Source organism: Nicotiana tomentosiformis, chromosome 9, assembly GCF_000390325.3.
Source record: "Nicotiana tomentosiformis chromosome 9, ASM39032v3, whole genome shotgun sequence".
Lineage (NCBI taxonomy): Eukaryota > Viridiplantae > Streptophyta > Magnoliopsida > Solanales > Solanaceae > Nicotiana > Nicotiana tomentosiformis.
This window is the reverse complement of record NC_090820.1, coordinates 53,335,842-53,407,930: the sequence shown is the minus strand read 5'-3', so window position 1 is coordinate 53,407,930 and position 72,089 is coordinate 53,335,842. Positions and strand designations below refer to the sequence as shown.

The 72,089-nt window shown below is 39.4% G+C and overlaps 2 protein-coding genes across 2 annotated transcripts; both read left to right on the top strand.

Moving 5' to 3' along the window:
- The first annotated feature begins 4,063 nt into the window (after window positions 1-4,063).
- Window positions 4,064-4,498, top strand: LOC138898788 (uncharacterized). Its single transcript, XM_070184889.1, has one exon. The coding sequence runs from the start codon at window positions 4,064-4,066 to the stop codon at window positions 4,496-4,498; it is 435 nt and encodes a 144-aa protein (XP_070040990.1).
- A 43,322-nt stretch (window positions 4,499-47,820) lies between these two features.
- On the top strand, window positions 47,821-52,964 carry LOC138898787 (uncharacterized). Its single transcript, XM_070184888.1, has 5 exons — window positions 47,821-48,381; window positions 48,490-48,726; window positions 50,183-50,371; window positions 50,465-51,058; window positions 52,605-52,964. Exons 1-5 carry the CDS (start codon window positions 47,821-47,823, stop codon window positions 52,962-52,964), a joined length of 1,941 nt encoding a protein of 646 aa, XP_070040989.1.
- Window positions 52,965-72,089: the final 19,125 nt, after the last annotated feature.

The window sequence follows — 72,089 nt, the reverse complement described above, 5'->3', positions numbered from 1 at the left end:
ATGCGGTTAGACCTCCTCATTAGGTGTTGCCCGAGTTCAGCTTTATCGGTAAGCTCCACGTCCTTCGGAGTTGCCGGGTCTAGGAATTTTATGTACATCTTGTGTATATATGTATATAGGTTATGAGTAGGTCGGTGCCCTGTTCCAATCACGATACATCCATCAGTAGAGGTTTGTAGACATATCCTGTCAATTAGTGCAGTATGTTGGGCTTGTAGGCCTTGTATGTATATTTTGTTGGTTTGTCAGCTGTAATAGTTATGACGGCCTTGCCTGCCGAGCTTTATATTGATGTTTAGTCAGCTTTGGTATCCATTCAGTTTTATATTTTGCTTCACAAATTGTCTTGCAATGTGGCCCATGGCCGAAGTATGACATTACATGTTCAGATTCCCTTAGTCGCAAGTTGGTACGCAAAGATAGGTGAGACACTGGGTGCCGCTCTCGCCGCCAGGTTCGGGGCATGACACTAAAGGCCGCTGGTTATGTTACTCCCATTCCTGCAGCTGCTATTGAAAACCCTTCTCAGTGGGTCAACCCCAATAAGACTTGTGCATACCATTCATGCATGAAGGGACATATTATCAAATAATGCTCATGTTGAAAGATAAGATCCAGACACTGATTGAAACCAATGTTATACAGGTGAATGAGTCCGCGCCGAATGTCCGTAATAACCCTCTTCCTGATCACAGGCATGAGGGAGTGAATGTGATAGAAATTGATGAAGAATGGGACTAGGAAGGATCCATCGGGCTTATCTGAGAGGGAGATGCTCCCAAAACCTCTCATGTAACCCTCTCGCCGATTGTTGTGCTGACTAAGGCAACATTCAAGGTCGAGGTAGCTACACCATTCACCGTGATGGTAGCTCCAACACCATCCTACAAGTTTGATGTTGTTCCATGAGATTATGTGGCAGAGGCAAGAAGAAAAAGAAAAGTTAAGATTGAAGAGACGGGTGCTACACAGGGGATGACCAGAACCGGTAGAGTTTACATGCAAGAAAATCTTGGTGGAATGAGTAAACAGACCGCACCGAAGCCACCTATTGTGGAGATAGGTACTGATGATCTTTGGAGGAAGGTAGAAGCGAGGGAGTACTCTGTTGTTGATCACTTAAACAAGACTCCCGCCCAAATATCCATCTTGGCATTGTTGCAAAACTCAGATGCACACAAGAATGCCTTGATGAAGGTGTTAAGTGAAGCTTACATGCCCGCTGGTATCACTAGTGGAGTGATGGCAAACATGGCAGGACAAGCACTGGAGAGTCATAAGATCACTTTCCATGAAGATGAGCGACCGCTAGAAGGATTGAGTCATAACAAAGCATTGTACATCACTGTACTATGAAGACAAATTCATTGCTAGGGTTCTGATCGATGGGGGTTGAATTCTGAACATATGCCTGCTGACTACTCTGAAAAGATTGGGTATAGGTCTGCATGAGATACAGATGGGAAGTATGAACGTGAAAGCATTTGATGGGTCTCAGAGAGCTACTATTGGAGAGATCAACCTAGATCTGAAGATGGGCCCAACCTGGTTCAATGTTGAGTTCTAGGTGCTGGATATATCCGCTACCTATAACCTATTAGTGTGATGACCATGGATACACGCAACTGGGGTAGTTGCAACATTGATCGGATAAATGCAGTTGACAAAGGGCGATGGTGGAGCAACAAGGTACTGGGCATGCTGTCATGGCTAGGATATGAACCAAGCAAGGGTCTTGGTCCTAAGCATCAAGGGATCACAGAACCAATACGACCACAATGCTATGGCACAACCTTTGGTCTCGGATATGAATACACCATGCAAGAGTATAATGATTGGATACTACCGTGGCATGACTTCTACTATCCACTAGAACAAACTGTACCACCGCTGCACCAGACATTCCGTTAGACTAATGTTATTTGGGGATCCGAGGAAGATGAGGTTTTCTCCGAATAAGGAATCTATTTATGGGTGAGGAAGATATGGACTGCAGTGCAATCTTGGAGGAGGAAGACCTTACCATTCAGACCGTATGAGATAAAGCTGTTCTCAGGAACTGGACTGCTGCACCATCCCAGGCTCGCCGAGCACCTGGGTAGCCTTGGCAGAACTAGCATGATTTCTTTTAAAATTGTTTTGGTATTCAAGACATTTTTAGTGTTTTTTTTTGAAATAATTACTCGAGACATAGAGTCGTACTTGTTTGATAGTTTTTAAGTTTTTAATTAATGCATCATTGCTTTTCGTTTATTTATATTATTATCTTTCTACATTTGTTTCCAGCATAGTTATTACATATCCTGTTGAACCTACGACCGTGACATGTAATGAGATAACACAACATGAGGAAAGTGACCTAGAAGATTGGGAAAATGATATAATACTTGAGGAATTGTCAAAGAAGTGAAATTCTTTGAGAAAAATACCAAAGTCCAATCTGGAAGAAACTGAGGCAGTTAACTTAGGGGATTCTGAAACAATGAAAGAAACTCGCATTAGCATTCATCTGTCACCATCAGAGATGGAAGAGTACATCAAATTTCTAAGGGAATATGAGGATATATTTTCATGGTCCTATGACGACATGACAAGATTGAGCACATCCATAGTGGCTCACACGCTACCTACCAACCCTATGTGTCCGCTGGTAAAGTAGAAGCTCAGATAATTCAAGCCAGATATGAGTTTGAAAATAAAAGAAGAGGTTACCAAGCAAATAAAAGACAAGGTCCTTCGGGTGGTCGAGTACCCAACCTGGCTAGCCAACATTGTGCTGGTACCAAAGAAGGATATTGGGAAAGTTAGGGTGTGCGTTGATTATCGAGATATTAATAGAGCAAGTCCAAAGGATGATTTCTCGATGCCCAACATACACACACTGATCGATAACTACGCCAAGCATGAACTCTAATCCTTTTTAGACTGCTTCGTAGGAAATAACCAGATGAGAGCCATGCCTACTCTTTTCCATGATATGATACACAATGAAATAGAGGTGTACGTGGATCATGTCATCATAAAGTCTAAGAGGAGTTCGGATCACATAGGAGACCTGAGGAAGCTTTTCGATCGACTACAAAAGTACAATATGAAGTTGAATCCTGCAAAATGTGCTTTCGGAGTCCCTGCTGGGAAATTGATAGGTTTTATCGTCAGTCATCGAGGCATTGAGTTAGACCCATCAAAGATCAGAGCAATTCAGGACCGACCACCGCTGAAGAGCAAGAAGAATGTAGTGAGTCTTCTGGGCCGCCTCAGTTATATTAGCCACTTTATAGCAAAGTCAACGGTAATATGCGAGCCAATCTTCAAAATGTTGAGGAGAGATACTGCGACGAGTTGGACTGAAGAGTGTCAAAAGGCTTTTGAAAAATTCAAAGAGTACCTGTCCAAGCCACTTTTGTTGGTCCCACCGGAGCCTGGGAGACCTTTACTACTGTACCTATCCATGTTGGATGGAGCCTTCAGCTACATCTTGGGGCAACATGACGAGACTGGAAGGAAGGAGCAAGCAATATACTATGTGAGTAAGAAGTTCACACCTTACGAAGCATAATACTCTTTGTTAGAATGTACCTGTTGTGCCTTAACATGGATAGCCCAGAAATTGAGACATTACTTCTGTGCATACACCATATTTCTCATATCAAGGATGGACCTGTTAAAATACATCTTTCAGAAACTCATGCCTATGGGTAAGCTAGCAAAATGGCAGATATTACTGAGTGAGTTCGACATCATTTATGTGACTCAAAGGTAGTCAAGGGGTAAGTATTGGCCAATAACCTACCAGAGAACCCCGTGGATGGAGAATACGAACCATTGAAGACGTATTTTCCGATGAGGAAGTGTCGTTTAGAGGGGAAGACATTGTTGAAGCATATGATGGCTAGAAGATGTTTTTTGATAGAGCCGCAACGTCAAAGGAGTAGGCATCAGAGCGGTCGTGGTATCAGAAACCGGTCAACATTAACCGGTATCCGCCAAGCTCAGGTTCCCATGCACCAACAATATGATAGAATACGAGGCTTGCATCTTGGGACTCACATTGGCCGTCGACATGAATATTCAGGAATTACTGGTAATCGAAGATTTAGATTTGCTAGTGGATCAGGTACTCAGAGAATGGGCCACCAAAAATGCCAAGATACTGCCGTACCTACACTGTGTGCAAGATCTTATCAAGAGGTTCACAAAGATAGAGTTCAAGCATGTTCTGATAATTCAGAACGAGTTCGCAGATGCGGTGGCTACCTTGTCTTCCATGATACAACACCTAGATAAGAACTTTATTGATCCCATCCCAATAGAAATCCGTAAGCAACCAGCAAATTGTGCTCATGTTGAAGAAGAGTTTGTTGGAAACCCATGGTTTCACGACATCAAGGAGTATCTGGAGAAAGGAGAGTACCCTAAAAATGCTACTGTCATGCCCCGACATCAAGGAGCGCGACCGACGCTCAACCGAGATAACACGGTGGAGCAAGCCTGCTAGATTTTCTTCTACCCAACTCACCCATAACTAAAGAGAATATAAAATTCATTTATTAATACCAAGAGGGTTCATGAACAACACTAATTCCATCACAATTAGTCACTTTATTTATAAAGTCTCAAAATATACACACTTTCATAGTTTGAAGTGGAAGATGTAACACACATACAACATTACTATCTTGACTTTCTCAATACCAATACACAACCCACACAATCTCTACGGAGCCTCTAATAGATATAAAAGAGTACAATGATAGTGCTGGCAACAAGGCTCCAGCTATACCTCAAAACATAATACACACAGAACAAAAGATGCACAACCCCAGAATGAAGTGGGGCTCACCAAGTCAGCTGGGAAAGAGTGTACCGCTATCACTGGTCAATGACTCCCACTGTGGAACCACATGCATCCATTATAGATACAGCACCCCCGGTAAAAGGGACGTTAGTACATGTCGAATAGTACTAGTATGAAAACCAAAACATCTATTCAAGGACTTGGAAATACAACATGAATATGATGAATCATGGTAACAATCATAGGGCTTAGATAGCCATAAAACGCAAAACTAATTTATTAAGAACTTCCAATAACACCTATAAATTTCAAGTCGGGAATCCTCTACAACTACCTTTACACATAGCGGCCTTGCCGCCTCACCCCAATGTATGCGAATGGAGGTGCAATCACAATATCAGAAACTTTACAGAAAGCGGCCCCGCCGCCTCACCCCAATGTATATGGGTGGAGGTGTATTTACAATACCACAACTATACACAAAGCAGCCACGCCGCCTCACCACAACGTATGCGGGTGGAGGTGTAATCACAATACCATAACTCTACATAAAGCGGCCCCGCCGCCTCACCCCAACGTATATGGGTGGAGGTGTAACCACAATGCCACAGCTCGAGTTCCCAAAATGATAATAATATGTACAAAAGAGTTCCTTTCTAATCAACTGTTTGGCACCTTTGACCTTAGCAAGTGTAAATTCATAAAGTTTCATCATATGAGAAATAAGTGTTTAGTCAAATTGATTTCATACAAGAACTTCTTCCCAAAGGGGTATAACATGATTAAGTCAAAAATAGAGAATCATTAACACACAAGGGTTCTAATATATTATGCCAATCAGACATCAATTCTACTAGTTTGAATACTCCACATCAATAGTGTTCCATGTCCAAACTTTACACGATGGAGTTTTGTAAGAACACGGGAATTCCAATACCAGGAAAAAAGAGTTTATCCTTCATACATCACTTTGAGCTTTACTTAAATTACTATAATGATCCGGAAATCCTAGCAACTTCAATCTATTCTTAGACATAACAAAGTTGAACACAAATTAGGAATATATTCATGGTTTCAGCTCATTTGAGAATTTTATCAAACACTAGATGTGCAAATTTGATTACAAGGTTCTACCACAAGATTTCCTTCACTCCACAATCCAATCTTTACCCATTTGAGCTCAACAATCATCCCACAAACCTTATTGGTACATGTATGTATAAATAATACTCCTACACCCAAGAATCACCCTCCCCCTTTACCCATCTTCTATCCAAATTCGAAATTGGAGAATTGGGGAAAGAAATTCTTACCTTTTAGATACCCTAGCAAGTTCCTCTTGATGAAATTCCAATGCTTGATCCAAGTTGAGTAGTGAAATCCTTGAATCCTCCCCTTTCTCTCTCTAGGATAGCTCTCTCCTCTCTCTAAAATATCAGATAATCCCTCAAATATGACCCCTATGGCTAGATAAAATGAATTGGGGTCGGGTTATTAAATTAGAAAAATAAAGCCCCGACACAGATCTGCTGTCGCATATGCGACCGCATAATGCTTCTGCGGTCCGTAAAGTGGGCCGCATAATGCCCTCCCGGAACTGGGTACTTCTGCCTCACTCTGCGACCGATCTGCGGTCCACAGACCTATTCTGCGGTCGCATAATGAACCGCAGAACCTTCCCCTGGAAAATTTCATGCTGGATATGCGATGGGTTACGCTTCGAAGATTGGCCAACCATTTCTTTCGAAGCATAGGAAATATTTATAGAAGGACTCCTGACTTGGGACTGCTACGATACGTCGATGACAAGTAGGCATCTAGATTGATCGAAGAGATATATGCCGGAACCTGGGGACCTCACATGAATGGGTTAGTTCTAGCCAAGAAGATATTAAGGGTAGGGTATTTTTGGATGACTATGGAGACGGACTGCATCAAATATGTACAGAAGTGACACCAATGTCAGGTACATGCTGATATGATACGGATACCACCCAATAAACTCAATACAACGAGTTCACCCTGGCCTTTCTCTGCCTGGGGGATGGATGTCATCGGAACGATCGAACCCACTTCTTCCAACAGACACAAATTCATTTTAGTGTCCATAGATTATTTCACAAAATGGGTCAAAGCCGCTTCCTATAAAGCTATGACTAAGAAGGTCGTAGCAGACTTCATCCGGGATTGTATTATTTGCCGATTCGGAGTACCTGAGTCAATGATTTCCGACAATGCTGCAAACCTCAACAGTGATCTGATGAAATCCATGTGTGGAACACTCAAAATCAAGCACCGGAACTCTACAACATATAGGCCACAAATGAATGGCGTCGTGGAAGCCGCCAACAAGAATATCAAGAAGATATTAAGGAAGATGGTGAACCACTACAAGCAATGTAATGAGAAGCTACCGTTTTCTCTGCTCGGGTACCGCACCACGGTCCACACATCAACTGGGGCAACCCCCCTATTTACTGGTTTACGATACTGAAGATGTCATACCCGCCGAGGTGGAAATTCCTTCCATGAGAATCATACAGAAGGCCGAGTTCGGCGATGCAGAATGGATACAGAGCCGGTATGAGCAATTGGCTTTCATTGATGGTAAAAGGATGAACGTGGTGTGTCACGCAAAATTTGACGAGCTCGAAACACACACTTAAATTATGCTCGCAAGTCAAATATAGTATAGTATAATACCGTATCCACATGGATTGTATTTAAATAGTATTCTTGTAGTTTCTAGCTTGATCTCTATTCAAGATGATCAACAATTGAGATTTATATGATTTCTAACTAAAATTAACTAAGATATAAAGCTATTGACTAATGACAATTGAATCAAGAATAAGCAAGGAAGTTATCAGTGGGAGAAAATATGGATTGATAGGATAGGTGTAAGATAATTGTTTGGGATCTAACTCTAGGTAATTCACTTCTAATGTTAAAGTGAGTCTCTCGAATTCACTCAATTATTAGTTCAAACGTTCAGATAAAACTCCACTCTCGATTAAGTCTTAACCTCACGAGATGAACCAATTTAAGCACGTGAAGATATGCACGAATGCGCAGTGGATTGGTCTTTATGAAAATCGCTTTCGATTATTATCCTAAATAGGTTTAATCAATGATTCAACTAGCCTCTTTCGATTACTTAGAAGAATTAATGAACTCAACCAACAATATAATGCAAAGATATCACAAGTTATGGCTCTCTCGATTACATGAACAAGTGAATATAGATGCAACAATTAAATCATCCAAAAACGCTTCAATACATTAAACTAGAGTTGTAATCCACAAACAATTATCAATATACCAAATCCATCAAACCCTAACGGGAAATACTCCATAGATATGGAGAAATTCATCACAAATAAAGTTAAAGTAGAGGAAAACATAAATTCAATCCAAACTCGGGTCTTGAGTGAGGAAGGAATGATGAAATCCTTGTGCTTTTGCTCTTCCAACTCCTCCTTAGCCTCCTTAGCATCCTTAGGTCGAATATGTGTCAAAAGTGCATAAAATAATGTTTTCCCATGTATTTATACTAAGTAGGGTCGGGCCCAAACGAAATTACCTTTACCTAGCCGAAATAGGACATTTACTCTGTAAAACTTGCACAGGCACGCTGCATGGGGCAACGCGCCATGCGGGGCATTAGTGAGGAAATACAGAGAGCTCAACAATTCAATAGGCAAAAAAAATACACTGCTGCGTCGCACCATGCATCACACACTGCATCGTACTAGTGCAAATTTCTCAGAGTACGGCTTAAATCTTGCGTTTTGACGTCTAGACTTGGTCCTCGATACCCGAACACGATCCCGGCTTAATCCCTTGGGATTTTACTCAGATTTCAAAGCTCCAAATTGCTCGATTTCATTCCATAACATCTACATAGCTCGGAATGACTCATACAAGGCATAAAACACATAATAAGTGCAAAACACTATCAATTAAAGCTCAAACACAAGTAAAGTGCAGTTAATTAGAGTGCAATAAGCGACTAAAATATGAGATTATAGCCTACCATCAACACCCCACACTTAAACCATTGCTCGTCCTTGGGCAATCAAACTACACTTCACATAGACACGACCTTTTTCGACAACACTCATAACTCATCACACCAGGAATATTTAAAACAGATTAAGTACAATACCGTAACATCCTAGCCTCAAAATTTGACTCAAAAGCACCACACATTATTTATAACCCACTCACTTACTCTAACACAGAGGTCAAGCATTACCTTTTCTTCGTGAATCAAGTTCCCTCACACAACAATAGAGAGTAGTTCCACACACAATAAAATTTAAGAGCAATTAGGAACTCAAGATAGAAAGAATTCGCTCACTCTCAGAAACAACATTCATGTTCCACAAAAGACGTACCATAGGCTTTCCCGTAGTGTACTACTCTATTAATTGAGCTTATTCAGTCAAGGATCAAGTACGACTTTAATTGGTTGTAATGTAGGCTGTGGAGGGGTTGGATACATTTAGATATAAGAGTGACTACACCTCGCTAAGCACATTAATACATACATTTCATTGTTCAAAACCCCACCCTTTTGTCAACCATAACTCCACCTTCATATCACTATACATCAACTCCCTACTTCTTTAAGCACGATTACATCAAGAGTTACCACTATCATGGAACATTTTTCACAATCAAACACTTATTTATTTTTCCTCTTTTTCAATTCAAGCGGCTATTACTTTTTCAAACTAGTGCACCTTTCTCCTTATTTCATTAGTTCCACTCAAAAGCCAAACCAACCACCCACACTTCAACTTTTACAAAGTTCATAATAATTTCAAGTGCTCACGATAGGTAAAAGGTTCAAATAGATGGGCAATTTGAAAAAATGGGTAAGGCTTGTAATGTGATTGCCAAAGAAACAGAATTACATGCTCAAAAGGGTTAACTGAGATACATAACAATCAGGTGGGTAAGAGCATATAACTGGCTCAACAAAGAAATACCTATATCACTTCCAAGACTGAACAAAACTACTATTTCACTTTGCAAACACACAGGGAAAGTTCTAGACATCAAATGCAATGCACAGAATAACACAAAACCTCTCACACACATGGCACATAGCTCACTCAAGATTGAGGTACTTATACAAGAGTCAAACACTGAGCCTAAGCGTCACAACTAAAGCACTCACTATTCTCAAGGTATAATAGAGTAAAGAGATATTGCCTCCCATTCAAATCATAGCACATGGTTTCCTACTCCTAACAAAAATAAAAACTAACTACACCCGGTTCAAACAAGACCCTTGGAAAAGAACCGCGGCACAAAGAAAAACCAAGGGAGAATTAATACACTGCCTAACAAAAGAAAGTATTTTTGTGTCTTTCTTTCGACTTTAATCCCTGAAAAACATGTCAATCATATCCATCGTCGGGAAAAATCGAAATTTTTTAATTTTTTTTCTAAAACTACTAAAACTAACAAAACAAAAAAACTAAAACTAATATACATACATACATACAACATATCCCCCACCCCACACTTTAAGTTGTGGAATGTACCCATGACAAACAATTAAAAAGCATAAGGTAAAGGAAACTTCACTGAATATTCTTCTTTTCCGAGAACTTATGAACTCCACCCCTAATTCTTAATTCATTCCTCGTTTTCACTCCTTGGGATATTTTGTGGATCTCATTAAGCCCAATTCTTCTGAGGATACCTACAAGACCCGCTCTTTTCTTTCTTTCTTGTCCTCATCTTGAGCGGTGAATTGCTCATTCATGGTGATCCTTAATTTGTTTCTGCATTCTTTCACAGGATCAATTCGTACATATTCCTGTAAATCCCCAAATATAAAATACACATGATCAAGGTACGAATAAGAAAACAAAGAAGAAGGGTCAAGTGAATATTCCTCTAGTATGTCCAAGACCATTTGTTTCTCATTCTCTTCTATTAAAGGTTGTACATGTGGAAAGGTTGATGGGGGGTTTGAACTCTTCTTCTATTGCTTCACACTCAACCACATCCTTATTTTCAATCGTCTCAGTTGAATCAGAGTCCCCTTGAACAGTGGAAAGGTCTATCTATGGATGCTCATCCTCTTGAGTTGGCTCGTTCTCACAAGGTATCTCCTCCATATATTCACCATCACAAACACAATGAGATTTCTGAAAGTATACTTACTAATTGATTAACTCACGTTGTTAGGTTTTTAGTAGCTTCATCATTTTGTATAAACCTTTCTTCAATACTATTCATGAACCTATGCATAAGCGCTTCTAAACTACCATTTTCCTCCTGAGGTGGTTGTCACTTTACTTTCATTCCAGTCATAATAAGGGTATTCATCCCAACCAGAGTCAAAATTGTTCCCATATGAATCCTCATACCTGTACGAACTAGAAACAAAGTGAGACTGTTCAAAATATGAACCATAGGAGGAATACATACCTGCTTGACACTCAACCCATAGATGATTTCCATCGCATTTAAAACACATAGAAGACCGCTGATAATGTTCAGCTGCTAACTCTTCAACCGTTTTCTTAGGCTGGTTGTACTCCATCTTCACATCATTTAGAGTTCAACATCTACATTATCTTCTCCAACTTGTTAGGTACTACAAAACAAATCTTGAAAAGAAATTAACTAATAAAGACAATAAAATAGAAAAGGAAAAAGACAAGAAAAGAAAAGAAAAACAAAAAAAAACTAATTCCTCAATTAGAACCAAAAACTATTTCAAACACTATTGATTGCCAATCCCCGGCAACGACGCCAAAATTTGACGAGCTTAAAACACACACTTAAATTATGATCGATAGTCAAATATAGTATAGTATAATATCGTATCCACAGGGATTGAATTTAAATAGTGTTCTTGTAGTTTCTAGATTGATCGCTATTCAAGATGATCAACAATTGAGATTTATATGACTTCTAACTAAAATTAACTAAGATCTAAAGCTATTGACTAATGACAATTGAAACAAGGATAAGCAAGGAAGTTATTAGTAGGAGAAAATAGGGATTGACAGGATAGGTATAAGATAATTGTTTGGGATCTAACTCTAGGTAATTCACTTCTAATGTTAAAGTGAGTCTCTCGAATTCACTAAATTATTAGTTCAAACATTCAGATAAAACTCCTCTCTCGATTAAGTCTTAACCTCACGAGATGAACCAATTTAAGCATATGAAGATATGCACGAATGCGCAGTGGATTGGTCTTTAGGAAAATCTCTTTCGATTATTCTCCTAACTAGGTTTAATCAATGATTCAACTAGCCTCTTTCGATTACTTAGAAGAATTAATGAACTCAACCAACAATATAATGCAAAGAGATCACAAGTTATGCCTCTCTCGATTACATGAACAAGTAAATATAGATGCAACAGTTAAATCATCCAAAATTGCTTCAATATATAAAACTAGAGTTATAATCCACAAACAATCATCAATACACCAAATCCATCAAACCCTAAAGGGAATTACTCCATAGATATGGAGAAATTCTTCATAAATAAAGTTAAAGTAGAGGAAAACATAAATTTAATCCAAACTCGGGTCTTGAGTGAGGAAGGAATGATGAAATCCTTGTGCTTTTGTTCTTCCAACTCCTCCTTAGCGTCCTTAGGTCGAATATGTGTCAAACGTCCAGAAAATAATATTTTTCCATGTATTTATACTAAGTAGGGTCGGGCTTAAACAAAATTACCTTTTCATAGACGAAATAGGACATTTACTCTGTAAACATTGTACAGGCGCGCCGCATGGGATGACGCGCCATGCGTGGAATTAGTGGGGAAATCCAGAGAGCTCAACAATTCAACAGGCAGCAAAAATACACTGCTGCGTCGCACTATCCCTCGCACACTGCATCGCACTAGTGCAAATTTCTTAGAGTACAACTCAAATCTTACGTTTTGACGTCCAGACTTGGTCCTCGACACGCGAACATGATATCGACTTAATCCCTTGGGGTTTTACTCAGACTTCAAAGCTCCAAATCGCTCAAATTCATTCCATAACATCTACATAGCTCGGAATGACTCCTACAAGGCATAAAACACACAATAAGTGTAAAAAACTATCAATTAAAGCTCAAACACAAGTAAAGTGCAGTTAATTAGAGTGCAATAGGCGACTAAAATATGAGATTTTAGCCTACCATCAGTCAACTCTACCAGAATAGATTGGCAAGGGCTTTCAACAAAAAGGTTAGACCGACGCAATTCATAGTAGGGCAGTTGGTGTTGAAGTGCATTTTCCTACATCAGGACGAAGCAAATGGTAAATTCTCACCTAACTGGCAAGGTCCTTACATGGTTCATCGAGTACTGATAGGAGGAGAGCTCATAAGAGGTGGATGGAGTAATATTGCGAAAACCTATCAATTCGGACGCCGTCAAGAGATATTATGTTTGAGATTATATTTGCACTTTTTTATGTGACATGAACTATGCTCGACCTAATTCCCATTTAAGAGGGGATATGTAGGTAGCCCTGTGGGTTCGGTCACATCATAAAAAAATCTTTGTTACCCTCTACAATTAGGAACCGGGGCAAGATTTTGAGTTTTCGTCGATCTCATTATGTCAAGGGTCGCCAAGAAGAGTATCGCTGGATGCATACATTAAACTGGGGCAGAATTTTGAGGGGGTTCTCAAAATTCCGAGTTAAGAAGGTCGCAATGTCTCAAAGCATGTCACGACTAATGATTCAGCCAAATAGTTTATTTTTTACATTAGTTTTTAAAAGAAATTGCATTATTTACAGATGATTTACCGTAAATGCATATTTTCGAAAAAGCCGCATTTCTGTAGTAGCCATATGCTACCCAGGGTGACTCAAACAAGGCGTCAAGACAGGACCAAAGGCGAAATGAGGAATAGAGATCACGAACCGACCTTCCCCCACACTTAAACAATTTTTCTTTGGATGCAGGCATAATGGACATGGCATTGATGAGCATGTCCACAAATATATACAACAAGACCACTAGCTTCATGCCGACGGAAGTCGCCAAGCCCAAATGCGTCAAGCTAAGAATCACTTTCCTTCCTTATACTTAATCATCGCCTTTCTCTTCATAGGGTTAAGCACTGCCCTCATTACATTCTTTGAGGATAAGCACTGCCTTCATTATATTGCATGAGGCTAAGCACTGCCTCTATCATATGCATAAGGCTAAACGCTGCCTTTCTTTGCATGAGACTAAGCACTGTCTCCATTACATTGCATGAGGCTAAGCACTACCTCCATCATCTGCATATGGCTAAACGCTGCCTTTATTTGCATAGAGCTAAGCACTGCCTTCATCATTGCATAAGTCTAAACACTGTCTCTCTTTGCATGAGACTAAGGACTGTCTCCATTACATTGCATGAGGCTAAGCACTGCCTCAATCATCTGCATAAGGCTAAACGCCGTATTTCTTTGCACAGGGCTAAGCACTGCCCTCATTACATTGCATGAGGCTAAGCACTACCTCCATTACATTGCATGAGGCTCACCACAACCTCTATTATTGCATAAGGCTAAACGATGCCTTTCTCTGTATAGGGATAAGCACTACCCTCATTACATCGCATGAGACTAAGCACTCTCTCCATCACTTGCATAAGGCTGCACTACCTTGTCTCGCTCTCGCATACTATTAAGCATCACCTATTCCCTCTATCAAACAATCGATATAGCTGCATCTTTGCATTTCATGGTCTGAAACATCGCCACATTGTACGAAGGTGCCATAGTCTGAAGGTATCATCCTCATAGCCCGAAGACATCATGACATGGCTGGAGGATCTCTCGAAACTACATATCATTATTCAAAGGCGTTGTAGTCCAGAGGCACCATCCTCATTGCCTGAGGACACCATTTTATGGCCAGTAAATCTCTTATCATAACGCTTCATGGCCCAGGACGTCATGATCTAAGGACGTCATCCTCATCGTCTGAAGGACAACTCTCATGGTCCAAAGGGCATTTGTATCATGTTTAAATTTCCACAATAACTATATATATTCGCATGAATTGTGTTTTATGTTTTGCTGGTAACTCGAGAGGTAACCATTCTGATTTTTCTGCTTTAAGAGAAACCTTCTAGATCATTTTAAAGCATTGAATAGACAAATAGGAGCAATTCTCACTCTGGTTTCCGTTCACAATGATCACATCCCTTGATTGACTCAAACGCAACCGATGATGGACCATTGATTACTCTTTACTCCATAACCGCTCAAATATCTGCCTTGTACATCCACAACATTCAAAATCACATTCATAGTCCCACCTGAAATTATCCGTTACTTACGACACTATCCTCTCCAAGAAAAGATCCTTATTCGAAACGTATGACCTTTTTATAATAACTCCACCGGCGCTGTTGGATTCAGAACTACACACGGCTTGATTCCCATAACACTAGGGATATGTTGGCAACTCAGGAACCAGGGTTCGGCCCCCATTTTTTCCAAAAACAATCTTATCCTCGCTCATTCGAACAAAATTGGTCATCATTTTTCTTTACCCGACAACTCTTTCATCATTCTCGGGTAAAGAAGGTCAGCTGTTGATACCCAATTTTGTCATCATATTTTATAAAGTATTTCATATGTTTTCAAATCTTATTTTGCATTATTACCCAATTTATAGGGGTCATATAAGTATTTTTATAATTTTCAAAGCTTTAAAATTAATTTTCTTGCATTTTAATCATTCAAACATTTATTAATCAACCCTTCAAATTATGTTTTGGGGCACCTAATCATCCAAATTTACTATTTATACCCACATACATTTTTTAATATTCTATCCCATTTTTACATAATTACATTTGTATTTTTTAGCCTATTATCTACATTAGTTGCAATAATAGTCGATATTCTACAAATACTTGCATTTATTATGTTAGTTATGCCAAAATAGCATTTTATAGTTTTAATAATATTGAGTTATTATTTTTAAGTGTTTTATTGCATTAATATTTTTTTAATTATTTATTAGACATTTTAATAATTTTGTTTTAATTAATTTTGGGTGTTTTAAAAGCTGGCCTAGATCAAGCCATTTTTCGGATAAAATCAGCGGCCCAAACACCCCACACCTTGGACCAACACCCCGAGTCCAAACCAAACGACCCTCTTTAAATTACGCGGTCGCGACCCGTTAAATGACCCTCCCCACTCAGTTTTTAATCCTAGCCGTTGATCTTGGCCCTCGCTCACCCTACCCTTTTAAATTAACCAAAACCTGAAACCTTATCCATTATCCCCTAAGCCGCCGCCATAAAATCCTCTCATCCTCTCCTTCTCTCTGAAAAACCCTAGCCCCCTTAAATTCCTCTCCTAATCCCATTGATAATGGGATTCCTCCATTATTTACTTACCATATCTATGTTCCTCCGCTACTGGTCACACGTCTGTAGTGTTACTTAGTTCTTGCTCTATTTTTTGCAAGAACTACCTTTCAAGAGCATGCCTGATTGACTCCGATTTTGTGAAGATCTGGGCGATATTTCGTTTATATACACTCTACAATGAACGATTCTTGCATTCTTGGTCCGATTTATGGCTGTTGGACCTAACTAGGGTTTGAAATTTCTTTCATATCTTTTACCTTCTCTGTTACTGATTTCATGTGATCTTTTCCTTCCTTATTTTTGTTTATTTGATTATTTTTCATGTTTGTTCGTCCTAATTTGTCACTATATAAACCCCTCCCCAATTCCCCTAAAACGGACCTTAAGGATACTGTTCTCCTTCTTTCCCTTATTCACTGACTCTGTTATAGTCGAATATCTTCTAAAATTATTAGGTTCTTGGTCGGCTAGAAGCTAAGGAAACTAGGATTAATTCATTAAACTCCTTCAGTGTAAGCATTGCTCGGAGACCGCTTCGAGGCTCTTGTGAACTCTGAAGCACCAGAGATTTGGGGTTTCATTGTTCTCCTTCAATCGTTGTTACTTCTGAGATTTTAAGTTTCTTTCTCTTTGCTTGTTTTGTTTGTAACTGGTTAGTGCTCTCTACCCTCGCAATTCTGTTTTCTTTGTTTGTGTTCATGTTATGTGCACCGGTGCTATTTGGATTTCTGTAAGCCATTATTATTTTGACACTATGCTACTGGTATTCAATCTTGTTTGCCTTAATGTTATTATGCATTTTTAACGCCTCAATTCTGTTTAAGTCCTAACCTTAGAATCATGAGTAGTTAATTAATTTGATTCCTGCTCTCCCTATGTTTGCCTGGTTCGAATGTTAACATTAAACATGATTGATGTTTGGTGTGAGTGTATCTTCATACCTTGCTTTGGATTCTCGTGTTAAAACTTCCTTGGAATTAATGCTTACCCAGAAATTATTCGAATGTGCACTTCATTCTTCATGCTAAGTTATTCATGCAAAACTTGCTATTTGCCAACTTTCTTAAAATGATCATGTCTATGTGAATTCTAAACCCTTCAGACAAGTATGTTTCTTTGCTAATTGTGAACCCCAACATTGTACTATTGTTGCATGCTTGTTTCCACAATACTGTTCTACATGCCCATGCCTACTAGTGCTAGGTTTGCTCAAGTTTAGTGCCTAAGGTAATCCTTGATATGTATAATTGAACTTGCTATATTTTATCAACTTGCATTCTCAGAATTAGGTACTTGCTTGCTTGCTAATTAGTTGTTGTGCTGAGCTTGTGATACTGTTGACCATGAATTTTCTTAATAAGATTTTCTTATTAACACTTCTTCTTGCCATGAACTGACCTACAATTCTTAGTTATGTTTTTCCTTGCATTCTTATGTTGAGGTCTTCTTGTGAAGACTGCTGTTGGTATCTACTCTAAGGTTCCTCTCGAGCATGTCATTGCTACTTGTTAATCTTCTTAGAATTAATTCATGACCCTGCCATATTTGAACTCTCATGCTTAGTTCCTTTACTTTATGGATTCTTGTTTGCCAAATTCCTACAATTAAATCAGGTGTATACTTAGAAGTCTGCTACTTTGAACTTGTTTGCTAATCTGAAAGCCCCCTGTATGTGCTCATTCTATGTGATTGTAAGGTCCTTGTGTATGTGTGCTCTTCTTCCTATTAGACATCACCCTTAGGACGATACTTAAAAAATCTTTCTACTGATGATTGGGATAATAGGAATCCCTGTGTATGAGTCTTTTCCTGAACTCTAAGTCACCTAAATGGCATGTTTTAATTTATGTTCCTATGTTCCTGCTGTTTGTTAATGGGTAAGCAAGATAATTGTCTTTATGTTTGGGCCTGGCTTATTGGATCATGTGTGCTATTGGGTCTGAGCACCGAACTCTGGCGTGCGTATATCATTCTTGTGAACATGGAAATTGTGCCTGTTAGTCGTACGAGTATTAAGGCTGGTGAAGGCCTAGAAGCCTCACTGGGTTACTTTGTATTTGTTTTGGACATGCAACTGTTCTATTTAAAGTCAGTAACTATTCTATTTGGGCCTGTTCATTCCATTTGGGCATGTAATAATTTGTAATGATGAATAATGGGGGATTTAATGAAAGCGAGGGGCTAGGATACTTTAATTGTCGCATGAAAGGGTAGAAAATATGCCTATAGGATCTAAATGCTTCATTCACTACTTGCTTAACATGTTCTATTTCTATGTGTTGTTAGATAGCATGCCCATAGGATCTTGTTGAGTAATCAAGAACTGTTTAAACTGATACCTCTTTCCATTATGTGGCTCACCTAAAAATCATGGCTATAGGACTAATAAAACAAACTTGCGTTTAAAGGTGTTTAATTAAGATTGTTTCTACTACTATCCTTACTGTTGCCTAGATAATATGCCAATAGGAATAAAATGAAACCAGTGTATGTTCTAAATTACTTTGTTGCCTTAATGTTATTATATAGATACCATGCCTATATGATCTCTCTATTCATTTAGAAATCACGTCTATAGTATCAAAGACAAATAACTATGCATTTTCAAGTCATCTAGAGATCATGCCTATAGGGATCTAATAAACCATTTGTCAAATCAGTAGTTCGTAGGATCCCGTGTCAACTCTTGGGTCATTCAATCAAATAGAAATTATGCCTATAGGTCTTGAACAATTTTAATGTATCTTGAATCCAAATCTGCCTACCTACAGCCGTTCACTTCATAATCTGGAATACTGTTAGCATAAGCTTATAACTGTTTGCGTGCATCTGTGTCTACGTGGGGAGGCCAAGTTGAGCCCTCAACTATTAATTATGTGCAGTCCTACTTGTTTTGATTGTGCACCTAGTTTTATCATTTTTGAGCATCCTAAATAACGTCTAGAACCACCAAAGTAGTAGGTCCAAAGCCTCCTAGACCATAGGCATGGGACGAGTAAAGCACGCATAGGACGCGGTTTAGAATTGAACTAGAACGCTTTACGTAAATAACTTTAAGATAGTAACTGGATAGCAGGAGATGATAGTCTGTGCCCGCTGAATAATATGAGTAACCCTTACCTTTAAGAGAATTGCGAAGTATTATTTATGTTGCACGGGGTGATCCTTTAGGCTAAAAAACTTAGGACCCCCCATATATGGTTACTACTTGTACACTTGTTTATTCAAACTTAGATCAAACTAAGTTGTACCTTTAATCCTCAAAAGATTGTACCAATCACTTATTGATGTGTAATCCACTTCTTTCATATGTGCAATCTCTTTTAATGCTTGTTTCACATTTTAATTGGATATTTAGACTCCTTATCTTTCTTAAACTTATATGATCACATAGGATAGTTATAAGTCAATAATCCCACATAGCATAAAATTCTACCGGGACCCATAGTTGTGGACCTTGAAGAGTGACTAACCCGTTCTCTTTGAGGTAATTTGAGCCCTTACCCGATCTTTGGTGACACAGTCTAGTGAAAATAGAGTTACTTGCAAATAGGTGCCCTAACTCACCTTAAAAATCGTTAGGTGGCGACTCTTCTCTTTTAACACCCATTTAAAAGAGTTGTCACACGTCGAAGCCTTCTTTCACGAGAAAATGGGGCGCGACACATACGAGTACAATTCTATCTGTACTCGCATTTGTTTTTTCTCGGGCCATTTCATTTCATGATGCAGGCTCAGACGCACAAAACAACAGACCTTCCCGCTAGGTAGTTGCTACAATTCAGCTACAGTTAGTGAGCCCCATTTATTATGCGAGGGTCGAGTCTAGAATGTTTTTATTTGTACAGATTTTTTGGGTAGGTCGGTCCCTATCCCAACACTTCTAGGAAATTTGAGAGTTTTACCTACACTTTAAGAGAGTTTATTTTTGGTATTTAAGCATTTATTTGGATTCGATTTTGGAAATTAATTACATATTTGGACTCGGCATTTTATGGGACATCATATTTTGGTATCGATATCGAATTTCGAGTACGTGGGCCCGGGTTTATTTTGGAAATTTTTTCAAGTTTGAAGCTTTTAGAATTGGGATCGCTTCTTATGGCATTGTTGATTTCCTTGGATGATAGTTGGCTTGGATTTGCGCAATTGGAGGGATATATCGAGATTTTTGACGCGATTGAAGTTGAAGACCAGCTAGATAAGGTAAGTATCTTGCCTAAGTTGGTTTGAGGGTAATTTCACCATTGGCTGTGATAATTGTTATGTATTGGGGGTGACATGTATTCGAGGTGACGGGCGTATATGCGTGCACCGTGATTATTTAGGATCCGGGTAGTTCTTAGGCCATTATATGCGTTATTTCGCTACCATGATTATTTGATATCATGTTTTCTCCACTTGTATGACTACGTGGGCTATTATTCATGCTAGAATAGTGTCTAGGCTATTCGCTTATTTGTTGAGGCATGATGAGGCACTTTTTGCTATGTTGAGCTATTTGTCTTAGCTGTAGTCATACTTTTCAGTTATGATCTTATATCTGCATGTTATATCACCATCGTTTTTTACTTCTTACATGGTATCTCACATGTTCTTAGCGTCCCTACTTGTGTGACATAGTTTTGAGTGGATTTGTGGCACGTTAGCATAATCCGTGTGGTATATTGATTTTGATACTGTGAGATGTTGGCATATCGAGATCTGAGTAGATTATTGACTAAGCTGGGGCCATAGCTGTATTGATATTTATATTAAGGTTCGCATACGCCAGGCCCCACATTGGGCTGAGTTGTATTGATAGTAAGGTGACGCGTGCATCGGTCCATTTGGGTTATGTTATGATGTTTGTTGACTTTGATCTGATCAATGGTTGGGCTAGGATCCGCCCCTCCGGAGTCAGGTGATAACCCATAGTCTTTGGGCCATGTGAGTGCATGCATACGTTACGTGCTGGGTGAGGGACTTACGTAAGGCACCCATACAATACTAAGAATGTGTATATATGTGTGTAAGGATCCACGGGCATCTTGCTAGGCACCACGAGAGTGCTGAAACTATGATTGAGGGGCACTGTGTGCCAGGCACTTTAACGTGCTGAGATTTTGTATATTTGATATTTAATCTATGATTCTTGGTTGATTTGGCATGTATAACTAACATGCATGAATAAAGTTGTATTATTCCTCATGCTAATTGGTATTTGATGTCTCCATTTGATGTTTACGGCTTAATATTACAGTTGTATCTTGTTAAATACCTGTCTAAGTGAGTTCTATGAAAGTTGGTGCCTTGACTGTTATATCTGAAAAGCATGTCTGATTTTTTTCCTGTTGTGTTAAGATGATCATATTATTATTTGAGCTACTTTTGTTTATATGCTATTATTCTGCTATTATTGCTATTGTTGGCTATGGATACTGAGCATCGGGCCTTGCCAAGCTCATTACTTCTTTCTGCCAAGGTTAGGCTTGCTACTTATTGAGCACATGTGATCGGTTGTACTCATACTACACTTTGAACTTCGCGTGCAGATCCAAGTGTTGCTGATAACGGTGGTTTCCAGTGATCTGAATTCGTATTTGCTTGGGAGATTTCGAGGTAGCACTGTTGTTTGTTCGCGGGCTTCGAAGACCTCCCTTTTATCTTATATTCTAACTATTCAGTCTTCTAGACAATATTGTATTTTGTTCTTGCTTTGTATTTAGTATTCCATAGAGCTCATGCTCTCGGTGACACCAGATTTTGCGGTGGATTCATTTGTATTTCATTTTTAACTTCAGTTATTTATACCATTCCGCTTTTGAGACTATTTCTTATTATTATTAAAGTCTATTTCTGCACATTTTTTGTAAGCTTGCCTAGCAAGCGGTGTTAGGCGCCATCATGGATTTGTGGGACTTTTGGGTTGTGACAATTTAGTATCAGAGCCTGGTTGCATAGGTCTCACAAGTCAAGAGCAAGCCTATTAGAGTCTTGTGGATCGGTACAAAGACATCTATACTTATCTTCGAGAGGCTACAAGGTTGTTTGGAAACTTTCCCTTTCTTGATTCCTAGTCGCATGATTTTATCTTGGCCAGAAGCCTATATCTTCAGTTTGTACCCATTCATCCATACACGATATTGAGTAGTCGATATCAGCTGGGCATCAACGACTGTGATGATGATACCGATGTGGTGCAGGATGTTTTTCCTTGTGTGATGAGGTCAAACTTCTATTGTCACTTTGCGGATGAGTTACCGTCTATTACAGCCCTAGTGTTTGCGTTGCCCATGATTTTGGGGTTTTGTACAAATTATTGTGATTATTCACGCGTGGGTCTTGACGCCGTGTAGGAGAAAAATGGTAGGGTAATTTCTTAAGCTTGGGGGAGTAACAACCCTATGAGAAGGATTATCCGGCTCACGATTCGGAGTTTGGCATTAGTTTCTGCGGAGGCGAGGTATTGGGCTGTTCATTGTCAGGATTTAGTTGATAGAGTTGTGAGATTGGGTATTTCTGAATTTGGTAGAGTTCTCGCTAGTGTTGCTGTGCAATCATCCTGGTTTTAACGCATTAAGGATTGTCAGTATGATGGTTTCTATTTGTTCGTCCTTAGGGACACACTATTGCGAGTTAGTTCTAAGGAGATAGTCCTTAGTGGGGACAATGTTTCAAATTCCACGCCGGATTTGCATTCCTAGTATTGATGATTTGAGGGAAATGATTCTTGAGAAGGCTCGTGGTTATGGTATTCTATTTGTCCAGGTATGAAAGAGAGGTATCATGATTCATGGAAACATTATTAGGCAAGTTTCACGGTGTTTGATTGTTAGCAGGTCGAGAATGAACATCAGAGACCTAGTGATTTTCTTTAGGAGATGGCTATACTGATGTGGAAGTGACAGTGTATCATTATGGGTAAATTGGTAGGATTGCCTTGAATTTCGAGGATGTTTGAGGTTATGATTGCATTATGGACCATTGAGGGCATAACATATTAATGGCGACTTATTACATTTTGAGAGTTTGAAGTTAACGAGAAGGGTTGCTTGAGCTATTGAGGGATTGTGAATGCTTGATTATCATTTTGGTGTGTATATCTTCTTCAGTTGGAATGTGATGAAGGGTCTTCTAGTTGTTCATTGGTAGAGTGAAATAAATTTTTGCAGCTTATGGACGAGTGTAGACTCGGGGAGAAGTTATTGATTATATGGAAGGTTATAGAAAGATGTTGAAATGAGGTCACACAAGTGGGCTATCTCATGTGAGGAAGTTAGGGGTTGCATGGTTTCTTATGAGCTTCCTATGAAGAGTTTTACCTTTTATCTAGTGGAGTGTGTGTGCTACGATATGTGCTTGATCGCTTGAAGAAGATGGCACTATTGGGTTGATAATATGGGTTGCGTTATAGTTGGTGTGTCATAATATTATGAGAAACTCAACGGAGTAATAGTGTGGGATCATGGCAGTTAAGGAGGAGCAGTAATTATGGGTTCTTAGATTATGTGATTTTGGCTTGAAGCCAAGTAGGGGGGGGGGGTCTACCGTGTGTTGTGATAGATTTTGGACTCAGGGGATCTTGGGGATTAGATATGATCTTAGGATGATGTCTTTGGCGTTGATTTAAGCAAAGAATTGCTGGGTACGTGTTGTATTTCACCTTAGTGATATGTGGAGATCGCAGAAGGACTCATGTTCAATATCCTTCTATGGAGGTAGTGTGCAAGGAAAAGATTCGCTCAGCTGTTTCTTTTGGAGTATTCTTTGTGCTAAGAGAGAACTAATCATTCAACATGATTGGTTATATATTCGGGACTGGGACTGAGTATGTGACTCTTGAGAAGGTTCTAATAGATTCAAGATTCAATATGTGGTATCTAAGGATTTCTATATTTGTGTGACCAAAGATTCGAGACTTGTGCTGGTTTGTGAAGGAGACTTGGAGCATCTCTGTATCATTATTAGTTTTGTGAGGCAGTGTTGGTAGATGACAGGAGCAACTTCATATTTAGAGAAAGCCTCTTTAGAGCAGGTATTTTGGTATGAGGTACTATTGGATATATAAGAGGGAATACAGTAGCTTACGAGTCTTGGGACGACGAGATTTCATATTTTGGATCACTTGGGATGCATTTAAATTGAGGTTCATAGTATACTAGGAAAGGGTAGTGTTATCATGAAGGCGTGTCATGAGTAATCCGAAGGAGTTGGGTCCATGTAGTGGTGGCTTGGGTCAGCATGGTAATAGAGACGATCGGTTCCTTTGGTATTCTAAGGTTGTGCAGGTGTTGTATGGTAATACTATTGGGATTGGCAGTCTGTACGACTTGGGTGATCTAAAGGGATTAAATTTAGTTGGTTTGGTTGTGGGCATATGGGTTCTGAAGAGTTCGCGATGATGTTAACCACGACTTGTGGCTGGTCTCTTCTACAAGCATGGAAATTTTGTTGCGTGTTGTGATTTTCTCCTGAATTGGCTTAGTGGAAGGTTTTTGATTGATAGAGTGTATATCCTCTTTGTGATTCAGAGTTGATAATGGGATTCTCGTGTTTTCGCATATTAGCATGATTGTTGCGATGGGTTGTGTGGAATTATGATTGCCTGGACAAGCTTGCGATTCAGTTTTGAAAGGAATGCCATGAGTTCTAGGCAGCGTGGGGGATTTTAGATGTTTAAGAGTATGCTATAACTATTTATGTATCACCTGAGAAGGTGGTGTTTTGTGAAAGGTGCATTGTGTATTGATTGCAGATGCTTGACTAGTACTACATAGATCGCATGGTTGGTAGCCATTGATGTTAAGGATTTGCTACCTGGCGTGGAAGGATGTGGGTGTATTTCCTATGGGGTGATTGTGTATGCGTCAAGTGTCAGTCATTTGAGAGAAAGAGTTAGAGATCATGAAGATTCTGGTACTCTCGCGGTTTGGAGATTTTATTTCTGAGAGGCGGACTATACCTCTGGTTGCGGACTGTGGAAGTGTGTTCAAATTTGACAGTTTATTATGTGTGTCATGGATAGGATTACAATGGACTTTTGGAAGGATATTGACCTATTTTGGAATGACCGAATTGGTTTGGAGGCCCATTGGTAGGCCTAATTAAAATGTGTATTCTACACTAGATTGGATTCGCTCATTCAGTGCAACATTTCCTACGGGTGTGTCATCGGACAAAGTGGATGTCATTCCTGCCTTGATCCGTTTCATGTGTTACTTCCTTATGCTATGATGGGTTGTATGACGACTTGATTATTAACATGCATGTTTTGTTTTTTTAGGCCTTGTGGCAATATTTGAGCGAGATGGCTCTTGAGATGTTGATTTTTTTATTGCACCTTAGACGTGCTTGGCCTTTTTCATAGCGCATTATGCTATCCGTCTCCCTATGGTTATGTTTATGCACTGTATATGCTTGTTGTGTTACAAATGTGTTTAGTGAGTATGACCTCTATGGCTCGATGGATATACATGTGGACTAATATATGTGGATCGGGTTACACACTATAATGTTATTATATATGGATCGGGTTAAAACCTATAATGGTATTATGTGTAGATCTGGTTGCACGCCACAACGAGATTATGTTGTATATGACTCCTTGTGTTCGTTTGGTGTGTTTTGTTTCTCTCTTGTGGGATGGATGCATAGCATCATGCTTTTATTGTTGTATCTGTTAAGCTAGTTGGATAGTTCACTTTTGGTTCTCTTTCCTTTATTGACCATGTTCGAGCGGTTGTTTGTCGGTCCACATATCGTGTCGTGTGAGATTCCTAATGGTATTTGATATTGGACCTGGAATTTGTGCAATCAGATTTGTATAAGATATTTTTGGAAGAAGAATATCACTAATCAACTTAGAATTTGGCATGGTTCTTGTCGAGCGAGATAAACTCTATGACTTATTAATTTGACGGGAGGTTATTAGTTTCTACACATTTCCTTCCTCATTTGCAGTGTTTCGAGGGTTGGAATAAGGTTTTTATGTGTAATGAGGTATAATGTAGGTACTAGGTTTGATGACGAACAACTAATGTGGTGGAATGTTATAGCTATGGGCATATGAGTTAAGCGGTACATCATGTGGTTATGTTTTGGGAATACATTTATGGTTTGTTACAGCTTGTTGAGATTGATGCAATGTATATATATAAGAATCAGATCTTAGAGGGACCTCCAGAAGTTAGAATTTGGTCCTATGGATTCTTAAGTTAAGATAAAAGGAAGAAATTTTAGTTCGAATTATGTAATGGCCTTATGTGGATTGCGGTGATGTGAGATCACCCACGGGTATATGTATGATGAGTTATACAATGATTTGGTATCTTTGGAACAACTGTCACATTCGAGGACGAACATATGTTTAAGTAGGAGAGAATGTAACGACCCGACCGATCATTTTGAGCTTTAGAAATTCGTTCGGGGGGTTTGAGACTTTTAGTAGATTCATATTATGTATTATGATTTGTGTGTAGAGTTGATTTTGATTTTCGAGAGGGTCAAAGTTGTTATGGAAGAGAAATTCTCAATTCAGAAGCTTTAAATCGGAAAAGTTGACCAAGGTTTGGCTTTTGAGTAAATGACCTCGTAATTGAAATTTGATGGTTTCAATAGGTTCGTATGGTAAGTTTGGACTTGGGAGTATATTCGAATTTGGATGTTCCTAGAAGGTTTTGGCTCTATTTTTTAAAGTTGGCAATTTGAAGAATTGGAGAGTTTACAAGTTTGACCGGGAGTGGACTTTGAGTCTATCGGGGTCAGATTGTTGTTACAGAACTTGGAATAGGTCTGTTTTGTCACTTGGGATGGGTGTGTAATGTTTGGGTTCGTTCCAGATTGGTTAGACTTGAATCAGACGCTTGGTTGCAAGTTGGAAGTTCTTGAAGCTAAGAGAATGATTTGGTTTCGATTCTTGGTTTTGATGTTATTTATGGTTTTTTGAGACTTCGGATAAGTTTGGAAAATGTATTTGGACTTGTTGGTATGATTAGATGGGGTCCTGAGGGGTTCGGATGTGATATGGGGTGGTTTAAGACCTTTTTGGTTGAGTTTGGAGCTGCTGGGTTGCAAGTGTGTTACAGTGTTTGGCAATGGGTGAGCTATGCTCGTGATTGCGTAGAAGAATTTGGTAGGATGGAAGATGTTCAGCGCGCTTGTGATTCCGGTATTGCATTCGCCTAGTGAGTTTTCAAGATGGGCCTAGGTTCAACACGTTTGCATACATGCAGTTGCGTTCGCGAAGGGAAGGGAGGAGGTCGGTCTGCAGAAGGTCGTTTTCGTATTGTGACTCACGCATTTGCGGTGTGTAGAGGCTAATTGGACTTCATGTTCAATTGGAATGAGATGCATCCACGTAGGAGGTTCTGAAGCAGTGCTTTGCATCGCAATCGCGTAGAGTATTTAGTGGCAGTTTATTTAAGTTGTCAATTTCGGGACTTTTCCCATTATTTTATATTTTGAGCCCTAGACTTCGAGATGAGGAGAATTTGAAGAGAAATTTCACTACTACATGGGAGGTAAGCAATTTTCACTTGGATTTGTCTTTATATCTTGATAACCCATAGATTTCTACACCTAAAACTTGGAATTTTGAAAAGAAATTTGGGGTTTTGTCTACACTTTAAGACAACATATTTTGGGAATTTGAGCACTGTTTTGGACTCGGTTTTGGAAACTAATTACATATTTAGACTCGACAGGTTATGGGTCATCAGATTTTGTTATTGGTTTTAGATTTTGGACACGTGGGTCTAGGTTGACTTTTGAGAATTTCCTCAAGATCCAAGCTTTATGAATTTGGATTGCTTTCTATGGCATTGTTGACTTCCTTGGATGATATTTGTCATGGGTTTGCGCGGTTGGAGGGCTAGATAAAGGTTTTTAAAGCGATTTGATGTTGAAGATTAGCTGAATGAGGTAAGTATCTTGCCTAAGCTTGGTTTGAGGGTACTTTCCCCGTTGGTTGTGATATTTGTTATGTATTGGGGGTGACGTATATGCGAGATGACGAGCGTATATGCGTGTACCGTGGTTATTCATGATTGGGGTTGCTCTTAGGCCATTATATGCCTTATTTTGCTATCATGTTTATTTGATATCATGTTTTCTCCACTTGTATGACTACGTGGGATATTATTCATGCTAGAAATCATGTTCAGGCTATTCACTTATTTTTTGAGGCATGATAGGGCAATTTTTGCTATGTTGAGATATTTGTCTTAGCTGTGGTCATATATTTTAGTCATGATATTATATCCGCGTGTTATATCACCATCTCTGTATACTTCTTACATATTATCTGACATGTTGTTAGCGTCCTTTCTTATGTGACATAATTTTTAGTGGATTTATGGCACGTTGGCATAATCCGTGCGGTATATTGATTTTGATATTGTGAGATGTTGGTATATTGAGATCTGAGCGGATTAATGACTGAGTTGGGGCCATATAGCAGTATTAACATTTATATTGAGTTGACGTGTATGCCAGGCCCCATATTGGGCTGAGTGATATTGATAGCGAGGTGACGCATGCATCGGGCCATTTGGGCAGTGTTATGATTATCGTTGACTTTGATCTTATCGCCGCTTGGTCTAAGATCCGCCCCTCCGGAGCTAGGTGATAACCTATGGTCTTTGGGCCCTGTGAGGTCAGGCACACGTTACGTGCTGGGTGAGGGACTTATGTCAGGTACCCGTACAGTGCTGAGAGTGTGTATATGTGTGTGTGTGAGGATCCATGGGCATCTTTCCAGGCACCGCGAGAGTGCTGAGACTATGATTGAGGGGCGTTGTGTGCCAGGCACTTTTAACATGCTGAGAGTCCGTATATCTGATATTTAAACTATGATTCTTGGTTGATTTGGCATGTATAATTGACATGTAGGCATAAAGTTGTATTATTCCTCATGCTAATTGGTATTTGATGGGTCCACTTGATGTTTAGAGCTTTGTATTACAATTGTATCTTGTTAAATACATGTCTAAGTGAATTCTATGGAAGTTGTTAACTTGACTGTTATATGTGAAAACCATACCTAGTTTTCCTCCTGTTGTGCTAAGTTGAGCCTGTTATTATTTGAGCTGCTTTTCTTTATATGCTATTATTTTGCTATTATTGTTATTGTTATTGTTATTGTTGGATGTGGAAAGTGAGCATCAGACCTTGCCAAGCACGTCACTATTTTCAGCCCGATGTTAGGCTTGCTACTTATTGAGTACATTGGGTCGGTTGTACTCATACTACACTCTACACTTCATGTGCAGATCCCGGTGTTGCTGATAGTGGCGGTTGCTAATGAGCTGTATCCAGATTAACTTGAAAGATTTTGAGGTAGCACTGCTGTTTTATTCGCGGGCCTTGCAGTCCTCTCTTTTATCTTATGTTCTTACTGTTTAGTCTTCCAGACAATATTATATTTTTTATGACTTTGTATTTAGTATTCTATAGAGCTCATGCACTCGTTGACACCAGATTTTGGGGTAGATTCATTTGTATTGATATTTTAACTTCAGTTATTGATACCATTAAGCTTTTGAGACTATTTCTTATCATTAGTAAAGTCTATTTTTGTATATTTGTTGTTGGCTTTCCTAGCAAGAAATGTTAGGCGTCATCACAACTCCGGTGGGTGATTTGGGTCGTGATAGTATTGCGAGGTGGTGCTTAGAAGGTGGTCATCGGAGATGATGGTGTATTGCAACTTTGGGTCGGATTTGTGTTTCGGGTGTTGATGGTTCAAGGGAGTTGATCCCTGAAGAGGCTCATAGCTTGTGGTATTCTATTCATCCGGGTGCTACGGAGATGTATCGTAATTTCAGGCAGCAATATTAGTAGTGAAGGATGAAGAAGGACATTGTTGGACACATCTCGTGGTTTCTGAAATGTCAGCATGTCAAGTATAAGCAGAAGAGACCATGTGGTTCTCTTAAGAAGATGGTTATACTGGAGTGGAAGTGGGAGTGTATCATTATGAATTTTGTGGTAGGGTTGCCATGACCTTGAGGAAGTTTGATGCTATTTGGGACATTATGGACAAATGACTAAGTCTATGCATTTTGTTCTGGTGATGAATTATTATATTCAAGAGTTTGAATGTGGCGAGAGTGGGTTTGCTTGAAATACAAAGGGAATATGAATGCTTGATTATCATCTTCGTGCGCAATACAATCTTGAGTTTTGGATATGTTGATGAATCTTCCAATTGTTTATTGGTGGGATAAAACAGATTCTTGCAGCCTGTGGGCAAGTGTAGCCTTGGGAGAATCAATTGATTGCATAGTAGTTGAACCCATGGCAAGGTCATAGGAAGATTTCGATATGAGGTTACACATGTGGGCTATCTCTTGTGCGAAGGCTGGAGGTTGTATAATTTCTTATAAGGTTCCTATGAAGAGTTTTGCTTCTATCCAGTGGGATATTTGTACTACAATGTGAGTCTGGATTGCTTGAGGAAGACGACACGACTGTCACCAGGTTGAGTGTGCATTTGGGCCGATTATTTGAGATGTGTTATGGTTAGTGCAACATGAGCTTATGAGAAATTCAGCTGAGTAACATTGCAAGATTATGGTAGCTAAAGAGAAGCGGTCATTGTAGGTTCTTGGGTTATGTAATTGTGGCTTAAAGCCAAGTGGGGGAGTATACCGTCGATGATTGTATCACATGGTCATGTGTTCTTGTGGATTTTGGACTAAGGGATATTTGTGGATTAGCTATGACTTTAGGAGGATGACTTCGAGGATGATTTGAGTAAGGAATTGCTGGATACGTGTTACATTCACCTTATTGATACATGAAGGTTGAGGAATGACTCAGGTTTGATAGTCCTTTGTGGATGTATTTCTTTTTTTTGGAGTATTCATGTGCTAACAAAGTACTAGTCTTGGCATGCTTGGACTAATAATTTGGTAATAGGTCAGAGTGGGTGACTCTTGAGGATGATTATAGTGGATTCAAGATCCAAGATATGGTTTCTAAGGATTTATGGATTCGTGTGTGGGTAAGGAATTGCGATTGACGTAAGATCATGAAAGAGACTTAGAGTATTTCTGTATCATTATCGGTTCTGCAATCCAGTGTTTGAGAGCTGTAAGAAATAACTTCAGATTCATAGAAGGTCTCTTCATAGTACGCATTTTGGTTAGAGGTACTATTGGGTGCATGAGAGGGAATAAAATGGCTTATGGGTCTTAGGACGACGTGGCTTCATGTTGGGATTACTTGGGATGAGTTTTGGTTGAGGTCCATAGTGTACTGGGAAAGAGAGGTGTTATCTTAAGGCAGGTGATAATGTACTGGGAAAGAGAGGTGTTATCTTAGGGCAGGTGATAATGTACTGGGAAAGAGAAGTGTACTGGGTCGATAAAGTGCTTATCCTATTTGCGATTCAAAGTTAATAATGGAATTCTCATATTATAGAATGATAGATGTAGTGAGCCATGAGGCTTTGGGATTGAATGGAAAGGATTGCGGTTCCATTTTGGAAGGACGGTCATGAGTTCTGGACAGCGTCAGAGATTCCATATGTTTAAGAGAATGGTGGCACTATCTTGTATCTCTTAAGTATGGTGTGTATTGCAGAAGACGCATTGCATATTGAATCGCGGATGCTTGACTAATATTACAAAAATTGTGTGGTTGGTAACCGTAGATGTTTAGATTTTGCTACTAGATGTGAGAGATTTATGGGAGTATTTCCCATGAGGTGATTGTGTATGCCTGATATGTCAGTCATTTAATTGGGAGAGTTAGCGATCAGGTATGGAGAATCCTGTACCCTTTAAGTTTAGAGATTATATTCTAAGAGGCAAACTATCCCTCTTGTTGTGGGTTCTGAAAGTGTGTTCAGGATTTGATAGTTGATTGTATGTATCATGGATATGGTCACTATGGACTTTTGGAAGACTATTTACCTATTTCTGAAAGATCTGAATCGGTTTAGGGGCCTATTGGTAGGCCTAATGAGAATGTGTATTCTACAATAGATTGAATCTGCTTACTCATTGCAACTTTTGCTATGGGGTTCATTAGGTGGAACTGATTTTATTCATGTCGTGATCTATTTCATGTGTCACTTTCTTATGCTATGATGGGTTGTAAGACTACTTAATTATCCACGTAGGTGTTGTGGCCCCGTTTAGGCCTTGTGGTGATATATGAGCGAGATGGACCTTGAGATGTTGATTTGCTTATTGCTCCATAGTTGTGCTTACCTTTTTCATAGCGCATTATGATATCCGTCTTCCCATGGTTATGTTTATGCACTTTACATGCTTGTTGTTAATACACATGTGTTTGTTGAGTAAGAGCCTTATGGCTCGACGGGTATTCATATATGGAGTGATGTGTTTGGATTGGGTTGCCCGCTGCAACGGAGTTATGTTGGACATGATTCCTTGTATTTATTTTGTGTGTTTTGTTTTTCCTTATAGGATGGGTTCACAACCTTATGCTTTGTTTTTATATTTGGTAAATTTGTTGGATAGTCCTCTTATTTGGTTCTCTATCCATTATTGGTTATATTCCAATTATTGCTTATTTGGTGCATGGATCGTGTCATATGAGGTTCTAGGTAGCATTTGATTTGTCCTGTTAGTCTAGCAGTTAATACTGGGTGAGGCAAGGTTATTGGACCTGGAATTGGTGCAATCGGGTTTGAATAAGGTATGTTTGGAATAAGACTGCCATTAATCAGTTTAGAGTCTGGCAATGGTTCTTGTCGGGCAAGGGAAATCCATGACTTGTTGTTTTGATGGTGGTTATGAGGTTGTACACATTTATTTCATTATTACTAGTGTTGTGAAGGTTTGGAACAAGGTTTTATTTGATATGAGGGATATAACTGGTATCAGGTTTGGTAATGAACGGTTGTTGCAAGAAGAGGATATGGTTATGGGCATATGAGCTATAATACATATCGTGTGGTTATATCTTCGAAGTATATTTTTGACTTGATGCAGATTGTAGGGATTGATACGGTGTATATATACAAGAATTGAGTCTTATAGGGAATTTCGGATGTTGGAATTGGTTTCTAAGGCTTGTGGGCTAAGGTTGAAGGATGAATCTTCAGTCGGAATTGTACAAATGGGCTTCTATGGATTGAGGTGGCATGGGATCACTCATGTGTGTGTGTGTTTGATGAGCTTATACAACTATTTGACGGCTTGGGAACGACTCTTGACACGTTCTAGGATGAAGATATATTTAAGTGGGGGAAAATATAACGACCCGATCGGTCATCTTGAGCTTTATCATTCCGTTCGCTAGTTTGAAGACCTTGAGTAACTTCATATGATGCATTATGACTTGCATGTATGGTTGTTTTTTATTTTTGAGAGGTTCAGGATTTATTTGGAAGAATAATTCTCAATTTGAAAGCCTTAAGTTGGAAGAGTTGACAAAGGTTTGACATTTGAGCAAACAACCTCGTATTGGTAATTTGATTATTACAATAGATTCGTATGGTAATTTTGGACTTGGTCGTGTGTTTGGATTTGGATTTAGTGGTTCTTAGAAGGTTTTGGCTCTATTTGTCGAAAGTTGAGAAGTTGAAGAATTGGAGAGTTCTTAAGTTTGATCAGAAGTTGACCTTGGTATTATCAGGTTCTGATTGATATTTTTGCGACTTTGGATAGGTTCATTTGATTGTTTGGGAATTGTTTACAAAGTTTGGTTATGTTCCGGAATGTCTAAGTGTGATTCAGATGCGTTCAATGAAGTTAGAATGTTTGAAAGTTAAGAGAAGGATTTTGATCTTCGATTCTTTGTTTTAATGTTGTTTGTGGTATTTCGAGCCCTTGGATCAGTAAGGATAAGGTTGTTGGTATGATTGTATGGGTTTTTGGGGGGGCTCGGGTGTGATTTGGGGTGATTTCAGACCATTTTGGTTGAGTTTGGAGCAGTTGATGAGTTGGTGTGTGCACGACATTATGATAGCGGAGCAACTCTCGATCATAGAGAAGGATTTGGCTGGCTGGCATTCATTCGTTGCGTCCACAGACACGATGTTGTGTTCGCGTAGTATTGGGAGCTAGAAGCATCGTGATTGCTTGGGGTTGATCGTGTTTGCATAGAGGTAAATCTAGGCTGAGTTTTGCCTTCGCTTTCACATGGGAGTGATAGCGTTTGCGAGGAGGCAAAGCTAGTTGGGGAGAACTTGGCCTTCACATTCGCAAAGGTGATGCAACATTCACGGAGGAGTTGGATTGCTTGGCCTGCGTGATCGTGGGTCTTCAGACACGATTGCATAGGTGTATTTTGTGGCTGGTCACTTTTGGTCATTGCAATCGCGGGTGTTCTGTCGCGATTGCGAAGAGTAACATCTGGACTGACTTTATGAGTTGGAATTTCGGGATTTTACCAATTCTTTCATATTTTGAGCCATAGACTTCAAGATGAGGAGAATTTGCAGAGGAATTTCACTACTACATTAGAGGTAAGTAATGTTTACTTGGATTTGGTTAAATATCTTGATTCCCCATGGATTTCTACACCTAAATCTTGAAATTTTAAAGTCAAATTTGGAATTTTTATCTACAACATAAGGGGGTGTATTTTTGGGATATGAAGGTCGATTTGGACTCGATTTTGGAATCTAATCACATATTTAGACTCATGGAGTTATGGGTGGTCGGCATTTACCCGTTGACTCGAGTTTTGACCATATGAGTCCGAGTTGACATTTGGGGATTTGATTAAAGATTGAAGCTTTATTGTTTTGAATTTATTCCTATGGCTTTTGACATTATTGAGTTATATTTGACTAGATTCAAGTAGTTTGGAGTTGGACTTAGAAAAAAAGAGTGTGGTTGTTGCTGATAGAACCTTACCCAATGGAGCTAAGTCTCTCTGTCTATCCTTGTAAGAGTGAATTCTCCTCATAGATGGTCTATTTGCTTCTTGCTATTTGATTCGGGTGCTTTGTATATGCGAGGTGACGAGCATATATGCGTGGTTAGATTATGACCATAGTCGGTTAGATCTACCACTTATATCATGCCTTGTTGTAACTTTATGAATTGTTATCCATGTTTCATTGATTCTATGACTATGTGACGAATCTTAATCATGATTAGAAACTATGCTAGAGTTATGGCTTGTTGATTTGAATATGACATACTTATTTCATCCTGTTGGGCTTTCTACTTTAGCCATATTCAAGCAATTGCGTTACTCGACTTATGATTTAGTGATTGTTAGCTCTTTTTTCTCATGCTTGATATCTTGATCAAACTTAAGAATATTAAATGAATAAATTTTCTTAAATGGAAAGTTGAATTAAATGATTAGCCATAACCATTGTTCTACATGTTGATGATCATCCACATTTTATTATTAAGTCATGATGCGGCTTTATTACATCATCTCATATGCATATATATGAGTTGGAGAGTTAGATATAGAGGAAATTTTAAGGATTTGGCACCAAGGACATTGTGAGCAATTATTGGTTATTGATTACTGATGATATTATAAGTAGATAGGGTTGCATGCCGCAATGGTTCTTGGGTATGGTAGTGTCTCTCCCGAGCCAGGTGATTACCCATGTTACTTTGGGCCCTTCAAGTGCAGACACCCTGATTGGTGCTCAGTTTGGACACTTGACCAATGCCAGACATATGGATTTGTTCTATGAGGTATTGAGAGTGGGTCATGAGCATGCATTTGTATCTTAGACTCATAAAGTAGCTTCTATATTATCGTTGATCGACTTATATCATGATTATAAAAGGAATTGAAATAACTGATATTGTGCTTTATTTTTTTGTCTGAAAAGCATGATTAAATTCTCGATTTGATGTGCCTTTACCTTTATTCCTATTTGACGATATCATGCCTTATCTATTTTTTCTAAACTGTTTACATTTGATTATTGAATTGCAGTAGGTATCAGTGTCGACCCCTTGCCACTACTTATTCGAGGCTAGAATTGATAGTAACTAAGTATCGTAGTTTTGTACTCATACTACACTTCTACACATTCTTGTGCAGGTTCTGAGCCTGGTACTAGTAGTACCCCTTTGAGCTGAGTAGGAGTATTATGTTGGAAGCTTCGTGATGAGTTGCTTTACTTGATCTTATCCACAACACATGGAGCCTCCCTTCCCTACTTATCTATTTCTGTCTATGTATTTCTTTTTCAATCAAATGTTATTATCAGTCGAAACTAGTTACTCTTATTAGATGCTCGTGATGTAGTGATACCATATTTCGGGCGTTTGTTCGACGGTTTTGGTCGTGTTTAGACCCTATCTTTCATTATATATTTATGTTATTAATTTGAGATTCATTTTCGCATTTGTTAGTTATATCATGACCAGTTAATGGCTTAATAGATTGATTCTAATTGTTGTTGAGTGCTGGCTTTCCTAGCAAGCAGGTTAGACGTCATCATGATTATTGGTGGGATTTGGGTTGTGACAACTCATTCTTTATTTTTTCATAAAAAATACTACTCCATCCATCCCGTTTTATATGGCACTCTTTCTTTTCTAGTCGGTCTCAAAAGGAATGTATCTTTCCTTATTTAGAAAAATTATCTTTAGAATTCCAACTTTATTCTTAAATTAATTAATTTATTTATAGCCACACAAATATCTATGGTGTATTTTACACCACAAGTTTCAAAAGTCTTTTTTTTCTCTTAAAATATGGCCAAGTCAAACACTGCCACATAAATTGGAATGAATAGAGTATTTGGATTGAGTTGCGATTACAATACTCTATCATTTTCAAAGAAACGACTTTGGTTTTAATTTTCATAAAATTTCTTTAAACCAAATGGGCCAACGGTTTAATATCCTAGTTGTTACTGAACTAGGTTGAAAATCATTAAATCTTAGGTTCAAATTCTAGCAAACAAAGAAAAATGCTAAGTGATTTACTGTTCATCTGACGCCTTACCTAGTTCCCGGTACCTAGTGAAAGTAATTGAGGTGCGTGTAAGCTGACTCCGATACTAGAGTTATATAAAATAGAATAAAATGGGCCAATGGATTTTGCAGCCATTGATACAATAAAGTCAAAGCATATAGAATTTGTCATTTGCAGTTACAAGTAGTTGAATGTTATTGTAAAACTTCGAGGGTGGTCCAAAATGGTAAAAACCTATAACGATCCGACTAGTCGTTTGAGTTTTGGTATTTTGTTCTGTGATTTAAGACTTTGGGTAGTTTCATATGATATATTATGGCTTGCGCGTATGGTTGGTTTTGATTTCCGAGAGGTTCGAGAGTGGATTAGAAGAGTAATGCTTATTATGGAAGAGTTGACCAAGGCTTGACTTTTTTGGGTAAACAGACTTGAAATCTGTTTTTGGTGGTTTTGTATGATGATTTTGGACTTGTACATATATTCAGATTTGATTTTGGAGGTTCCTAGAAAAATTTGTCATTTGTCAAAAGTTGGCAATTTGAAGAGCTTAAGAGTCCATAAGTTTGACCAAGAATTTACTTTGATGTTACTGGACTCCGATTGGTGTTTTGAGACTTTAGATAGGTCTATATAGTTGAATTGAACTTGTGTGCAAAGTTTTGATGTAATCCGAAGTGTCTAAGTGTGATTCGGACACTCTTTTGAAAGAATAAAGATTTAACAAATTAAGAGAAATTTTATTCGGTTTGAGCCTCGATTCTTTACTACGATGTTCTCGTTGGTGTTTTGAGCCTTCGAAAAAGTCTAGATAGAGTATTTTTACTTGTAGTAATGATTGGATGGAGCAACAAAGGGCTCAGGTGAGTTTCAACGCATTTGCTGCATGTTTTGAATGACTTGAAATGCTGAAACTGTGATTTTTTGCACTTAACCTGACTTCGCAAGAGATCTACTTAAAAAATATAAGGAATTGGGTGGAGATGCCTTGATGAAAGTTGTATTCTTTTAAATCTAGTTTCTTGAAATTTAAACCTTTTATTATTATGACATTTGTACTGAATGTTATGATTATTTTAGTGAAGGAGAGGCAATGCTGTTATTTCTGAGAAAATATTATGCACTTGTATAACCCCAATTAGTACTTGGACTTCATTTTTATTATATTGGGAGCTAGAAAGCTTAGATTGAGGTGATTTTAGGGGGATTTTATCTACTTCATTAGGGTAAGTAAACCTAACTCGAATTTAAGATAAATACATGAATATATCATTAGATCAACATCAAAACATGGAAGTTTAAAGTGAAATTTTGGGTTTTTGTTTGTAACTTAAGAGAGTGTATTTTGGGGATTTGACCACCAATTTGGATACGGATTTGGAAATTAACTTTATATTTGGACTCAGCAGATTATGGGCCATAGGGATTTGGTATTGGTTTCAGATTTCTGGCTTGCGAGCCTGGGTTTCTTTTGTTTCTTTTCGGATATATTCAAAAATTGAAGCTTTATTAATTGGGATTGCTTCCTATAGTATTGATTAAATTCCTCGAATGATTTTTGACTAGATTTTAGCCGGTTGGAGGTGATTTTGAAAGAAAAATAGTTTTGGAAGATTGATTTGGATTGCAAAAGGTAAGATTGATTTGGCTTGCAAAAGGTAAGTGTCTGCGTATCTTTGGTTTGAGAAATTTGTTTCTAATAAATAATATTGTTTGTTACCTGCGGGAGTGATTTATATAAGAGATGACATACGTATATGCATGTGCCATGGTTATTTATGCTCGGGGTAGAATCGAGATTACTTTATGCCTTGTTTGGTTGTGTGTTATACTTGTTCTATGTTTTACTACATTGAATGACTACGGGAGCAATAATAAACCATGCTAGAGAAATTTTAGGTTAATGATACCTTATTTTCGGCATGATAAGCTATTCTTGAGATTGTTGATGGGCTTTATTTTGTTGTAATAATACGTAACTTATGAATACACATCCGTACTTGTTATTCTTGTGAGATGCCTTAAGCTGTTGTATGATTACATGCATTTCCTTAGTCATTTTAGAAATAATGTTTAGACCTTTAATGCTTAATTGGACATAATGATCATTTGGTGGATAGAATACATGTTGTAGTTGTAGTCATACATTAAATACATGCGTATATAATGCATATAGATCATCTCTTATTCATATACACATACGTCTGCATATGGTTCTCTGATATATAATGAGATTATGAAATGTGAGTTGTCCGTACAGTTGAGATGATTGTGGCACGATGTTTCTATTGTGCGGTTATTGTGATATTTTATTGTTGTGGCACGAGGTTTCTGTCGTGTAGTGTATGAGATTCTATCGTGCAGTGTGTGGATATGGATCCATCCCCCTGGGGTCTCACTCTCATGTTTCTCTCTTGATGTTGCATATGTAGGTTGTGAGAAATCAACGTGTTTCTGGTTCATTGTGATACGGGATCCGACGTGATGAGTTATTGAGCATAAAGGTGGAAGCTTTGACCATTTGAGTGAATCCTTTGTCCATATTCATGCATTTTACACATGCATAGAACTTGTTAGTGAGTTGTTGGACACTTGAAGGGTGTCAAATTAAGGTAAAGGGAGAGTTATCATCATACATAGACATGTTGGACTCATGTAAAGGATTCCATACAAATGTCTTTTGGAAATTGATATGGAATTGGATCATTGTCATGTATAGACACTTTACATTAATGTAGAAGTATTTGAGTAAAGGCTACATGGTGCATATCTCTTTGTATACAGAATTTGTGTAAGTTGTAGTTGCTTTGACCATTTTAATTGGAAAAACATGCTTATTACCTCTTCTTTAATTATGCACATTTATTATTGATATCCTCTGTTATATGATTGTTGTCTTGGATACTTCGTTGTATAATATATGCTATTAAGCTGCATAGGTTATGTAGAGTGAGTTTCTTTTGACTTAAAACCTCATCACTACTTCACTGATGTTAGTCTTGATACTTACTGAGTACATGAGATCGGTTGTACTCTTACTATACTTCTTCACCTTGCCTACAAATTTTAGAGCTGAGCTATTATGGATAAGGAAATCTAGCATTGAAGATATACTGGCGTTTTAGTTACAAGCTATCACTTTGTTCATGTTAGTTTAGGACTTATATTTCTATTTATGTAAATTTCAAATAGATGATGCAATCTTTCTTCATATTAGAGTTGCATTCTTATTCTTATTCTTAGTCGCTCATGACTTGTACTACCAGTCCTTGGGATAGTTGTATTGATTTTTGCAATCTTATTTATTATCTATTGATGATTCTTGTCCTAGTTGTGTTATATGTTGTTTGTCTTACCTAGCGGGTTGGGTTAAGTTCCATCACGACTAGATGGGATTTGGGTCGTGACAAGTTGGTATTAGAGCTCTAGGTTCATAGGTTCTACGTGTCATGAGAAAATGTCTAGTATGGTCTTACGGGTTTGTATGATGATGTCCATACTTATATTTGAGAGGCTATAGGTCTATATCTTATCATACGACTTTATTTTAGCTTGAGGTCTATCTCTTTCGATTTCTTTCCACTCATTCATATGTGATGTTGATTACTCGATATCAGTTGTGCACCGGTGGCTAGTGATGTCATGGATGGGGTACAAGATATTTCTCTATGTTGTTAGGTAGGTCGCTCTAAAGGACTTGAGGCCAGGTTTAGGCCATAGCTTTGGCTCGGTTGATGTAGTGTGTGAGTATGTCATTTTAGATGCTTATGTATGGTAGTGTCCCTAGTGGTGGGATTGATGGCTCAGTGAGTGGCAATATATCTATGTGATGAGTATTATGTGACTAAGGACTACTCTTAAATAGTTTAGATGTGACGAGAAGGATTTGCTTGGGATGTAGAAGGGAATATGGATGTTTGGTTGTCATCTTGATATACTATATAGTCTTTAGTTGTGAGTGTGTTGATTGACCTTTTTGATTTGTGGAATAAAGTAGATACTTATAACTTGTTGATGAGTGTAGACTTGGGAGGATCGATTGATTGCATAGTGGTTATAACGATGGTAAGGTCATATGAGATGTCAAATTGAGGCTAAACATGTGGGTTATCTCCTGTGAGAAAGTTTGAAGTGGTATGACTCCTTATGAGGTGCCTATGAAGAGTTTTCTTTCTATCTAGTGGAATGCATGTACTATAATTAGAGTTCAGATTGCTTGAGGAAGTTGGCACAATTGTCAAGAGGATGAATAAGCAGTGGCAGATAATATGGAATGTGTTATGACTAGTGCTACATGAGCTTATGAGGAATTCAACTGAATAACAGTGCGAGATCATGGTAGTTAAGGAGGAAAGGTTATTGTGGATTATCAAATTATGTGATTATGGCTTCAAGCCCAGTGGGGGAGTCTATGACTAAAAATCAGATCATATAGGCATGTGGTTTTATAGTTTCAAGACTGAGGTACGTTTGTGTTTTAGTTATGACTTGAGGAGGATGACATCGATGATGATTTGGGTAAGGAATTTGTTGGATGCATGATGTACTATACCTTATTGATATATGGAGATTGTGGAATTACTCAGTTATGATATTCATTATAGATGTAGTGTTCAAGGGTTGAGGATTTACTTGGTTTCCTAAGGATCAGGCTGCTTCTTAGAGTATTTATATGCTAATGGAGCACAAGTCGTTCGGCATATTGACTATGCATCAGGGACTAGATCAGTGTGGATTACTTGTGGGAATGGTTCTAGTAGGTTTAAGTCCGGGATGTGGTACTTAAAATTTGACGAATTTTGTTGTATGGCTAAACATTTGAGATTTGCATTGGATTGTGCCCGAGACTTGCAGTATTTCTATATTAGTATTGGCTATACATTGCAGTATTAGAGAGATGAAAGGAACAACTATATATTTTGTGAAGGACTCCTTAGATAAAACATTCCGATTTGAGGTTTTTTTGGTACATAAAAAAGGAATAAAGTGGCCTACAGATCTTAAGATGACGTGGTTTCTTGTTGGGATCACTCGGTGTGAGTTTTTCTTAAAGACCACAGTGTATTGGAAAGACAGGAAATGCCTTGAAGGCAAGTTAAGAGTAATTTTAAGAAGTTGGGTAAGTATAGCAGTGGCTTCGATCAATATAGTAATGAAGTGATTGGTTTCTTGGGTACGATGGGGCATTGCAGTCACTCTTATGGTAAGACATCTTGACTTGACAGTCTTCGTGACTTCATTGATGCAGTGAGATTCAGTCTCAATGGCTTGACTATGTGTAAGTGAGTTTCTAAGAGCTTGAGGACTATCCTACTTATGACTTGTATTTGATTCTGGGATTCCTATACTTAGATATAGCATCGTGATGGATGTGATGAGTCATGTGAGGTTTGGATTGATTTGCAAAATTATGGTTCTTGTTCAGGCGAAGGAACTGGATCAGAGAAAGCATAGATAATTTGAGTTTATTAAGGAGCATAGCAGTACATATTTCAGTAGCACCAAGAAAGGGGATGTTTTGTAGAGGGTACTTACAGATGGGGCATATGGATAGCTCGATTAAACACGCACACACACACGGATGGGATATATGGATAGCTCGATTAAAAACTTTTTGCGACCAAATACACACACAAGTATACGTGGTCGTCAAGTAATAAAGTAGTGAGTAGAGTATCGTTCCCACGGAGACTTATGATCAACTTTTGACTGATTCAAACTCAAACAAATTATCTATTCAAGAGGTTTTTCTCAAAATGAGTAGGCAATTAATTAATTACCAAAGAAAATATCAAATAGTTAATTAAACTAGAGATCGACTAAAATACATAAGCAATTGCAGATAACAATCAATAGGAGAGGATATTCCAGGGTCATAAGCTAGCTAACAATCTTGTTGTGTTCTCGGCTTAAACTAACTAATTGATTTAACTGGTTTATTGATTGACAGGGTTAATGTTACTCATAAGAATATGTCGAGTTCTTACTCGCCTATTCAAGTTAACTTAATGCCTATATGTCTATGGAATTAATACTAACAAGAACGCATGTACACTTCCTGTATTTCCAACCAAGCAAGACAATTAGGTATATTTCTATCCTAATTGCGAATCCTTTCCCTGATACCCGGATTCAAGAACTTTCTCTATTTAATCCTATATGCAATCCAGAATTCCCATTTTCAAGTTCAACTCTAGATTCGTAGATAGCATTCCACTGTTTGCTACGCAGAAAAATAATTAAAAATAGAATTAAATAAATAACCCAATATGATATAATCAAACTCGTCAATTCAAACTTCAAACGTCAACATTCATGTTGCACCCATGACCCCAGAACTAACGAGTTTAGCCACACATGTTCATGGTAGCAATATCAAGTGTTTCCCAAGAATACATAAAAATCAATAAAAGAAGGAAAAAGTAAGAACTCTGGATTTCGTGATTTCCAAACTTTGTGATGGCTTTTCTCAGCATCCCCATGCGTTAGATGACCTAAAAGAGGCATTTTTGGATTATATATTGCGTACAAAAGTCGTGGGCCAAAGTTTTTCTTTTCCTATTATGTCTCAGCTTCAGCTTCTCAACATCGCTTGCTGGGGTAGATGCTTCGCATCCACCTTCTGTTCCTTTATCTCCGTTGTACCCAGGTGCGGATGCCTTAGCCCGACTTCACTGCTAGGGGTGCACCAAATACACTCTTTTCCTAGTTGGATGTGATGCATCCACCCTCTTCTCCTATAGCTGGAGCACCTTTTCTTCATATTTTTGCACTCCAAATACCCTAAATTATCACACACAACTCAATTAGTTATAAAACCAATAATTAACACTTGTTGAGCATTTTAAAGATCAAATAGCACCAAAAAGCGGTTAAAACATGAGTAAAGTAATATTATAACATATAGAAATATGCCTAACATCACCACCCCACACTTAAACCTTTGTTCGTCCTCGAGCAAAGTAGAATCAACCTACAATAGATCGAACAAAATTATGCTTATCGCTATCAAGCCAAACATTTCAATTAAGCTCAAACACCCATGACTTTGGTAGATACCAACAATTAGCCCTTTGCACATGCATTCTCCAACTTTTTTCCCCATGTGAAAAAACATACTAAGCACAATAGTGAACAGTTCAAAATAATCAAAAAGCAACTTCGGGACATCTCAACCTCAAAAACTGACTCCCTAGCATAACTACTTTCAGGCCAACTTACTCACTCTGGCTGAAGAGCTTAAAAAAGTCACCTATCCATCATGAAACATGTGCCCTTACCACAAAACAAAGAGATATAGTCCACATGCTCAAATAAAATTTGAATGTAATTTAAGGACTTCGAACAATAGAAGAACTCACTCGCTCTCTCAAAGAAGTTCACATGCGCACAAAAGGTACCATAGGCTTGTCCGTTATGTAAATCTCTACTAATGTAGGCCAGCTCAGTCTAAAATCAATTAGGACTTTATCGTGGTTGTAACGTGGGCTAAGGAACGGGTAGGATAGATATAGGAAATAATGGTTAACCCTCCTAAGCACTTTAACATGTCAAGTAATCACTTCAAGCGCAACTTTCTTCAACCCCACTTCAATTTTACAACAATATCACCGCCAAAACATTCCCTCTTTCTTTAAACACTACCTCAATTTATATCCCACTAGCAAGAACCAAACAACAATTCATTCATCTATATTTTTCCAGATTCTTTTTATTCTATTTTCAATTTTCGCTAGTGGTGTATTATTTTACAAAATAAGTGCACATTTCTACCTTTAGTTGGTTCCACTTGAAAGCCACCCAAATCCCCTCCTTACTTATTTTAGCGCTCATTTCACAATTAAAGTGCCTTAAGAGGTACAATGAACAAAAGTTTTAATTAAGAACAAAAGGGTATACGCTCGTACTGTGGGTTCCAAATAAAAGGTCTACATGCTCAAAATGGCTAACTAGGGATGATTTTATTTGTAGTAGCATTACAATTCAAAAAGGATCAAACAAGGCCTAAAATCATATTTCAAACCGAGCAAAATCTAGGATTTCGCTTCAACTCACATGCAGGGCAAGTTCTAGACACAAATGTACTACATAGAACTATGCAAAAATCTCACCATACAATGGCATATGAATCAATTAGAATGGCTGCATTCCAACTCTCAATCAAAGAAAGTACAAAGTTAAGCCACAATTTTAATGCACAAGGCACAACAGTTAGCACAGGAGTCAAGAAAATGAGCCTAAGCGTCACAAAAATACTATTCTACTTTTCAAGGCAAAAATAGTTCTCAAAAACTCATGGAGAAAGTTATAATCCACATGCTCAAGTCTAACTCTGTTGGTATCAAACAAGTCACTGAATGTGCTGAATTCAGTCTGACTCTTTATATCCTATACTACTTTTCAAATAAAAAAAATAATACACAGTTCAAAAATTCATCCATTGGAAAAGAGCAGATGGCCAAAGAAAAATCAAGGGGGATTATTGCCTAATAGATTAAACTTTAAACTAACTACTCAAAGAAAATAAAATGTTTTTGTGCTTTTCTTTATTTTTATGTCAATTTCCTAATACTAACACTACTTCCTAGAATCAAATGAAAATCTTTTTGTCTTTTTCCTAGAACCTTAATCCCTCGAGAGAACTGTCCAGGTAGTCCGTCATCGGGAAAAGTCCTCTATTTTTTTGATTTTTTTTATAAGGCTATTTACTACAAATGTAAACAACAAGAGACTCAGAGCTACTACTTATAGATTAATTTACTAACTATTATAAGCCATTAATTCAGTGAATATTACAGCCCCAAAAGATGAATTTACTAAGTATTACAAGCCGTTAATTCAGTGAATATTACAACCCCAAAAGTATCAAAAGAAACAAATATTGTAATAGTTATGTACATTCATCCACACAAAAAAAATGAATAACCCCCACCCTACACTTAGAACCGTGAGTTGTCCCAAATGCACACAAATAAAGTAGAGTAGGGTGAGAAGAAACTCCCTCAAGTCGATATGGAGGGAAGTTGAACCTCCTTCCTCTTGATCCAGAAATTGAACGAACACTTCACAGGCTGAGGAGGGAAGTCGAAGTTAGAACTAGAATAGAAAGAGAGTTGGCAGGTAATAAGGAGCGACCGGTGAAAGAAACCGCTAGGTCCAATCTTGCGAATATGACTCAAGCTATTGTGAATCCTGATATCACGGGTCATTTTGAACTCAAACAGTACATGGTCCAGCTGATACAGTCAAAAGGGCAGTATGTGGGTCTATCTCATGAAGATCCGCAGTGGCATATTCAGAACTTCCTGGAAATTACAAATACTTATAATTATCTAAAAGTTTCCAAGGATTACATCAGGCTGACATTATTCCCCTTTTCACTACTGAGGAAGCCAAATAATGGTTGCAAAAAGAGCCAGCGAACTCGATCCACACTTAGGATGATCTAGCACTAAAATTCTTAATCAAGTTTTTTCCGACTAAAAAGACAAAGTCGCTGAGGAGCCAAATTTTTGTGTTCCAACAACGAGATGGAGAGACTCTTCGTCAAGCTTGGAAAAAATATAAGAATCTACTCAGATACTTCCCACATCATTGTCAGATTGATAAGGTATTAGGTCACACTTTCATTTATGGCTTAGACCAGACGTCTAAGATGAATCTTGACTGAACTTGTGGGGGCAGTTGCATGGCAAGGCCGTATAGTGAAATCCAACTTCACTGCTAATGATAATAATTGGCAAGGAGATGGGGAATCACTAAGAGCACTCAAACTGAAGGCAGTAGGTGTAATTGAGCTTAATGATTTCTCATCCATGAGAGCAGGTATAGAGAAATTAGCAAATCATATGAATAGAATGAAAATGCACCAAACGCAACAGATGCAACATGTGCAACAAATGTCGACATGCTGTGGGTTATGTGGTGAAGGTTACACGAGTGAAATTTGTCCTACGAATCCTGAATATATCTATTATGTGGGGCAACAGAGCAGGGGTCCGATGAATTAGCATACACAATATGGGAACACTTACAACCCAAATTGGAAGAATCACCATAACTTCTCCTGGGGTGGAAATCAGGTGACTCAGAATCAATATAGGCCCCAAGGAAATTACAGTCAACCTTAGAAGCCACCCCAGCAAGTCGAGGAGAGTACAAATGACCTGTTAGAGAAGTTGTTGCTTGACAATCAATACTTCAGGACCGATTTCAGAAATCTGGAGAGGCAAGTTGGGCAGTTAGCATCAAATCAAAATACTAAGCTTGCAGGCACTCTTCCCAGTGATACAGAGAAGAACCCTCAAGTTAGTGCAGTCACACTCATAAATGGGAGGGAATTGGAAGAAGCACCAAAGAAGAGAAGAGATAATCCTACACCTGAGGGGGAGTTGATTCCTAAGGCAACACCCGAGTCAAAGAAAGACGATACAAGTTCAAAGCCAGTGAGTGTTGCAAGGCCACCACCACCATTCCCCCAAAGGTTACAGAAGAAGAATGATGATCACATGTTTAACAAATTTCTCTCTATGTTGAGCCAGATTCAATAAAATATTCCATTGGTGTATGTACTTCGTGAAATTCCAAAATATGCTAAGTACATCAAAGATATAGTGGCTCACAATAGGAGATTGACTGGATTTGAGACAGTCGTACTTACTGAGGAGTGCACCTCGAGGGTCTAAAACAAGCTTCCTCAAAAGCTTAAAGACCCTGGCAGCTTCACCACCCCTATACGGATTGGTAATATTGACGTGGGTCGTGCTCTTTGTGATTTGGGGGCGAGCATAAATCTGATGCCCTTGTCATTTTTCAAGCAATTGGGTCAGGGAGCTCCAATACCAACCATTGTGATATTGCAACTAGCTAATAGATCCATAGCTTACCCTGAAGGGGTAATTGAACATGTGTTGATGCAAATTGGGAAATTTATCTTCCCAATGGATTTCATTATCCCAGATTATGAGGCTGATGAACAAGTTCCAATCATATTGGGACGACCTCTCCTGGCTACAGGTGATGCAATTGTTAACGTGATAGAAGGAAATATGATTACGAGGGTGGACAACGAGGAAGCAGTTTTCAATGTCTACAAGGCAATTCAACTTCGCCGCCATTATGAGGAGCTATCTATGATATCTATTATGGAGGTGGATGAGAAACTGATAGATCAGAGTATATATCTAGACGATTCTCTAGAGAAAGCACTCACGTTGTTCAATAGCTTGGAGATTAATGATGAGGTTGAGGAGATGGTGTATATACTAGATGCGTCATGTGTCTACATGCAAGGATTAAACCCCTTTGAGCCCTTAAACAGGACAAATGGGCCTCCACCAAAGCCGTCGATTGAAGAGGCCCCAAAATTGGAACTTAAACCCTTGCCCCCTCACATTTAATATGCTTATTTGGGTGGTTCTGACACTCTACCTATTATTGTTTCCTCTGACTTGTGTAAATTGCAGGAAGAAAAGTTGTTAAGAGTGTTGTGTGAGCACAAGCGAGCTATTGGGTGGACAATGTCTGAAATTAGAGGCATTAGTCCAGCCTTCTGCATACATAAAATCCTCATGGAAGACGGACACAAGCCAAGTGTAAAGCACCAGCGCCGCCTAAATCCAATCATAAAAGAGGTGGTACGAAAAGAAGTGATTAAGTGGCTCAATGCATGTATTGTATTTCCAATCTCTGATAGCAAATGGGTAAGCCTCATCTAATGTGTGCCTAAGAAAGGGGGGATTACTGTAGTGGTTAATGAAAATAATGACTTGATTGCCACAAGAACTGTGGCTGGGTGGAGAATTTGCATAGATTATAGAAAATTAAACAATGCCACTCGCAAGGACCACTTCCCCCTCCCCTTTATTAACCAAATGCTTGATAGACTAGCTAGACAGGAATACTATTATTTCCTAGATGGCTATTCGGGGTATAATCAGATTTCTATAGCCCTAGTGGACCAAGATACGACCACATTTACGTGTCCCTATGGCACGTATGCGTTCAAGAGAATGTCATTTGGTCTGTGCAATGCACCTGCAACTTTTCAAAGGTGTATGATGGCTATTTTTACTGACATGGTTGAAAGATTTGTAGAAGTGTTCATGGACAATTTTTCTGTGTTTGGGTGTTCTTTTGATAATTGTTTACTGAACCTTGATAAAGTGCTTGCTAGGTGTGAAGAGACAAACTTGGTGCTAAACTGGGAAAAATGCCATTTCATGGTACGAGAAGGTATAGTCTTGGGGCACAAGGTCTCCAAAAATGGTTTGCAGGTGGACATTAAAGATTTTTCAAAAAAGTGCTATTTCTTCGTCGTTTCATTAAAGATTTTTCAAAAAACTTTTCTCCTATGTGCAGGCTTCGTGAGAAAGATACCCCCTTCAAATTTGATGACACTTGTTTGAAAGCATTTGAAGAGCTGAAGAACAGATTGGTGACTGCGCCAATTATCATTGCCCCAAACTGGGCGCAAACATTTGAGTTGATGTGCGATGCGAGTGACGTCGCAATAGGAGTTGTTTTCAGGCAAAGGAAATGAACTACACTGTTATTGAAAAAGAATTGTTTGTAGTGGTTTGGGCGTTTGACAAGTTCATACAATATCTAGTGGGAACCAAAGTCATCGTCTACACCGATCATTCAATTATAAGGTATTTATTTGACAAGAGAGACGCCAAGCCGAGGCTAATTTGTTGGTACTCCTTTTGCAAGAATTTGACTTGGAGATCCGAGATCGAAAAGGAACAGAGAATCAAGTGGCTGATCACTTATCCAGATTAGAAAATCGGAACCATGTGGCTGAGGGAGGTTCAATTAAGGAAATATTTTCGGATGAGCAGTTATTGGTAATCACCTCAAGTGAAGCTCCGTGGTATGCATACTACGTCAATTTTACTACAAGTGGGGTGATGCCACCAGAATTGACACCTGATAATAGAAGATGATTTTTACATGATATGAGGCTCTACTTGTGGAATGAGCCATTCCTGTATAAGCAGTGCGCAAATCAGTTAGTACGAAAGTGTGTTCCTAAGGAGGAGATGAATGCAATCTTGCATGACTGTCATGCTTCTCCATATGGAGGTCATCACGGTGGGGATAGAACCGCACAAAAAGTGCTGCAATTGGGTTTCTTATTGGCCAAAATTGTTTAAGGATGCACATGCCTTTGTTAGACAATGTGACAGGTGCCAAAGAACCGGAACAATCATGAAGAAGCACGAGATGCCTTTGCAAAACATTCTGGTAGTAGAGATCTCTAATGGTCACAAATACTTCTTGTTGGAGGTCGACTATATGTCTAAGTGGGTGGAGGGCATTGCTCTTCCTACTAATGACGTAAAGGTAGTGGTAAACTTTGTAAAAAAGCATATCTTCACACGCTTTGGGACTCCAAGGGTGCTTATAAGTGATTGAGGAACTCACTTCTGTAACAAGATGTTGAACAACGTTCTAGCAAAGTATGGAGTAAAGCACAAGGTCTCCACCGCCAATCATACCCAAACGAGTGTTCAAGTGGATGTGTCTAACAGAGAGGTGAAGCAAATTCTGGAGAAAACAGTGAGTGGAAATAGGAAGGACTGGGCCGTAAAGCTTGACGACGCATTATGGGCATTTCAAACTGCATACAAGACTCCCATTAGAAAAACTCCATATAAGTTGGTTTATGGGAAGGCGTGCCACTTGCCCGTCAATCTTGAACACAAAGCCGATTGGGTGATTAAAAAGCTAATTATTGATATGGACTTAGCCGTAGAGAAGAAGTTGCTACAGCTCAATGAGCTTGATGAGTTTCGATTGCACGCGTCCGAAAATGCCAAATTGTATAAAGGAAAGACCAAGAGGTGGCATGATAAGCACATCCAACATCGCGAGTTTGAGCCAGGTCAAGAAGTTCTCTTGTTTAATTCGAGGTTGAAGCTTTTCCCCGGAAAGCTTAAATCTCGATGGGCGGGTCCTTTAGAAGTACTTAGTGTGAAGCCTCATGGAGCGGTGGAATTGCGTGATACGAGTTCTAGTGTGACATTCTTGGTAAATGGGCAGAGAGTAAAACATTATTGGGGTGGTGACATTGCATGACACAAGACCTTGATGGACCTGGCTGAAGCTTGAAAAACATGTTGCGTCGTGCCACAACATTAAATCAGGTGCTTCTTGGGAGGCAACCTAAGCCTTTTCTTTTGTTTTTCGTAGTTTACTAAATTTTCCCGTTTGTTTTGTATTTTTAATTTTTTTGGAGTTCCTTACCTTTTATTTTGTTGGAGTTAATTCTTGTATGTATTTATATAAAAACAAAAGGGCTCCAGGTATGGGAAAATAGTGTGGATGCGTCGCATCCACCTTAGCATCCAAAAATTAAAGGCCATATGCATGAGGCAGTGAAGAGCAGCCATCGCGACCAAGGTCGCATCCCACCAAAGTGTTGGGAAATCAGGCAGACGCGTCGCGTCCGAGCTCGTGCGCACAGGTAAGTTTTATCTTTTAACACTTCACACACCTAGAATACCAAATCCTTCTCCCACCCGTTTTCCTCTCAAACCAAATGCACTTCCACAGAAACACACCACCACTGCCTCTATTCCAAACGGCCAGTTATTTACTTCATCTCATTCTCTCCCTTAACTCTTCTATCTTATTGTTTCCCTAAACAGTAGTGAAATCCTGACCCCAATTCCCCTAGGTTAGGTTTAACCCTATTTAGTTTCCCACATGAAACTAAGAGGGGAAACTGGAAAGTTTCGATGCTTTGCTAGCCGCCTCTGATTGGTTGTTGATGCTGGATGATGAAAAACTATAATTCCCATCATCTAAAAAATTTTGGGATGGTATTTGAATTGCCCAACTGTTATAAAGCACTAGGCAAAACTACTGCACTCCACATGTTTGACTAAATTCCTGAGAGGTAAATTTAGGCGCCAGCAAAGTCTGAGTAACCGAGCGACATTAGTACATGCTAGTGAATAGGTGTGGAGTCATTTGAGTGATTTTGTACAGCCGTATTGGAGTGTAGGAGCTACGGGTGCTCACCACTCTTTCACCTTTTGTTTTGAGGCATCTAATGGTAGTTAAGCATCAGAGTGACCACGTTAGTGGCTTAATTAAATGAACTCAAGCTACTACAATATTTGTAAAGCATGGAATGCTTCGAGTCTAAGGTAGACTATCCTAATAAGTTGACCTTACGCATTGCTTGACTGCTTGTATTGTAAAGTGTTACTTCAATTTGAATTATGTGCGCTCTATGCATATTGGTATGTCTTGAGATTAAGTGTGGGGTTGCGAAAAGTATATGATGATATATTTGAGTAAATTCAAAGTGAGATATGGTAGGTAATTGAACATGCTTTGAGCAATACTTGAATCTATTTCTCGTTGTGCATAATGATGTCTATAAGTGCATTGCTCACTCGTGTACTACCAGTTAGTTGATTCCTGCTAAAAGCCATGGCCTATGTTTGAATGAAGTAATAAATGGCATAAGCGTGCAAACGATTGGAAGTGCACACTCTTGCACAACTGCTTCACATCTGAAACTTCACTGTTCTGCAAACTAATTGTTGACTTCTTTGTTTTGCAGGTATATAGGTTCCTAATGGAGGCAACGAGCAAAACGTCCAAACAACAAGAAAGAGATAATGACAGGCAACTGCCTAAAAAGCCTACTAGAAAAGTGACAGGTGCTCCAAACCCACATAACAAAAGAAAGCGGACTGAGAAAGCAAAGGCACCACCGACTAGGCAGTTAATTGATGAATTGGAGCAAGAAGAGGAGGACCCATTAGTGAGGAGGACTGTGGAAAGGGGTACCACAAAAACATCATCAAATTCACCAAGCAAGGGGATAGAGTTAAGAGAACTGGTGCCGCACCAGACCAAATCCAGCAAGAAGATTGATCCGAAAGATAAAAGGGAAGCAAAAGACTACCTCAGAATTTGAGTCCGAGTCTGATTCGGGCTATAAGCTCACAAATGTCAACATGAGCAACGAATATGAGGGTGAACCAATTGACCGAGCTGCTTGGGAGAAGAATTTTGTTAGTGAAAAAGCATTCCGAGCTTATGAGAAGATCCTGGATTCAAAGAAATATATTCCAAAAAAGCCAATCAATATTGGAGCACTGAAGAAAAATTATCCAGATCTTTTGAAATCAATTTGAGAGGTGCAACAATGGCGACCTATCTTGAAGGGCCACGACAAGACCAACCTTACTATTGTCAGAGAGTTTTACGCCAGTTGGCGTCATTCACGGGGCAGCAATGTGAGAGTATGAGGAGTGGATATCAATGTCTCAACTAAAGCTCTGAACGAGTTTTTAGGGGTGCCACATACACAAATGGACAGGTATGACTCTATATGCAAAGAGCCTGATTACTGACATATTCAATCTGTCCTATGCCCTACCAAGAAAGATGCAAATTGGAAGCATGGGAGTGCTGAGTACCATTCTTTGGCCAAAGAATTCATGAACGCATTAGCACGCGTGGTTTTGAATTTCATGTGCAACAGTTTGATGCCGTTCCAACACAAAACTAATGTCCCTCGATACCGAGCACTACTGTTGTATGCTTTATTGCAAGGGATCCCGCTCAACTTGGGAGCCATCATGCACGACCAGATATAGTGAACCAGGATGAACTACAAGTGGAGGATGTTATTTGCGAATACCTTATCGGCTTACTTAACGGAGATGGGAGTGCTATGGGACAAGGAGAATGATTACATCAAGGCTAAAGCTCCAAGACCATATGATGTTACTCATGTACTAGAGCCGAATAGGGGGAGGGCCTTTAAGTTCACTATTCAATAGTTGTTGAGCAGATGCAAGAGAACAGGGCTGAGTTGATCGCGAATCATGCAAAGTTGAGTGCCACTAGAGGTGAGTTGATTCAGACTCGTACGGATCTTAGATGAGTCCAAGTTGAGTAGGCTACGATGATGAGGGAGGTATCACTACTCCTCCATGCTTTGGTCCAACCTACATATATAGATATCTCACAGTTGCTTGCACCATCCGCTGCTGGACCATCCACTTGCTCCTCCTATTGTTCCGGGGTCTCTAGCCACTATGCCCACTGAGACCATCGTGCTGCATGCTACCGACTCAACTCCACCTGGTCAGGATAGGACTGTGACCGGGCCCCCTATTCGTGAGGATTCTATTGCAATGCCAGAGGGGCCATGATAGATGTCGTGGATGCTTTGAGTACTCACTCGGTTGTTGCCGCTACTTCCGCCCCGGCTTTCCAGACTACTGCTGCTGATGCTCCTACACAGACCACGGAAGAGCCCTCCATATCGACTTGAGGGAGTTTCTTCTTAACCTATTCTACTTTATTTGTGTGCATTAGGGACAACACATGGTTCTAAGTGTAGGGTTGGGGTTATTCATTTTTTTGTGTGGATGAATGTACTTAACTATTACAATGTTTGTTTCTTTTGATACTTTTGGGGCTGTTATCTTCACTGAATTAACGGCTTGTAATAGTTAGTAAATTCATCTATAAGTAGTAGCTCTTAGTCTCTTGTTGTTTACATTGGTAGTAAGTAAAAAAATCAAAAACAAATAGAGGACTTTTTCCGACGACGGACTACCTAGACAGTTCTCTCGAGGGATTAAGGTCCTTGGAAAAAGACAAAAAGATTTTCATTTGATTATAGGAAGTAGTGTTACTATTAGGAAATTGACATAAAAATAAAGAAAAGCACAAAAATATTTTATTTGCTTTGAGTAGTTAGTTTAAAGTTTAATCTATTAGGCAATAATCCCCTTGTTTTTTTGGCCATCGGTTCTTTTCCAAGGGATGAATTTTTGAACCGGGTATTATCTTTTTATTTGAAAAGTAGTGTAGGATATAAAGACTCAGACTGAGTTCATCATATTCAGTGACTTGTTTGATACTAACAGAGTTAGACTTGAGCATGTGGATTATAACTTTCTCCATGAGTTTTTGAGAACTATTTTTGCCTTGAAAAGTAGAATAGTTTTTTTGTGATGCTTAGGCTCAATTTCTTGACTCCTGTGCTAACTGCGTACCTTGTGCATTAAAATTGTGGTTTAACTCTGTACTTTCTTTGATTGAGAGTTGGAATATAGCCATCCTAATTGAATCATGTGCCATTTCTCGGTTTGAAATATGATTTTAGGCCTTCTTTGATCCTTTTTGAATTGTAATGCTACGACAAATAAAATCATCCCTAGATAGCCATTCTAATCCTGTAGACCTTTTATTTGGTACCCACAGTACGAGCCTATACCCTTTTGTTCTTAATTAAAACTTTTGATCCTTGTACCTCTTGAGGCACTTTAATTGTAAAATGAGCTCTAAAATAAGTGAGGGTATTTGGGTGTCTTTCGAGTGGAACCATCGAAACGGAGAAATGTGCACTTATTTTGTAAAATAATACCCCACTAGCGAAAATTGAAAATAGACAAAAAAGGAGACAATCTGGAAAATATAGATGAATGAATTGTTGTCTTGTTCTTGCTAGTGGGATATAAATTGAAGTAGTGTTTAAAGAAAGAGGGAATGTTTTGGGGGTGATATTTTTGTGAAATTGAAGTGGAGTTGAAGAAAGTTGCATTTGAAGTGATTACTTGACGTGAGGGAACATGTTTCATGATGGATATGTGACTTTATTAAGCTCTTCAGTCAGAGTGAGTAAGTTGGCCTGAAAGTAGTTATGCTAGGGAGTCAGTTTTTATGGTTGAGATGTCCCGAAGTTGCTATTTGATTATTTTGAATTATTCACTATTGTGCTTAGTATGTTTTTTAGCATGGGGAAGAATGTCCGAGAATGCATGTGCAAAGGGATAATTGTTGGTATCAACCAAAGTCATGGGTGCTTGAGCTTAACTGAAATGTGTGGCTTGATAGCGATAAGCTTAATTTTGTTCGATCTATTGTAAGTTGATTCTACTTTTCTCGAGGACGAACAAAGATTTAAGTGTGGGGGTGGTGATGCTGGGCATACTTCTATATGTTATAATATTACTTTACTCATGTTTTAACCGCTTTTCGGTGCTATTTGATCTTTAAAATGCCAAACATGTGTTAATTATTGGTTTTATGACTAATTGAGTTATGTGTGATGATTTAGGGCATTTGGAGTGCACACATATGAAGAAACGGTGCTCCAGCGATATGAGAGGAGGGTGGATGCGTCGCATACAACCTAGGAAAAGAGTGTATTTGGTGCACCCCTAGCAGTGAAGTCGGGCTAAGGCATCCGCCTTAGCATCAGCACCTGGGCACAACAGAGATGAAGGAACAGAGGGTGGATACGAAGAATCCACCCCAGCATCAATCCCTGAAGCTGAGACGGAATAAGAAAAGGAAAACTTTGGCCCACAACTTTTGTACGCAATATATAAGCCTAAAATGCCTCTTTTAGGTCATCTAACATATGGGGAAGCTGAGAAAAGCCATCGCAAAGTTTGAAAACCACGAAATTCATCTTGAGTTCTTATATTTTCCTTTTTTTATTGATTTTTATGTATTCTTGGGAAATATTTGATATTGCTACCATGAGCATGCGTGGCTAAACTCGTTAGTTCTGGGGTTTAGGTGCTACATGAATGTTGACGTTTGAAGTTTGAATTTACGAGTTTGATTTTATCTTTTTCGGATGTTTATTTAATTCTGTTAATAATTATTTTACATCTAACAGTGCAATACTATCTACGAATCTGGAGTTGAACTCGAAAGTGGGAATTCTATATTGCATATAGGATTAAATAGAGCAAGTTCTGGAACCCGGGCATCGGGAAAAGGATTCGCAATTAGGATAGATATATACCTACTTATCTTGCTTGGTTGGAAATACAGGAAGGGTAAATGCGTTCTTGTTAGTCTTAATTCCATAGACATATAGGCATTAAGTTAACTTGAATAGGCGAGTTAGAACTCGACATATTCTTACGAGTAACATTAACCCTGTCAATCAACAAACCAGATAAATCAATTAGTCAGTTTAAGTCGAGAACGCAACAAGATTGTTAGCTCGCCTATGACCCTTGAATATCCTCTCCTATTGACTGTTATCCCCAATTGCCTACGTATTTTAGTCGATCTCTAGTTTAATTAACTGTTTGATATTTTCTTTGGTTATTAATTAATTGCCTACTCATTTTGAGAACAATCTCTTAAATAGATAATTTGTTTGAGTTTGAATCAGTCAAAAGTTAATCATAAGTCTCTGTGGCAATCACGTATACTTGCGTGTATATTTGGTCGCAACACATGACATGGAAATATTGACTGAAATACACATTTCGAGATACATGCAGTTACGGCTTCAAAGTTATGCTTGAATAGGCATGTTCATTAGGATGAGTAATCTTGTACATTGGAGTTTAGAGATTGGATTTCTAGGGGTGAGACTATCGCTTTGGTTATGGTCAAAGGAAGTGTGTAAATAGTCAGATAGTAGGTTGTAGGCGTCTGCGGCGGGTGACTAAAGGAGATTTGTTCTTTTTCGAGCTTGTGAATTATAGTATTTGGGATGTGGTGATTTGCTTTGGTGTAGTGATATGTCTTGCTAGAGGTCTGGTTTGAGGAGTGTAGTTCGAGAGGCTATTGGCATTAATTTGGGTGTTGCGGGATGATGAACAAGTTGAGTAGGAACTTTTGATTCTCAAGGATTTATATATTCAATGTTCTGGGTTCCATGAGTTTTTAGTGGATCGCGAGTGGTGTCGTTGATAATTAGGTTGATAGTGGATTGGATGTATATATTCGCAGTTGAGGCTAATAGTTTAGAGATCTCTTGTGTATTCATGAGTGAGAGTTAGAATAGGTTCTGAGAATTAGAATGGTGTAATGACTCGGCTGGTCGTATTGTGTATATGACCCTCATTCACCTATTTGATGTTTCCCCCCATGCTTGTTTGATGTTTTTTGACTTGTGGGGATGGTTGGGTAGGTTCTGAGGAGCTTTTGGTGTAAATTGGAATACATAGTTCCTTTGTTTTAAAGCTTAAGTTGTAAGAGTTTATCAAGGTTTGACTTTTTTGTAAGCGGTCTCGGATTGGTGATTTGAGGATTGAAATAGGTTTGTATGGTAATTTTAGACTTGGGTGTATGTTCAAAATCAGATTTGGAGGTTTCTAGGATTGCGTTGTAGAAAGTCGCTCCTGAATCAATTTCACTTTTTCCAAAGCATCACGAACCAAATATGTGCCCAATAGCCTAGCCTTGACAGGCTCAAACCAACCCACCGGAGAACGACATTCCTTCTCATATAATACCTCATACAGAGCCATCTGGATGCTCGACTGATAGTTGTTGTTGTAGGCAAACACTGCTATAGGTAGAGACTTATCTCACTGGCTTCCGAAGTATATGACACAGGCTCTTAACATATTCTCCAAAATTTGAGTGGTCCACTCAGACTGCTCGTCCGTCTGAGGGTCAAATGCAGTGCTCAACTCAACCTGCGTGCCCAACTCATATTGAACCGCTCTCCAAAAATGTGAAGTAAATAGAGAGCCGCGATTCGAGATAATAGAAACAAGTACACCATGCAAGAAAAAAATCTCCAGATGTAGATCTTAGCCAACTACTCTGAAGTGTGGGAAGTCATGACTGTAATGAAATGTATAGACTTGGTCAGTCAGTAGCCCAAACTGCATCAAATTTCTTCAATATCTGTGGCAAACCTACCACAAAGTCCATAGTGATGCACTCCCACTTCCACTCCAGTATGTCAGTCTTCTGAAGCAAACCACCTGGTATCTGATGCTCATACTTAACCTGCTGACAATTCAAACATCAAGCAACATACCCAACGATGTCTTCCTTCATCCTCTGCGACCAATAATGTTGCTTCAATTCATGGTACATCTTTGTAGCACCCAGGTGAATAGAATACCACAAATCATGATCCTCCTCAAGGACAAGCATCGTAGCCTTAAAGCCGCAACACACCATCATCGCCAATAGTCACTTCCTTAGTACCACATCGTTGCATCGTATCCTTAAGGACAAGCAAATGTGGATCGTCATACTGATGAGCCTTAATACGCACAAACAAGGATGACTGAGATATAACACATGTCAGGACTCTACTAGGATCTTAAATATCCAATCTTACAAATTTGTTGTCCAAAGCCTGAACATCCATATCCAAAGGCCTCTACCTAGATGGAATAAATGGTAAACTCCCCATGCTCGCCACCTTTCTACTCAAGGCGTCTGCTACCACATTGACCTTCCTCAGATGACAAAGAATGGTGATATCATAATTCTTCAACATGTCAACCATCTCCAGTACCCCAAATTCAAATTTTTATGTTTAAACAGATGCTGGAGACTCCAATGGTCTACATACACCTCATAAGACACGTGTACAATAGCTGCTAACTCCAAATCATGCACTGAATAGTTCTTTTCATGGGGCTTCAATTGGCGCGATGCGTAAGCAATCACCCAACCGTCCTGTATCAATACACACCCAATGCTAACTCGCGAATCATCATAATAAACCCTATATGATCTGGATCCTGAAGGCAAAACCAACACTGAAGTTGTAGTCAAAGCTGTCTTGAGCTTCTGCAAACTCTCCTCACACTCATCCGACCACTTGAATAGAGCACCCTTCTGAGTCAATTTAGTTAAAGGGGCTGCAATAGATGAATATCCCTCTACAAAGCGACAGTAATAACCAGCCAAACCCAAAAGCTGTTGATCTATGTAGCGGTAGAAGGTCTGGGCTCTGCACTGCCAAAATCTTCTTCGGGTCCACTTTGATCCCATCACTAGATACCACATGACCCAAGAGTGCTACCGAGTCCAACTAAAACTTACACTTGGAGAACATAGCATATAGCTTCTTCTCCCTCAAAATTTGGAGCACGATCCTCAAATGTTGCTCATGCTCCTTCCTACTATGGGAATACACCAATATATCATCAATGAACATAACACCAAAAGAATCCAATTAAGGTTGGAACACACTATACATCAAATGAATGAAAGTTTCTAGGGCATTAGTCCACCAAAACGACATCACTAGGAACCCATGATGCCCCTAACGAGTCCAGAGAGCAGTCTTAGGGATATTCGAAGCCCTGATCTTCAGATGGTGATACCTTGACCTCAAGTTAATCTTCGAGAACACCCTGGCACCCTGAAGTTGATCAGAAAAATCATCAATGCGCGGTAGTGGATATTTGTTCTTGATGGTAACCTTATTCGACTACCGACAACCAATGCATATTCTCATAGACTCATTATTTTTCTTTACAAAAAACATTGGTGCACCCCCAAGGTGAAATATTAGGCCTGATGAACGCCTTATCCAGCAACTCCTACAATTGTTCCTTCAGTTTCTTCAACTGTGCTGGAGCTATGTGATACGATTGAATAGAAATAGGCTGAGTGCCTAATGCCAAATCAATGTTGAAATCAATATCCCTATCTGGTGGCATGCTTGACAGGTCTAATTGAAACACCTCCGAAAATTCCCTCACTACTGGAGATGACTCAAAGTAGGTGTATCGGTACTAACATCTCTAACAAAGGCTAAATACGCCAAACATCCCTTCTCAACCATCCATTGAGACTTCAAAATGAGATCACTCTACTAGGAGTGCAACCTAGAGTACATTTTCACTCCAATCTCGGCAACCCTAGCATCGACAACATCATAGTTTTAGCGTGACATTCAAATATAACATGGTATGGAGATAACCAATTCATACCCAAAATCACATCCAAATCTTACATATCTAACAATAGGAAGTCTGCCCTCATCTCAAAACCTCAAATAGTGACCACACATGACTGATAAACTTGTTCCACCATAATAGAATCACCAATAGGTGTAGACAGATGCACATGAGAATCAAGAGAACCACAAGGCATATCCAAACAAGAAGAAAAGTATGATGACACATATGAATAAGTAGAACAGGGATCAAATAATATTGAAGCATCCTCTTGGCACACAGAAATAATACATGTAATCACTGCATCAGAAGCAAGAACCTTTGTCCTCCCTGGGAACGCATAGCATCTAGACCTTCCTCCACCAGACTAAGCTCTGCCTCTAGGACGACCACATCCTGAATGACCCCTACCCCGCATTTGGCTGACTGTGTGGTATAGCAATCAGTGCAGGGATCATAGTCTGACCTCCCTGCTACACCGGACTTTCGAGAAGATGGGTCATAACAACCTCTGACCAGAATTGATTACGGGGCCTGAGTCAGACCCTGCAAACCAGAATAAATGCTTGAAGAGCCTGGTACCGACAAAACCTGAATAGATAGAGCGTGGTAAGAACTCTGCATTGGGAGTGCACTAAATGAAGACTGCATAAAAGGTCCTCGACTGGGCAGTGGTGAATGAAAAATTGGCCTACTAGAATGGCCTCTCCCAAATCAACTTTGACTTCCAGACGAGAGACCACTGAAGCCCGGTAAATTTTGCAAAGATAATAATATTTCATGGTGTCGCACAAGGTTTATGTGTTTGAGGATTGTAGAATCACTCTGCGGACCGCATAATGGTCGCAGAGTGAGGCAGTTAATTAGGCCAATTGGAAGCAATTATGTTGTTAACTATGCGACCGCATAGAGACCGCATACACAGACAGTTCTTTTGGCTATTTTGTAACCAACTATGCGACTGATATGTGGTCCGCATATCGGTTATACGATCGCATGCCTTGTTTCGGAGCTCCATTTTGGGTTTTTAAAACCCGACCCTATTTCATTAAATACACTCTTTGGGTCATTTTTGAGCTATTATCTGATATTTTAGAGTGAGAGAGGGTGCCCTAGAGTGAGAAGGTGTTCTCCAATATTTGTTCTTCAATTCTTGCTCAAGTTTTGGAAGATTAAGAAGGCAAGCTCACTAGGTCTTCATCCTAGAGGTAAGATTCTACACCCTAAACCCTAATTTCAAAATCATCTAAACATGGGTAATTAGCAAGATAATGTTTGGGCATGAGAGTTGATTATTTTACATGCATGTGATATCAAGGGGTATAGTAAGATTGTTGAACTAAGCATGGTAAAGATTGGGTTGTGGAATGATGGAATCCTCCATAAAAGACCTTGAAACCTTATGCACACCATGTGTTTGATAAAATGCTCAAACGAGCTAGAAACATGATCATCTTCCTAATTGTGGTTCAATTTGTTATATTTCTAAAATAGATTGAAGTTGCTAAGAATTCCGCAACGTTTTAGAGTTTAAGGAAGCTCAATTGAGGTATGTTGGCTAAACTCTTCTTTAAGATTTGGAATTCTCATTATCCTTGTAAGTTCCGAGATGTTGATTATAAATCGAGTATTCCGATAAGTTTTGTGATAAAGATATATGTTCAATTCATATTTCAAATGCTCTTATCATATTGCATTATAAATTGAGGATGTGTCCCAAACTATAGATTACGTATCCATATGTTAAAATTTCTAGTCGTGATTTATGTGAAAGGTATTATGCCAAGTTATGTAGAGATTGTGATTGTGATACACCTCCACCCACATACATTGGTGTGAGGCAGCATGACCGCTTTGTGTAGGGATTATGGTATAGAGATTGTAATTGTGATACACCTCCACCCACATATATATTGGGGTGAGGCGGCATGAACGCTTTGTGTAGGGATTATGATATTGTGGGACTACACCTCCACCCGCTTACATTGGGGTGAGGTGGTACGACCGCTTTGTGTATGGTTTTGGTATTATTGTGGCACCACCACCCGCATACATTGGGGTCAGGTGGCATAGCCGCTTTGTGTTGGTATTGGTATCATTGATGCATTTCCACACACATACATTGGGGTAAGGCGGCATAGCCGTTTTGTGTAGGTTCTTGGTACAGTGGTTATACATCCACCCACATACATTGAGGTGAGGTGGCAGGGCCTCTTGATTAGAGTTGTGGTATTGTACGTACACATTCACCTGCATACATCGGGTGAGGCGGCGGGGCCGCTTTGTGTGAAGATGGTTATATAGGATCTCATCTTAAATCCAATAAATGTTGTTGATAGCTTTTAATAAGCTTGCTATGGTTGAGACATTTATCTACATTATTCTATTGCCGCACTAGTTCATCATAATTATCTTGTATTTCTAAATTCTTAAATTGGTGTTTAGTTTTCATACTAGTATTATTCGACGGTACTAACGTCCCTTTTGCCGGGGGCATTTTATCTTTAAATGGATGCAGGTGGTTCCACAGCAGGAGACATTGATCGGTGATAGCAGTACACCTTCTTCCCAGCTGACTTGGTGAACCCCACTTCATCCCGGGGTCATGTATCTTTTAATCTTTATGTATTATGGTTTAGGTATAGCCGGGGACTTGTTGACGGCATTATCATTGTACTCTTCTTTATCTATAGAGGCTCCGTAGACATAATGTGGGTTGTGTATTGGTACTGGGAAAGACAAACTATGCTATGTTGTAGGTGTATTACTTGTCCATTTGAGACTTTAAAAATGGTGAAACTTATGGTAAGAAATTGGTAACTGCAGACACGACCACTTTATTGTTTAATTAAGGAAAACATGTATTCACTTTATTCATGAATGAGTTTGGGTAGAAGAAATCTAACAGGCTTGCTCGGTCGGGTTCACTTGGTTGAGCGCCGGTCGCGCTCCACTATTTTGGGGCGTGACAAACGTGGTATCAGAGCCTAAGATTTTAAAGTGTCCTAGGCTGTCTCGGAGCCGTGTCTAGTAGAGTCCTTATTATCGGTGTGTTATCGACCACATCTATAATTAGGATGCTACTTGGGCATTTAGGAATAATACCCTTCTTTCATGTTCTTGATCGTGCGATAAAGCTGGTTGTAAGATTGTTCCTCCTTTAACTCCTGCGTTGCTCTAATTTTCAGTACATGGCACCTAAGAAGAAGGCACGAACTGGACAAAGAGCCAATGTCACCCCAGGAGTGACAGTTGACCCTATAATTGATGATGCGGGTGAGAACCCGAGGAGCGAGAATATTCCTCTAGTTACTACACTACCTGACTCTACTACAATTTATCAGACCGCACCTGTCCCTACACCTACAGAAGGTGCAACAGTTCCTCCAACTGATATTCCAGTTCCACCTCCAGCTCCAGCTTCTGATTCTGGTGTGTCTGATATTGATATTAGGGGAGCCATACAATTATTAACACAGTTAGTGGCTTCTCAAGCACAGAGATCGAGTATTGGGCCTACTTCTTCCAGTCATCTAGGAGAATCCGCTAGTTCCAGGGTGAACAAGTTTCTTCAATTAGATCCTCCAGTGTTTACGGGTACTGATCCCGAGGAGGACCTCCAGGACTTCATTGATGAGATGCATAAATCTCTCCGGGTTATGCATGCTATAGAGACAGAGGGAGTAGAGTTGGCCTCTTACCGCCTGAAAAGGGTGGCTTATTCTTGGTTTGAGTTGTGGGAGAAATCCCATGAGGAGGGAAGCCCTCCGGCAAGGTAGGGAGAGTTCACAGATGCCTTTATGGAGCATTTCTTGCCTGCCAAAACTAAGGCAGCTCATGCCGCTGAGTTTGAAAGCCTGAAGCAGGGTAGTATGAATGTGTGAGAGTACCATATGGAGTTTGCGCGCCTCTCCAAGTATGCTATTCACATGTTTCCCACTATGGAAGCTAGAGTGCGCCGGTTTGTACAGGGCCTTAGACCCTTGGTTATAAATGAGGCCTCTACAGCTGCTTTAAATTCCGATAGGAACTATGGTAAGATGGTGGCATTTGTTCAAGCCACACAGACCCACAAATTGAAGAATAGAATGGAGCGTCAGAGTAGCAGCAAGGCCCGATCAGCGGGCAACTTTGGTGGTTCTTTCGGTGGTGGTGGTGGTAGGTCGGCATTCAGGGGAGGGTCATCAGGACCATCCCAATCATTCGCCCAGTCTTCGATGGATGCACAGTCATTTGGACCCAATCAGGGCAACAGGGGACCCCACCAGCAGGGTTGGCCCGGCAAAAGGTTTCAGCAGTGGAGACTTCCATGCCCCAAGTGTGGGAGGATGCATTTTGGGTCCTATTTCATGGACCTACCAGTATGCTATGGATGTGGTTTGCGGGGTCACATTCAGAGAGATTGCCGCTCGTCCCGCCGAAATATGGACAGAGGCACGGTACAGCCAGCTAATTCTATAGCTACTATATCCACAACACCTCCAGCTCGAGGCACCCCAGCACCCACAGGGCATGGTGCAGGTAGAGGTGGTGCACAAAATTCGGGAGGACCCAGCAGATTTTATGCTATACGGAGACGTCGGGAATCAGAGACTTCTCCAGATGTTGTCACAGGTATATTGACTATCCAATATCATGATGTATATGCTCTTATTGATCCTGGTTCCACTTTGTCATATGTCACTCCTTATGTTGCTATGGAATTTGGGATAGAACCAGAATAACTTTATGAGTCGTTCTCTATATCTACTCCGGTTGGTGAGTCTATTTTGGTCGCGCGGGTTTATAGGGATTGTGTTGTCACATTGCGTGGTCGAGACACCGTGGCCGATCTTATTGAATTGAGAATGGTCGATTTTGATGTGATAATGGGGATGGATTGGCTTTATTCTTGTTTTGGCCAAGCTTGATTGCCGAACCGGGACTATTAGGTTCTAATTTCCAAATGAGCCAGTTATTGAGTGGAAGGGTGATGATGTAGTGCCAAAGGGTAGGTTTATTTCCTACCTTAAGGCCACAAAGATGATAACAAGGGATGTATTTACCATTTGGTCCGGGTTACGGACACCGATGCTGAGGCACCTACACTTGAGTCCGTGCCTATTGTGAACGAATTTCTAGGAGTCTTTTCGGATGAACTCCCTGGGATCCCACCAGACAGGGAGATTGATTTTGGGATTGATGTGATGCCAGACACACATCCTATATCTATTCCACCCTACAGAATGGTACCAACATAATTGAAGGAGCAAAAGGAACAATTGAGGGATTTGTTAGAAAAGGATTTTATCCGGCCGAGTGTGTCACCTTGGGGCGCACCGGTCCTTTTTGTAAGAAAGAAAGATGGGTGACTGAAAATGTGTATTGACTATCGGCAACTTAATAAGATCACAATCAAGAATAAGTACCCACTGCCAAGGATAGATGACTTGTTTGATCAATTGCAAGGTGCCAGGTACTTCTCCACGATCGATTTAAGATCCGGGTATCACCAATTGAAGATCAGAGAGCGAGATATTTAGAAAACAACTTTTAGAACCCGGTATGGGCATTTTGAATTTCTGGTGATGTCTTTTGGGCTAACAAATGCCCCAGCAGCCTTTATGGATCTTATGAATCGTGTTTTCAAGCCATTCCTCGACTCTTTTGTGATAGTGTTTATTGAAAATATTCTTGTGTATTCACGAAGTCGAGAAGACCATGCCGATCATCTCAGGGTAGTTATGCAAACCCTGCATCAACACCAGTTATATGCAAAGTTTTCAAAGTGTGAATTTTGGCTTGAATCAGTCATATTCTTGGGTCATGTAGTTTCTAGTGAGGGAATTAAGGTTGATCCTCAGAAAATTTCAGCGGTGAAGTATTGGCCGATGCCTATAACTCCAACAGAGATTCGCAGTTTCTTAGACTTAGCTGGATATTACAGAAATTTTGTGGAGGGTTTTTGTACTCTTGCCTCTCCATTGACTAAATTGACGCAGAAGGAAATTAGGTTCCAATGGTCAGATGCTTGTGAAAAGAGTTTTCAGGAATTGAAAGCAAGACTGACTACGGCGTCGGTGTTGACTCTACCAGAGGGTATAGATGGATTTGTGGTATATTGTGATGCTTCAAGAATCGAGCTTGGATGTGTATTAATGCAACATGGTAAGGTGATAGCTTATGCTTCTAGGCAACTAAAGAATCATGAAAAGAACTATCCAACACATGATTTAGAACTCGCGGCGGTGGTATTTGCATTGAAACTTTGGCGTCATTATTTATATGGGGTCCATGTGGATATATTCACGGACCATAAGAGCCTTCAATATATTTTCAAATAGAAGGAATTGAATCTGAGGCAGAGAAGATGGCTTGAATTATTGAAGGATTATGACATTGATATTTTATACCATCCGGGGAAGGCTAATGTTGTGGCGGATGCTCTTAGCCGGAAATCTATGGGTAGTTTGGCTCACTTGGAGGCATATCAGAGGCCATTAGCTAAGGAAGTTCACCGATTGGCTAGTTTGGGAGTTCGTCTTGCGGACTCTAGTGGAGGAGGGGTAATTGTGCAAAATAGGGATGAATCATCGCTTGTTATGGAAGTCAAAGAGAAGCAATACAACGATCCATTGTTCGTGCAGTTGAAAGAGGGGATTCATAAACATAAGACCATGGCCTTTTCTCTTGTCATGGATGATGGTACACCAAGGTACCAAGGGCGACTCTGTGTTTCAAATGTGGATGGTCTCCGTGAAAGAATTTTGACTCAAGCTCACACTTCTAGGTATTCTGTGCACCGAGGTTCTACAAAAATGTATCATGATCTTAAGGAAGTCTATTAGTGGAATGATATGAAGAGGAATGTGGCGGACTTTGTAGCAAGATGTCCGAACTGTCACCAAGTGAAAGCCGAACACCAAAGGCCCAGTGGGTTGGCACAGAACATAGAAATTTCAATGTGGAAATGGGAAATGATTAATATGGACTTTGTGGTAGGATTACCGTGCACTCCGTGCAAGTTTGACTCAATTTGGGTGATTGTGGATCGACTCACAAAATCATCACACTTTTTGCCGGTTAAGTCTACCGACATAGTGGAGCAGTATGCTCAGTTGTATATCAAAGAAATAGTCAGGTTGCATGGCACCCCAGTTTCCATCATTTCTGATCGGGGGGAAAAATTCACTGCTAATTTTTGGAAGAAATTTCAGCAAGGTTTGGGTACTCAAGTGAATCTTAGTACAGCCTTTCACCCGCAGACTGACGGGCAGGCAGAGCGGACTATTCAGACGCTTGAGGATATGTTGCGCGCTTGTTTTATAGACATCAAAGGAAGCTGGGATGATCATTTACCACTCATAGAATTTGCATATAATAATAGTTATCATGCTAGCATTCAAACGGCACCGTTCGAGGCTTTATATAGTAAGAGATGTAGATCTCCCATTGGGTGGTTCGAAATTGGGGAAGCAGAGTTGATAGGGCCAAACCTCGTGCATCAGGCTATGGAAAAAGTTTAAATCATTAAGGAGCGGTTAAAGACTGCTCAGAGTCATCAGAAATCCTATTCGGATATTCGTCGTAGAGATTTGGAATTCAAGGAAGATGATTGGGTATTTTTGAAAGTTTCCCCCATGAAGGGTGTAATGCGATTTGGTAAGAAAGGGAAATTGAGTCCGAGGTATGTCGGACCGTACAAAATCATTCAGAGGATCGGTGAGGTAGCATACAAGCTCGAGCTACCACTTGAGATATCATTAGTACACCCGGTGTTTCATGTGTCTATGTTAAAGAAAGTAGTTGGAGACCCGACAGTCATTGTTCTAGTTGAGACTATTGAGGTAAATGAAGAATTGACTTATGAAGAGATTTCAGTTTTTATTATTGATCGGCAAGTCCAAAAGTTGAGAAACAAATAAATTGCCTCTGTGAAAGTGTTATGGCGAAACCAACAGGTTGAAGAGGCTACTTGGGAGGCCGAAGAAGAAATGAAGAAAAAGTATCCTTATTTATTTGAATAACCATGTAATTATGAGTTGTTCCTTATGAAAATGCTAAGGGATATTCCTAGGAAATATGTATGAGTTGTACATTTGGTGTTAAGGGTGTTCCATTTTTATAATATAATTGCTTGTGAGGCCACAGTTGATGTTGTTTTGTATTATGTTACGTTGTTGGATTATGTATATGCTGTTAGGATGTGTTTTTGGGGCTCTCTGACAGGTGGATAGGCCTAATCACAAGGGAAACTCTGGCGAAACTTTTTGAAATTTAGGGAGTTTGTGGTATAAAACAAACTAAGTTGCATAAGATGCTAATGACTGATTTTTACCCTCATTCGAGGATAGATGATCCTAAGCGGGGGAGAATGTAACACCCCGAAAATTTTTGAAGTACTTAAGTGGTAAGCCCGGTAAATTTTGCAAAGAAAAATAATGTTTTATGGTGTCGGACTAGGTTTACGTGTTTGAGGATTGTAGAATCACTCTGCGGACCTTTTGGGTTGAACAATGCACCGGAAAATGAAGAAATTTTTTGGCGGAAAGGTGCATTTCTGCGGACCATTATGCGAGCGCAGAATCACTCTGCGGACCGCATAATGGCCACAGAGTGAGGCAGTTAATTGGGCCAATTGGAAGCAATTATGCGGTCGACTATGCGACCGTATTACAGTTATGCGGTACAATATGCGACCGCATAATGGTTATGCGGACCGCATAGTGACCGCATACACACATAGTTCTTTAGGCTATTTTGTAACCAACTATGCGACCGATATGCGGTCCGCATATCGGTTATGCGATCGCATACTTTGTTCCGGAGCTCCATTTTGGGTTTTTAAAACCCGACCCTATTTCGTTAAATACACTCTTTGGGTCATTTTTGAGCTATTATCTGTCATTTTTGAGTGAGAGAGGGTGCCCTAGAGTGAGAAGGTATTCTCCAATATTTGTTCTTCAATTCTCGCTCAAGCTTTAGAAGATTAAGAAGACAAGCTCACTAGATCTTCATTCTAGAGGTAAGATTCTACACCCTAAACCCTAATTTTTAAATCATCTGAGCATGGGTAATTAGTAAGATAATGTTTGGGCATGAGAGTTGATTATTTTACATGCATGTGATTTCAAGGGGTGTAGGAAGATTATTGAACTAAGCATGGTAAAGATTGGGTTGTGGAATGATGGAATCCTCCATAAAAAGGACCTTAAAATGTTATGCACACCTTGTGTTTGATAAAATGCTCAAATAAGCTAGAAACATGATCATCTTCCTAATTGTGGTTCAATTTGTTATATTTCTAAAATAGATTGAAGTTGTTAAGAATTCCGGAACGTTTTAGAGTTTAAGGAAGCTCAATTGAGGTATGTTGGCTAAACTCTTCTTTAAGAGTTGGAATTCTCATTATCCTTGTAAGTTCCGAGATGTTGATTATAAATCGAGTATTCTGATAAGTTTTGTGATCAATATATATGTTCAATTCATATTTCAAATGCTCTTATCATATTGCCTTATAAATTGAGGATGTGTCCCAAACTATGGATTACGTATCCACATGTTAAAATTTCTAGTCGTGATTTATATGAAAGGTATTATGCCAAGTTGTGTAAAGATTGTGATTGTGAAACATCTTCACCCGCATATATTGGGGTGAGGTGGTATGACCGTTTTGTATGGGGATTATGGTATAGATATTGTGACTGTGATACACCTGGGGTGAGGCGGCATGACCGCTTTGTGCAGGGATTATGAAATTGTGGAACTGCACCTCCACCCACTTACATTGGGGTGAGGCGGTACTACCGCTTTGTGTATGGTTTTGGTATTGTTATGGCACCACCACCCACATACATTGGGGTGAGGCGGCATAGCCGTTTTGTGTTGGTATTGGTATCGTTGATGCATTTTTACCCGCATACATTAGGGTGAGGCGGCATAGCCGTTTTGTGTAGGTACTTGGTACTGTGGTTATACATCCACCCGCATACATTAAGGTGAGGCGGCAGGGCCGCTTGATTAGAGTTATGGTATTGTACGTACACCTCCACCTGCATACATCGGGTGAGGCGGCGGGGCCGCTTTGTGTGAAGATGGTTATATAGGATCTCATCTTAAATCCTATAAATATTGTTGATAGCTTTTAATAAGCTCGCTATGGTTGAGACAGTTATCTATATTATTCTATTGCCGCACTAGTTCATCATAATTATCTTGTATTTCTAAATTCTTAAGTTGGTGTTTAGTTTTCATACTAGTACTATTCGACGATACTAATATCCCTTTTGCCGGGGGCGCTGCATCTTTAAATGGATGCAGGTGATTTCACAGCAGGAGACATTGATTAGTGATAGCAGTACACCTTCTTCCCAGCTGACTTGGTGAGCCCCACTTCATCCCGGGGTCATGTATCTTTTGATCCTTATGTATTATGGTTTAGGTATAGCCGGGGCCTTGTTGCCGACATTATCATTTTACTCTTATTTATCTATAGAGGCTCCGTAGACATAGTGTGGGTTGCGTATTGGTACTGGAAAAGACAAACTATGCTATGTTGTGGTTGTATTACTTGTCCATTTGAGACTTTAAAAATGGTGAAACTTATGGTAAGAAATTGGTAACTGCAGACACAACCACTTTATTGTTTAATTAAGGAAAACATGTATTCATTTTATTCATGAATGAGTTTGGGTAGAAGAAATCTAACAGGCTTGCTCGGTCAGGTTCACTCGGTTGAGCGTCGGTCGCGCTCCACAGTTTTGGGGTGTGACACATGCATCATCTCTTTAGTATCGATATGAATCCACTCTACACGATGCGCTATCTCTAGCTTCTAGTAAAATGAAATTCCAGTCTTGGTCTCTCTAGCCTAGCAAGGTGAATACTAGGTTGAAGACCCTCAATGAATATCCTCACTCTTTCCTCCTCAGTTGGAATCAAAGTAGTAGCATGATGGGACAACTCTGTAAACCTCATCTCATACTCAGTAACTAACATCTGACCTTGTTACAGGTACTCAAACTGCCTCCTCAGCTCCTCCCTCCTTGTGTGTGCTACAAACTTCTCCTAAATGACTCTGGAGAACTGAACACATGTAAGAGAAGGTGATCCTACTGGTCGACTCAACTCATAAACCTTCCACCACCTCTTGGTCGGACCCTGCATCTCTAAGGCGGTGAAGTCAACTCCTCTGGACTCAACTAATCCCAAGTTGCACAAAATCTCATGACAATAATCCAAGAATCTCTGAGCATCCTCTGAAGGTGTACCATTGAAGTGATGAGGATGCAACTTTGTGAACTTATCTAACCTCTTCAGCTAGCTAACATCACGGGCCTATCCTAAGGTTGTGTGGTGATAATAGGATGAACTCCCCCAACCGGTAATGTTTCATGGGTCTGATAACCATGGGC

Bases quoted from the DNA above. Each gene is read 5' to 3' on its own strand.
- LOC138898788 (XM_070184889.1), top strand. From the start codon at position 4,064: ATGAATATTCAGGAATTACTGGTAATCGAAGATTTAGATTTGCTAGTG.
- LOC138898787 (XM_070184888.1), top strand. From the start codon at position 47,821: ATGCCCTTGTCATTTTTCAAGCAATTGGGTCAGGGAGCTCCAATACCA. The intron at 48,382-48,489 runs GCCCCAAAATTG...TGTAAATTGCAG, and splicing joins CAAAGCCGTCGATTGAAGAG to GAAGAAAAGTTGTTAAGAGT. The intron at 50,372-50,464 runs GTAGTGGTAAAC...TTCTGTAACAAG, and splicing joins TTCCTACTAATGACGTAAAG to ATGTTGAACAACGTTCTAGC.